This window comes from Cnephaeus nilssonii, assembly GCF_951640355.1.
Source record: "Cnephaeus nilssonii genome assembly, chromosome: 1".
Classification (NCBI taxonomy): Eukaryota; Metazoa; Chordata; class Mammalia; order Chiroptera; family Vespertilionidae; genus Cnephaeus; species Cnephaeus nilssonii.
Window position 1 is genome coordinate 13,010,239 of NC_137072.1, and position 72,089 is coordinate 13,082,327.

The following is a 72,089-nucleotide window of genomic DNA, read 5'->3' on the forward strand; positions in this document are numbered from 1 at the left end:
CAATAACCCTATACCTAAAAGAACTAGAAAAAGAACAGCAAACCAAGCCCAGAGTTATTAGAAGGAAGGAAATAATAAAGATCAGAGTAGAAATAAATAACACAGAGACTAAGAAAACAACAAAAAAGATAATGAAACCAATAGATAAACAAGTTTAACGAATTTTTAACCAGATTCATCAAGAGAAAAAGAGAGGACCCAAATAAGTAAAATAAAAAATGAAAGAGGAAAAGTAACAATTGATACCGCAGAAATACAAAGGATTGTAAGAATATACTATGAACAACTATATACCAACAAATTGCACAACCTGGGCAAAATGGATAGATTCCTAGAAATATACAATCTTCTAAAACTGAATCAGGAAACCTGAATAAACGGATTATAAATAATGAAATTGAATCGGTAATTTTAAAAACTCTCTTCAAACAAAAGTCCTGGACCAGAAGGCTTCACAGGCAAATTTTACCAAATATTCAAAGAACAAATTACATCTATCCTGTTCAAATTATTCCAAAATATTCAAGAGGAGCGAAGACTATCAAGTTCTTTTTATGAGACCAGTATTATCCTAATTTCAAGACCAGATGAAGACACTACAAAGAAAAAATTATAGGCCAATATCCCTGGTAAACATAGATGGTACAATCCTCAACAAAATATTAGCAAACCAGATCCAGCAATACATTAAAAAGGTCATACACCATGATCAAGTGGGATTTACCCCAGAGATGCAAGTTTGGTATAATATTCACAAATCAATAAATGTAATACATCACATAAGCAAAATGAATAATAAAATTATATGATCATATCAATAGATGTAGAAAGATATGATTTTAAAAAGAGGAAGAAGTGTTTAGGACTATTCAACCAGACATCAACAATTATTATAAAGTATGTAAGAGTATGTAGATTGAAAAATACACCAAAGAAAATTTAAAGAAATTCCAGAAATAGACCTGCATGTTTTTGGCTCAGGATTTATTACTCAGTTGTCATTAAAGAACAGTAAAGAAAACACAGACTCTTCAAAACTTGGTCCAAAACCAATGAATATCCATATAAAAGAAAGTCAGTCACATCCTTTATTTTATAAGAATAAATAAATTGCAAATAAACTGCAGATATAAATGAAAAAGTAGAACAATAAAGCATATATAACTAGAGAATATTATCCAAATTTGGAGAAAATGTATTACTTCAGGTAAGAGATTGATAAATTGGATTGATTACATTAAAATTAGGAAGTTCTATTCTATTCATCAGTATATACCCCCAAAGAGTGAAAAAGCAAATAACAGAATGCTAAAAAAAAATTCTTGCAGTATAATTAATCCAACAATGGACTATTACCAGAATATATAAAAATAACTTCTATAAATAAAGTTAAAAAATGAAGATCGGTAACTGATTTTAAAGAAATAGCAAAAGATTCTAAATATTTCCCCAAAACGAATGCTCAATGTTTAAAATCATCGCCTCATTAGTTATCAGTATAAAAAAAGAAGAAACTTAAAACCACCATGAGATAACACACTATGTACTCACCCACCAGATAGTTCATATTAAAATATAGACAATTCAAATTATTGGTGAGGATTTGAAACTGAAACTTTCATACAGTGTGGTTAGGCCTACAAATCAGCATAACCAATTTTCAAACTACTAAACTTGATCATATCTATATCCAGAAATTGATCAAATAATCCTAATAAATATATGTACTTAGGTAAAACCAAAACTTATGTAAAAAATATAGCTGCTATAATTTTATTAACAAAAGCTGGAAGTAACATAAATGCCTATTAATAGTAAAATGAATACATCCATTGTGGTATATTTACAAAATATAATTTATTTGCAAGAACAATGAAATAACTGTTGCTACATATAATATCAATGTCTAGTATTAGAAACACATACACATATTGGGGAAAAGATGACAAACACAAAAGCATACATATCTATGGTTCCATTAATATTTCCAATCAAATGGTTTCATTAATATTCAAATAAAGGTAAAATTATATCAATACTAGAGGCCTGGTGCATGAAATTCATGCATGGGTAGGATCCCTAGACCTGGCCGGCAATCAGGGATTATCTGTGGAGAGAGCAGCGGGGCTCCCCCTTGGCTGGCCTGGCTCTGACCATTCGCTGGTCCCGCCCCCAGCCACCACTGCCGCCAGTTGGGGCCTGAGGGCTGGGGGCAGCTCCTGTGTTGAATGTCTGCCCCCTGATGGTCAGTGCGAGTCATAGAGACTGGTCGTTCTGCCAGTCATTCCACCAATCGTTCTGCCGTTTGGTCTATTTGCATATTAGGGTTTTATTATATAGGATTATTAGAAATCTTAATAGTGGTTACCACCGAGGAAATTGGGAGTGTTGATTAAAGGGCATACAGTGGGAGTGCTAGAAATATTCTATTTCTAAATATAGGTCATAGTTACACATCTGCTCACTTTTTAATAATTATTTGAAAACTAATAATATTTGCACTTCTGCATGTATGTTATATTTACCTCAAATATTTTTATGATCTATTTCTTTCAGTAAGGTCTTCTATCAAACTCTTAATTTATAGTTCTATTTTTCCAGTAAGTGTGTCTTGCAAGATATAAGTCTAGATCAAGCATGTCAAACTCAGGGCCCTTCCCGCATGCGGCCCACAGGAATATTTTTGCGGCCCAGCCAATATAATGGTATGTAAGGAACATTGTAATAAAAATTTCGTAACTTAATTTTAACAATATCCTGTTATACATAATTATTAATAACAAACTACAACATCCGCTAATGACCACTATAACAGTGTTGCATTCATTTCCCGTATTACCCACCTTACGCACAGGCGCACTATTTCTCTCCACTAATACTAGCAGCAGATATTTTAGCAGCCGACTGCCACTTCATTAGTCTTGAACTGACTTGTTTGGTGTGCAGGAAATATTTCACTTTCGGAGAATAAGAAAAATAGGCTTATTTGCGTTACTCTTATTAACTTGTGCAGTTATAACTGGTAAGTTAATGTTCAAGAAAAATATTAATTTTTATTAAATGTTCTCTCATTTTATGTTAACGATTACTCATTTATTTCAGCCCTTTGTATTCAGCATGTCTCTATTGAAGTAAACCTACGTTTCTACGGAAATTGAAGCTTTTGTTTTTTTGCAACCCACATAATCTTAAACCTTGTTTATTTGGCCTATGTTAGCCTTTGAGTTTAACATTCTTGGTCTAGATGGAATCTCTGGTATATGTGACAAAAGTACCTTGTTTCATATTTTATTTACATCAATATAATGATTACCAGTAGCCCATTTGCAGTAAGAATCCTGCAAGCGGCCGCTGCGGCCCGCGTGCTCTGCCGCTGCTGCCACCATTGGGGCCACAGCGCCTGCACGCACGCACCGCTGCTGCCTGCCGCGCTCCGCCCGGCCCTGCCCCACTCCGCCCGCCCCGCCCCGCCCCGCCCCGCCCGGGCTTTCCCTCTGGCAGCCACCTTGCTTTCCGCTTTTCCTCCCTCTTCCTTCTAAGTTGTCTTCAGTCTTCACTCCTCCCTCCCTCCGCGTATGCAAATTAACCGCCATCTTGGTTGGGTAATTTGCATACTCGTCCTGATTGGCTGGTGGGCGTGGCTTTGGTGTAGCGAGGGTGCGGTCAATTTGCATATTTGTCTATTATTAGGTAGGATAATCAAGATGCAGATGCTGGTGAGGTGCCTACAAACACCCCTATATGTGAAAGTAACACCAATTCATCAAAGACTTAGAAAAATGGGAATACCAAGAGAGAGGTGACACGTGCCAGTTATATGGTTTACATTTTTCTCTGATTCTTACTACAAAACATCGCTGAGAGAGAGGGAAAGAGAGAGAGGCACCAGAGGAAAATTGCAAACTTGGCAGGTAACCTCCTCTGAATGGCCTAAAAGAGCCGTTTTCACCATTAGGCAGATCCTTACACAGTTGATCAGGTATATAGGTATAGCATCAAGTCCACTCAAATTTTATTGATCAAATGCTGACTTGTTCTTTAATATTCACCATTATTCAAATGTTGAAAATATTTCGCCAATGTAAATTATCCTCACTCAAATATGATCTTTTTCCAAAAATAGTTAACCTTAAAACATATTTTTGGTCAATTAAACCCATTTCACAAACTTCAAAAAATGTTGGTAATAGAATAAAAATTTTGTTTGCCAAATTTAGTAATCATTAATGTGCCTCTATTTATTTATAACATTTTTCCATTTAAATAATAGTTTAAAACATACTGTTGTTCTCAAATATATTATTTCATTTTTCTGGAATAACTTTATAACTACAAAAACAACTATTATGAAAAATATCTAAATAATAAACAAAACAAAAACAAAAAGGAAAGCTAACCCACATACATATTTATCAAATTACCATTGTCAACTCTATAAGCAATGATCTGTCAAAGTGCCTAAAATTAAAGATTTCAAAGATTCATTATTTTAGGTAAAAGGATTTTGTTTCTAAGAGTTTAAAAAATATTTTTTAAATAATAGGCAATTTGAAAGCTTACTCCATATTTAACATGGTGAGTAGGTATTTAATAATCTTGCTGTTCTCTAGGCTATTTTATTTAAAACTTTTATATTGTATAACATTGTTCCCCTTAGCACCTATTTTTGCATGGACATTAGATAGGGCAGTATATCTAACACTTGCCTATGATCTTTGGTACTTATTTGCTTTACACCCATTTAAATCAAACTAGATATTTAAAACTAAGAATCTTAATGTTTTTATTTGTTTGTTTTTGTTCTTGTTGTGGCTAAATAACCTATGGAAATAAGAAAAGTGCCACAAAAATATTCCTGTACTAAATATCAACATCTTAACTAACTTAAAAACAATCTGTTTTTTTAAAAGACTTAATTACATGTAATTCTAACATAGACATTTAAGGAGCTTTTAATCATCTCTTTTAAAAAAAAGTAGTTTTAAGTATAGGAGAAAAAAATTAATTAATTAAAATATGTATTTCACTGTGCTCTCTTACAAAAGCATCCACTATCACTGCCAAGTGTAGAAGGAAGGATAGAGTAAGCTTTCAAGTTGCCTGTACTATTATTAGAAAATATTTTTAAAAATCATGAAATAAAATAAAAATTTACCAATGTAATTGAACTATAAGTAGGGATGGTAATTTAAAATCATGTGTAGGGATTCAGAATGAATCAGCCCAAGATATGTCTCTGTGGTATGTGGATTATTTTGAGATAAAGGCAATCAAAACCCATAAGCACAAAAGAAACTTCTGCCCCCCAAACTCCTAACCCGCCAACTACCTAGAATAATTTAAATGAAAGGTCTTGTCCATAAGAGATTATCAGAGATAACCTTTTTGACCTATTTAAATGGCAGTTCAAACTATTAGTTATTGAACATCTGCTCTTCTTATTATCCTGCAATGACATTCCTGTCTTCTGAATCCCTAAGGTGGCTTACCTCATTCTTAGCTCAGAATGCCATATACACTTTGACTTCCTGTACCTGAACTTCTCATGTCGGTGTGGCTCCGAAACGTACATATGTACTTTTAAATGCAGTTATTTTCTCTTGTTAATCTGTCTCATGTACTTAATTATTAGACCCGCCAAAAGGACCATGAAGGGTAGAGAAAGTTCCCTCCTCCCCAACACATTACATGTATTAGTCACTTTCAATGTGCCTAATTCTAGGCTAAACATTTTACAGTATTGATACCCACCCCCCACCCCCGCCCTTCCCCTCCCCACACACACACTGCCAGCAATACCCTGGGAGATAAATTTATAGTATTATGCTGATTTCAGACATTAGGGAACTGAAGGTTTATTGTGAAAACTGCCATAGTTGACAAATTGAAAAGGTAAGGATAAAAGCAGTATAGAAGAGTTTAATTGAAAAATGTGCATTTGCTTTCTATTGGCAAGTAAGTTACATTTTCATCATCTACATTGAATAAAAACCACACAAAATAATCATTTTGTTAGATAAGTATGTGAATGTGGTCCTATCACATTGTGTTGGTTTAACCTATAATATCCCAAGCTGTTTTCTTGACCTGTCATGATTTGTAACATCAACTTGGAAATAAGCATATTTTTCCCTGTTAATTTTATGTATTCACTGACTTGCAATGTAGAGTCATTAAATCATTTAGAAGAATTCACTGTGTATTTTAAATGAAATACCGACAGAAAATTCTTTCCTCTGAGAATATCATAGTATTTGAAGTGCACTAGATGATGAGGTGCTAATTAAACATCTGGCATTCAACCTCACTGTTTCTCCATATCAAAATAACATTCTGCAAAGTGAATTGAGTACTTCACAGACTGTGATGGGTATAAGTAGTAACTAAAAACATGAGCATTTCAGTATAATGAAATTTTACTATAAATTTTGTTATCATTTTAATCAGATTAATTTGTGAAACTTCACCCTTCCTCATTCAAATATATATATATATATATATATGTATATATATATATATACATATATATATATATATATATATATATATATATATATATATATTTTAAATAAAGAAATATATCATCATTTTTATATATTTGGATGCTCCTGTGTTGAGTGTATATATGTTCACTATAGTTACATCCTCCTGTTTTATCAATCCCTTTGGTATTATGCTACATATAATATCAATGTCTAGTATTAGAAAAACATACACATATGTCCCATAGATTTTGAATTGTTGTGTGCTCACTTTCATTTGTTTCCAGGATATTTTTTATTTTTTCTTTGATCTCTTTGGTAATCCATTCATTGTTTAATAGCATGCTATTTAGCCTCCATTTGTTTGAATGTTTTTATTGTAGTTTATTTCTAATTTTATGTCATTGAGAACCAAGACAATGCTTGATATGATTTCAATCTTCTTGAACTTGTAGAGACCTAGTTTGTGTCCTGACATGTGGTCTTTCTTTGAAAATGTCCCATGTGCACTTGAGAAGAATTCTGTAGTTTTGGGGTGAAATGTTCTGAAAATGTCAATTAATTATTTCCGATCTAGGATGTCATTCAGGATCATTGTTTCCTTTTTTATTTTTTTATTTTTTTGTCTAGAAGATATATCCAGTGATGTCAGTGGGATGTTAAAGTAATCCTCTCTAATAAAATGGTAATATGCAAATTAACCATCACTCCGCTACATAAGCCATGCCCACCAGCCAAGCCACACCCACCAGCCAATCAGGGCGAGTATGCAAATTAACCCCAATCCACGATGGCTACAGCCACAGAGAGCAAGGTTTCCCAGGTAACAGAGCAAGCCAAGCTTTCCATAGCCGTTGCAGGCCTAAGCCTCCACTCAAGCTACAAAGTTTCAATTATAGAAGGTAAACAAATTCAAACAAATGGCGGCAGAATGGAGCTTGAGAGAGCAGGCCAGGGTTGCCGGCGGCAACAGGGGAAGCAAAGCTTTCCGCACACCCTGGCCGGGCTCACCCGATTAAGGCTACAAAGTTTCAATTGTAGAAGGTGAATTAACTGCCACAGAAATGGCTGCCAGAGCCCCAGGCTTGGCTCCGCTCCAGGCTACAAAGTTTCAATTGTAGAAAGAAAATAAATTCCAGATACCAGGGCCTCCGCTTGTGTTGCCAGGGGGCGTGGCCAGCCTGCAAACCACCACAGGCCCCTCGCTCAGGCCGCCCCACACCCCAAGGGAACCCCCACACTTATCTGTGACACCTTCAGGGCAAACCAGCTGGCCCCCACCCGTGCACCAGGCCTCTATCATATTTAATAAAAGAGTAATATACAGATTGATCATCACTGCAACACACAATATAGCTGCCCCCATGTGGTCAAAGATCCTGCCCCCATGTGGACACAAGATGGCCACTACAAGATGGCCAGCAGGGGAGGGCAGTTGGGAGGCACCCGGCCTGCAAGGGAGGGCAGTTGGAGGTGATCAACCCTGCAGGAGAGGGCAGTTAGGGGTGACCAGGCTGGCAGAGGAGGGAAGTTGGGGGCAAACAGGCTGGCAGGGGGGCAGTAAAGCATCAACCCGGCTGGCAGCGGAGTGGTTAAAGGGTGATCAGGCTGGCAGGCAGAAGCGGTTAGGGGCAATCAGGAAGGCAGGCAGGCAAGCAGTTGGGAGCCAGCAGTCCTGGATTGTGAGAGGGATGTCCGACTGCCCTCCAGGAGTCCCAGATTGGAGAGGGTACAGGCTGGGCTGAGGGATAACCCCCCGCCGTGCACGAATTTCGTGCACCGGGCTTCTAGTCTACTATGATTGTATTGCTGTTTATCTCTCCTTTGAAATCCTCCAGAAGTATTTTTATATATTTGGATGCTCCTGTGTTGACTGTATATATGTTCACTATAGTTACATCCTCCTGTTTTGTTAATCCCTTTAGTATTATGAAGTAACCTTTATTGTCTCTTGGTATGACCTTCACTTTGAAGTCTGTTTTGTCAGATATGAGTATAGCTACCCAACTTTTTTTTTTTTTTTTCATTGCCATTTGCCTGGAAAAATTTTTCCATTGCTTCACTTTCATTTTGTGAGGGTGGGTCTTTTGTAGGCATCATATGTATGGGTCATATTTTCTTACCCATTCAGCTACCCTATCTCTTTTGATTAGAGCATTTAAGCCATTTTACATTTAAGGTTATTATCAATATAAATGGCAATTATTTATTGCCATTCTTATTCTTTATGCATGTGTTGTTCTCTTTCTCTCTATTTCATCTTATTACAACAATCCCTTTAGCATTTCTTGCAGTGCTGGTTTGGTGGCAATAATTTCTTTTAGCCTTTTTTGTATGTGAAGCTCTTTATTTCACCTTCAACTTTGAATGATAGCCTTGCTAGATACAGAGTCTTGGGTTCAGTCCATTGGTTTTCATTACCTTGTATATTCCATTACATTTTCTTCTGACATGAAATTTTCTTTTGAGAAGTCAGCTGACAGTCTAATGGGAGCTACATTGTCTGTGTCTCTCTTGCAGCCTTTAATATACTTTCTTTACCTTTAATGTTTGCCATTTTAATAAAAAGGAACCCTTCCAAGCTCTTTCTATGAGGCCAGCATTATCCTAATCTCAAAACCAGATAAAGACTCTACAAAGAAAGAGAATTACAGGCCAATATCCCTTATGAACATAGATATTAAAATCTTCAATAAAGTATTAGCAAGTCAGATCTGGCAATACATTAAAAAGATAATACACGATGACCAAGTGGGATTTAATTTGGGGATGCAAGTATGGTACAATATCCACAAATCAATAAATATGATACATCACATAAACAGATGGGAGGATAAAAATCACATGATCATATCAATTGATGCAGAAAAAGCTTTCAACAAAATCCAACACCATTTCTTGATAAAAACTCTCAGCAAAATGGGAATAGAGGGATCATATATCAACATTATAAAGGCCATATATGACAGATTTACATCCAATGTCCTACTTAGTTTGCCAAAACTGAAACCATTTCCCCTAAGAACAGGAATAAGACAGGGATGCTCACTTTTAACACTTTTGTTCAGCATAGTACCACAAGTCCTAGTCATAGTGATCAGACAAGTAGAAGAAATAATAGGCATCCAAATTGGAAAAGAAGTAAAACTGTCATTATTTGCAGATGACATGATATTGTACATAGAAAACCCTAAAGATTCCATCAAAAAACTACTAGATTTAATAAATGAATTTGGCAATGTAGCAGGATACAAATTAACAGCCAGAAATCTATGGCTTTTTGAACTCACAGAAAGAGAAACTTTAAAAAAATCCCATTTAACATTGCACCAAAAAAAATTTAAGATACCTAGCAATAAACTTAACTAATGAGGTAAAAGACCTGTATTCATAAAATTACAGGACATTGAAAAAAAGAGATAGAGGAAGATACAAACAAGTGGAAGAATATACTGTATTCATGGATTGGTAGAATCAACATCATTAAAATGTCCATTCTACTGAAAGCAATCAATAGATTCCATGCAATCCCCATTAAAATACCAATGGCATATTTCAAAGATGTAAAAAACTCTCCAAAAATTTATATGGAATAAAAAAGACCCTGAATAGCTCCAGCAATCTTGAGAAAGAAGGGCAAAGTCGGAGGGATCACAATGCCAGATATAAAGCTATATTACAAAGCCACTGTTCTCAAAACTGCCTGATACTGGCACAAGAACAGACATGTAGACCAATGGATAAAAACAGAGAACCCAGAAATTGACCCAAGCCATTATGCTCAATTAATATTTGACAAAGGAGACAAGAGCATACAATGGAGTCAAGATACTCTCTTCAATAAATGGTGTTGGGGAAATTTGGTCAGATACATGCAAAAAATAAAAATAGACCACCAACTTACATCATAGACAAAAATAAACTCAAAATGGTTAAAGGACTTAAACATAAGACAAGGAACCATAAAAATCTTAAAAGATGCCATAGATAACAAAATAACAGACATATATCGTAGCAACATCTTTACCAATACAGCTCCTAGGACAATGGAAACTAAAGAGAAAATAAACAAATGGGACTACATCAAAATAAAAAGCTTCAGCACAGCAAAAGAAACCACCAACAAACAACAAGAGAGCCCACTGCATGGGAGAAAATATTTGCCAATGTTATATCCGATAAGGGTTATCCTCCAAATTTTATAGGGAACTCATAACTTAACAAAAGGAAAATAAACAATCCAATAAAAAAAATGGGCAAAGGACCTAAATAGACACTTTTTGAAAGTGGACATACAGAAAGCCAAGAGACATGTGAAAATATGCTCATAGTCACTAATTATCTGAGAGATGCAAATCAAACTGACAATGCGGTACCATCTCACACCTGTCAGAATGGCTATCATCAACAAATCAAACAATGATAAGTTTTGGCATGGATGTGGATAAAAGTGAACCCTCGTGCACTGCTGGTGGGAATGCAGACTATTGCAGCCACTGTGGAAAACAGTATAAAGTTTCCTCAAAAAATTAAAATTGGAATTCCCATTTGACTCAGTGACCCCACTCTGGGAGTATATCATAAGAAATAAGAAACACCAATCAGAAAGAATATATGCGCCCCTATGTTTATAGCAGCACAATTTACAATAGCTAAGATTTGGAAACAGCCAAAGTGCCCATCAGCAGATGAATAGATGAAAAAGCTGTGGTACATTTACACAAGGGAGTACTATGCATTTGTAAAAAAGAAAGAACTCTTACTATTTAAAACAGCATGGATGTACCTGAAGAGTATTATGCTGAATGAAATAAGCCTGTCAGAGAAAGATGAATATCCCATGATCTCATTCATATGTGGAATCCAATGAACAAAATAAACTGATGAACAAAATAGACCCAGAGGCATAGAAGCTTGAAACAGACTATCGAACCTCAGAGGGAAGGAGGGGTAGTGTGTGTGGGTCGGAAGAGATCAATCAATGAACTTGTATGCATGTATTTATAACCCATAGACACAGACAATTGGGTGGTATAGGCCTGGGGCATGGGGCGGGATCAACTAGAATAGGTCAATGTGGAGAAAAAGGGGCATATGTAATACTTTCAACAATAAAAAAATTTTTAAAAGTCAAATAAAAAAAATATATAAAATGGAGCTGAACAATTTCTGTCACCTAGTAATTTCATTGCCATTATAATGTCACAACACAATGCATTACACACATACTGTTGTTTTAAATGCTGCACAGGTTTGTATAATCAGAGCTATAGGGAAATAATCTGTCTTCCTAAAGAGTGTCCATTTGGCATAAGAAATATTTTAGACTGGTAAATTTTAAGAAACAGCCAACATGGGGGTAGTTCTAAAAACCAAGTAGACTTTGTAAAAGACTCTTACATTTGTAAGGGAAATGTCCATTTAAAGTATATTTCCCTGGCTATACCAAGAAGAAGGGGATGGCCTCATCCCTAGAAACTCTTATAATGCAGAACACAGGAATTTAAATCTACATAACAACCTTACTCTGGTTTACTGTGCTTGTGCTAACAACCTTCCACAACTAACTCCCTCCCACCAACAACTTATTTTGTGTTCAGCTGAAGATAGTATTTAAGGTGGTGGCTCTTGCCAATTTTGATGATTACTCAGTTTTCCTGGGTCTCTCCCATGTATACAGGAGGTATACATATTACTAAACTTTAATTTGTTTTTCTCCTATTATTCTGTTCTTTAAAATAGGTATGCTCAGCCAAGAATCCAGAAGGTAGAAGAAAAATTATTTTTCTTCCCCTATAGAGCAATAGGCATTACTATCTAGCCTAGGTGTATAGTACACTATATCATCTAGGCTTGTGTAAGTGTACTCTATGATGCTCACACAATAACAAAAATCACCTAATAATGCATTTCTTAGAAGGTACCACAATCCTTAAGCTGACCATGTCTATATGTGGATGTTCAGCATAAATTTATGACTAGTGTAGAGATCCTGCATACTATTTTATCCTTCAGTAGTATGGTCAAATGTGCATGTCTGAGGTTAAACATCAGGAAAGATACTATAGACTATGGCAAAATTATCCTATATAATAAAGAGGTAATATGCAAATTGGCCATCACTCCAACACACAAGATGGCTGTCCCCATGTGGTCAAAGATGGCCACCCCCATGTGGATACAAGATGGTCGCCACAAGATGGTCGGCAGGGGAGGGCAGTTGTGGGCAATCAGGCCAGCAGGGGAGGGCAGTTAGGGGTGACCCAGGCCTGCAGGGGAGGGCAGTTAGGGGTGACCAGGCCATCAGGGGAGGGCAGTTAGGGGTGACCAGGCCAGCAGGGGAGGGCAGTTAGGGGCAATCAGGCCGGCAGGGGAGCAGTTAGGCGTTGATCAGGCTGGCAGGGGATTGGTTAGGAGGTGATCACACTGGCAGGCAGAAGCGGTTAGGAGCAATCAAGCAGGCAGGCAGGCGAGTGGTTGGGAGCCAGCAGTCCTGGATTGTGAGAGGGATCCCAGATTGGAGAGGGTGCAGACTGAGCTGAGGGACACACACACCCCATGCATGAATTTCGTGCACCGGGCCTCTAGTTTTACATAAAATTATTATCTCTTGGATAGTGACATGGTCTTTAAGTTAAGTTTCCCTTAGCTTTATTGTCTGGTTGTGATTTTAAATTGCTAATTCTTGGTTTTGAATCAAATGAAAACAGACAAAGGAGTCCAGAATGGTAGTTTAAACATAGGGATGCGTATGATATATCTTCACAGAATGCGCATAAGGTATCCATTTGGCTTTGCTCTATACGGCATAGGGTTTGCAAAGTTAAACCCGTGCTAAATTATAGCCTTTAAGTGGCCTGTAGGCCAAATATCTTTGCGCAAGTTAAACTGACACAAAAATGTGTGACTGTGGCTTTCCCCTAAGGCCAGCATGAGATTTTACTACTCTCTACTCTTTGGTAAATGAACTTCTAGTACATCAACTGTTATTAATAGAAGAATTAGGAAAATACAAGGTTTCCCAGCAGTATAAGGAAGCTAGTGTTATCCTATCTAATAAAAGAGAAACATGCAAATTGACCACACCTCTGCTACGCCCACCAGCCAATAAGAGCGAGTATGCAAATGAACCCAGCCAAGATGGCAGCGGCCACGGGGCTGGAGTGAGCAGGAGGCTTGGGTTGCCCCCGGCGATGGAGGAAGTCAAGCTTCCCGCCCACCCTGGCTGGCCCTGGCCTCCGCTCAAGGCTACAAAGTTTTAATTATAGAAGATAAATAAATTCCAGATACCTGCTTCCAGCCAGCCCTGGCCTCTGCTCAAGGAGGTGCTGAGAAAAAAAAAAAAAAAAAAAGGAGGGGCTGGGAGCTTGGGTTGTTGGGAGCCGTGGCCAGCCTGCAAACAGCCATCAGCTCCTCAACAAGGCTGGCCAGGCACCCCAGCGGGAACCCCCACCCTGAAGGGGTGTGGCCAGCCCAGGTGAGGGGCTGAGGGCTGTTTTCAGGCTGGCCACACCCCCATGGGGTGAGGATCCCCCCGGGGGGCTTGGCCAGCCTGCAAACAGCCATCATCCCCTCACCCAGGCTGGCCAGGCACCCCAGGGGGGATCCCTACCCTGAAGGGGCTGTGGCCAGCCTGCAAACAGCCCTCAGCCCCTCACCCAGGCTGGCCAGGCACCCCAGCAGGATCCCCTCCATGATCCAGAACACCCTTCAGGGCAAACCAGCCAGCCCCCGTGCACCAGGCCTCTATCTATACTAATAAAAGGGTAACATGCTAATTAGACTAGGAGACCTTCCAGGAGATCTTCCGGATGTTCTTCTGGACAAAGCCAGGGTGGCGGGGCTGAGGTAGAGGCAGTTAGAGGCCAAGAGGGGAGGGCAGTTGTGGGTGATCAGGCTGGTGGGGGGCGGGGCCGTTGGGGATAAGCAGACCAGCAAGGGAGGCAGTTGGGGATGAGCAGGCCAGCAGGGGAGACAGTTGGGGGCGAGCACACTGGCATGGGGGGCAGTTGGGGGTAATCAGGCTCGCAGGGGGAGGGGCATTTGGGGGCAAGCAGGCCAGTGGCAGGGGGAAGTTGGGGTTGAGCAGGCCAGCAGGCAGAGTGGTTAAGAGGGGCAATCAGGCAGGCAGGCAGGCAGGTGAGCGGTTAGGAGCCAGCAGTCCTGGATTGCGAGAGGGATGTCTGACTGCTGGTTTAGGCCCAATCCCTGTAAACTGGCAGTAGGACATCCTTTGAGGGGTCCCAGATTGGAGAGGGTGCAGGCCGGGCTGAGGAACACCTCCCTCCCCCCATGCACAAATTTTGTGCACCAGGCCACTAGTTGATAATAATAAAGAAAATAACAAGACAGGTTTTTTGTTTTTGTTTTTAGGAAGGAAAGAGCTAGTTAATGAAATGAAAGAAGAGTCAGAAAGCAAAAGGTCAGTGGGTTTCAGGCTCACTACAGTTATATTTCTCATATTTGGGGAGGACCAAGTTATGAATGTGAAGAAAAATTAAGGTAGATCACAATTTTTGAATATAGTTCCTTAAAGGGCAGTGAAATTAATCATATCTCTATAATAAAAATAGTAGACATAAGAATCTATCTACCAGGAACAAGAGGACAAAGTGACAAGATTTGCCTTTTAAAAAAGGTCATAGTTTCAGGTAAATAATATGTCTTTTGATTAAATAAAAAAAATGATTATCATTGCCAACTAGAGACAATTCATTTAAAAAGAGCTATCTGGGAGAAAAAAGAAAAAGAAAAATTGCCAGGACAAAAATTTAGGTTAATCATTACTGACAAAATAATTTTATAGAAAGAATACTGGCCTTTCAACTTATATACTTGATAGCTAATAAATCATTCCTAAGAATTTTTTGCAAACTGATAAACCATCCTTATGGCATACACTTAATAAATATTGAGTGTGCATAAATGCTGCATTGAGTTTTGTGCTAGGCAATTCAAAGAAATGGCAGTCTTTGTCTTCAAAGAGCTTAATTTCAAAGATAGGAAGACAAATTGATAATTATTGGCAGATATCTTAAATGTTTTGATGGAAATTATGTATGGAAGAATATAAGTGGAGCACTTAATAGAAATTTGCTAATTTAGGTGGTTTTTATAAAAGATGGTATCTGCGGGGGCCTGATGCGGTGGGGATCTCCCTTTTCCCTGCCCAGCACGGAAAGAGAGATGAAATTGGTTCTTGGTAGAGGCAGCCGGGGATTGAGAAATAATGAAATAAAGAGAGTTGACACAGAAATAGATTCAAGCTGGGTCCTGGGTGGGTGGCTGACCTCTTCTGCTGGAGAGGCAGACGACTGCCCTGAGCCACGCAGCACATTTATTTATTTTCCAATATACAAGGGGGTTTCACCAGAAAACTTAGGATCAAAGGAGTTTGAGGGCCCAGGTCCCACTCATTCCCTCCTTTCCGGTGCTAGACTGGTTTTACATCTCAAAGCCCTCTCCTGGTACTTGGACAAAGGTAAGTTAGGAACTGATAACACCCCCGCATTCTTGAGGGGGGGGGGGGGTGTAACCGACATGACTCTGTCAATGTCTCAGGCTCAGTTAACAATTTAAAGAGTGTCCATGTGTCTTCCCAGGGGGCCCTCTACATCTCCCCCATTTTTAATTTTTTAAAAATCTTGCATTTACAGACCAGAAATAAACATATAAGAGCAAAAAATGTTTGAGTCCCAATTTCAATGTCCAACAGTTCCTCATGTGTACATGTCAGCAATGATATCTGGATGTTGAACAAACGGTGGCAATGTAGGCCCCACCATCTCTGGTTTGGTCCTGGGCAACCTGCAGTGATGCACAGCTGCTGACTGCTAGCATGGCAAGGTGTCATCAGCGTCCTCCATCTCTGGATTGTTTTTCCTCTTGTCTTCATGGCTGGAACATTCCTGTCAATTCCTCTCTTGCAGGAATCCGCATGGTCTTGGAGGTTTTTTTTTCTGAAAATATACAAACATATTCTAGACCAAAAGTTAGTAAAGCAATCCTTTCTATAAATTTGACTTGGGATCTTTTTAATTTTTTGCCCAAATGATTTTCCTTTGGCTTATTTTGACACCATGTATGTTTTTTCATGGGTGTCCTGCTGTATGAAAATTAATTTTCAAAGTAAAAAAATTTTTCTAGATGTAATTTACTTACAGGATATTTTTTCTTACATGGTATTTTTCCACTATCCTCCTTTTTTATTTAATTTTTTAGGAGGCTTTTGGAAAATTTTTATCATGCAGTCTTGATAACTTTAAATTTTTGCACAAAAATATGACTGCTTTAGGTTCATTGCATGTTAAGCAATTTTACCATGAAATGAACTACCAATAGAAATTTTGGTTAATACTTTAGGAACGGCTTTTTGTACAATTGAATTTTCTTTTTTTTTTTTAATTTCTTTATTGATTAAGGTGTCACATATTTGTCCTCATCCCCCCATTCCCATCCCACACCCCTCCCCACAGATGCCCCAACCCCCTGTTGAACTTAACCATTGGTTAGGCTCATAAGCATGCACACAAGTCCTTTGGTTGATCTCTCCCCCCTCCCCCCACCCTCCCCTATCCTCCCTCTGAGGCCCGATAGTCCGATCGATGCCTCCTTGTTTCTGGTTCTGTTGTTGTTCATCAGTCTATGTTGTTCATCATTTCCCCTAGATGAGCGAGATCATGTGTCACTAGAGATATACTTATATGAACTGAATGTGAGATGAGCAATAATAGTTATACTGACAGGCAAATGAATCAGTCTGTAGTGAGTTTCTTTCTGGACCAACAGTTCTTTTGAGACCCAATATCAATGTCCACCAGTTCCTTATGTGTACATGTCGGCACTGACCCCTCAGCTCTGGATGGTGGACAAATGGTGGTAATGCAGGTTCGATTCCCTCTGGTTGGGACTTGGCCAGACCCAGGGGCATGGCTTCATCCGGACCCAGGGGCACGTGGCCTCACCCGGACCCAGGGGGTGCGTGGCCTCACCTGGACCCAGGTGCGGGCGGCTTCCCCCGGACCCGGGATCCAGCTTCACCCGGACCCAGGGGCGCATGGCCTCACCCGGACCCAGGGGCGCGTGGCCTCACCCGGACCCAGGGGTGTGTGGCCTCTCCCAGACCCAGGGGCGTGTGGCCTCACCCGGATCCAGTGGGACATGGCCTCACCCGGACCCGGAATCTAGCTTCACCCGGATCCAGGGGCACACGGCCTCACCCGGACCCAGGATCCAGCTTTTCCCGGACCCAGGGGCGCGTGGCCACACCCGGACCCAGGGGCACGTGGCCTCTCCCAGACCCAGGGTCGCGTGGCCTAACCCGGATCCAGGGGCCCACGGCCTCACCCGGACCCGGGACCCAGCCTCACCCAGATCCAGGGGCACACGGCCTCACCCGGACCCGGGATCTAGCTTCTCCCGGACCCAGGGTCGCGTGGCCTCACCCGGACCCAGGGGCACGTGGCCTCACCCGGGCCTAGGACCCAGCCTCACCCCGATCCAGGGGCCCACGGCCTCACCCGGACCCGGGACCCAGCCTCATCCGGATCCAGGGGCACACGGCCTCGCCCAGACCCAGGATTCAGCTTCACCCGGACCCAGGGGCGCATGGCCTCACCCGGATCTAGCTTCTCCCGGATCCAGGGGCGCGTGGCCTCTCCCGGGCCCGGGACCCAGTCTCACCCGGATCCAGGGGCACACGGCCTCGCCCGGACCTGGGATCCAGCTTCATCCGGACCCAGGGGCACGTGGCCTTACCCGGACCCAGGGGCACGTGGCCTCTCCCGGGCCCGGGACCCAGCCTCACCCGGATCTAGGGGCACACGGCCTCACCCGGACGCGGGATCTAGCTTCCCCCGGACCCAGGGGCGCGTGGCCTCACCCGGACCCAGGGGCGCGTGGCCTCTCCCAGACCCAGGGTCGCATGGCCTCACCCGGATCCAGGGGCTCACGGCCTCACCCAGAGCCAGGATTCAGCTTCACCCGGACCCAGGGGCGCATGGCCTCGCCCGGGCCCGGGACCCAGCCTCACCCGGATCCAGGGGCACACGGCCTTGCCCGGACCCGGGATCTAGCTTCTCCCGGACCCAGGGTCGCGTGGCCTCACCCGGATCCAGGGGTGCACAGCCTCACCCGGACCCGGGACCCAGCCTCACCCGGATCCAGGCGCCCATGGCCTCACCCGGACCCGGGATCTAGCTTCACCTGGACCCAGGGGCGCGTGGCCTTACCCGGACCCAGGGGCACGTGGCCTCACCCGGGCCCGGGACCCAGCCTCACCCTGACCCAGTTCCCAGCCTCACCCGGACCCAGGGGCGCGCGGCTTCACCCAGATCCGGGACCCAGCGGGGTTTCGTCTTCTTGATCCCATTTCCTGTTGGTCAATTCCATCTCAGCAATTCCTTCGGCCATTTTCTCAGAACACCAGGGCAGCCGCCGCAGAACTCGTTGGGCGGCGGGTTCAGCGAAGCTCCGGTGTGCCCGGTGCGCGGCGGTGGGCTGGTCCGGGGTGGCTGCGTCGGCCCTTGGGTCTGCAGCGGTGGCCGGTCGCCGAGCGTGCGCACCTGGCCGCTTCCGGGGCGTTGAGATTCTTGAAGGACTCGGAGGTCAGCAAGCGCGGAGTCTCCCACCCCATGTCTCCCAGTGGCTCGTCTGTCCGTGCTCGGCAGCGAGTGGGGCATTCCCCTCAGCCGGAGACCGCCGGGGGAACTGCGCCAAGCACGTTCCAGGCCGCCATTGTGTCGCCTGAGCCATAGTTCTTAAAGTGTGATCTTTGGGTCACCGGCATCAGCATCATCCCGAGTACCCCTCTCTTTTATTATAGTTGTAGAGCATCAGCGAGTGGGGCCTTCCCCTCAGCCGGAGACCGCCGGGGGAACTGCGCCAAGCACGTTCCAGGCCGCCATTGTGTCGCCTGAGCCATAGTTCTTAAAGTGTGATCTTTGGGTCACCGGCATCAGCATCATCCCGAGTACCCCTCTCTTTTATTATAGTTGTAGAGCATCTGCTCAGCCAGCCCTCCGGTGGTTCTGGATGGTGTCTGCTCTGCTCTCTCGTCGTAGACTCAAAATTGTTGTGGTAGGCAACAATCAGGCTTCCGCCCTATGCCTCCATCTTGGTCCTCCTTTGTATAGTTAAGTCTTGATTGTTGTTGGTGTCGCTGGGAGGAATTGTCCTCCAGGCCAATTGGCCGTGTGGATCCTCTGTGTCTATAAAGGAAGAGTTGCTGTGTAGGAGACACATTTATGTGCCGGGTCTTGGTGCAGCAAGGCTTTGGCGCTCACTGAGTCTGCCTCTTGAATGTGTCCCTTATGCGAGTGGTTGAAATCTGGTGTCATCTCACACCGACCACTAGATGCCCTCGTTTCTGGGTCTCCAATGGTGTGTAGGTCAGCTACTGCCTGAGGCCACTCAGCAGGAATTACAGCAAAAAGTGCAGTTTCCTCCTCCTGTCTGAGCGTCCCTGGAGCAGTCAGACTAGAACCACAGTTTATCTGGTCAAGCTGCCATAGGGCAGGCCACCCACATGCAAAAGCCGTTGCTTGGAGCCCAGGTGGGCCTGCAAAACGTGCGGGGCAGGCCTGCAAAACGAGCGGGGCGGGTCCCAGGGCGGGGCGAGTCTCAGGGCGGGGCGGGGCCTCAGGGCGCCACCAGGCCATGGCGTGGCGAACCGCACTGGCTGCAAGTCTGCTTTTTCTGCTTTCCACGTTTCTAAGCCCCCTCGTTCCGCACTCCAGCGCAGCAAACACTGATTGCTGGGCGCACCTCTGCAAGGAAGTCACTCCCACTCTCCGACACGAAGGCCGAGAGTCCAGCCTCTCCCCGCAGGCGTCTGGGGAGCTAATCTCCCCTAGGGTTGGAACAAAAGCCGCACGTCCCTTCCCCCGCCCCCAGCCCGACCCACGCGCCTCCGCACCTCAGCCCCTCCAGAGTTCGCTCTTTCCTCTTCTCTCTTAGCTGTAAATCCACCATTCAGCCAGCTCTCCTGTGGTTCTGGGTGGCAGATGCTCTGTGCGCGACGAAGTTCCTTTGTTTAACTTTGAAATTGCTGTGCGCGGCGAAGTTCCTTTGTTTAACTTTGCTGCCTTCTTGGTTCTCCTCTCTCCAAATGGCTAGAGGACTTGAGTGTAAGACAGGAAGTCCTAAGAATCCTCTAAGTCGGTGTTGGCGGTCTCCGGGGCCCCGAGGATCTCAGTGGGGAGCTGGGCCAGGTCGGTGATGCGGATGGGCCCGTCCTGCAGAAAGATGGTCTCTTCCTTCACCGAGAGCCGCTGCGCCGAGTCCGCGGCCGCCGCCACAGCAGTGGCTGCGGCGCCCACGAGCTCATGGCCCCGGCTGCGGTGCTGACTGAGAGGAGCAGCCGCCCGGCCTGGGGAGACGCGAGCAGGAGTCGCCGCGTTCACCAGTCCATCTTTTAGTTGTATTTCCGAAACTGCCATGCGGGGCAACAGATCAGCCGTTCACCTCCGCCGCCATCTTGGCTCCTCCAGTCTGAATTTTCTTGAATATACGCTTATTTCATTTAGCCAATTTAAATTAATCTGAAAACTTGACTATTTTACTGTCAAATTTAATACTCTAACAACAATCTTAGTTCACCCTAAGGATTATTTGCATCCTTGAGAAAGCCCTGAGCATTCTGAATTTAGGCTGGATTTAGATATACGGCAGCTGCCATGGGCCAACTCTCTGTTGCCTGGGTCCCAATCTAAGCTGGGACAAGTCTCTTTCTGTTATCTAGGTCTCTTTCCGATTTGAGCTGGGCCAAGTCTCTGTATGTTGCCTGGGTCCCGATCTGAGCTGGGCATGGTAAGCGCGAAGCAGCCATGGGGCAGGAGACCTCCCTCAGAAGGGGAGAGTGTTCAAGCCCCTGTAATGTTGGGGGGGTGAGGGTCTGTGCCCCACCTCTGTTGATCCCCAAATTCTCTCCTGATGGCCCTTCTGCGACTGTGCCTGTCTTAGGTTGTTCCTTCCCTGAGGAATCTTACCCGTCTCTGGCTAACCAGCCATCCTCTGTGGCCAAGCAGGGTGATGTGAGGTTCAGTTCTGTCTCCTTGGTAGCCTATGCCCCCGTGGCCTCCATGCCCAAAACCTGCCTTTGGATCCCCTCGCCTGCTGGCAGGGCCCCGGCACTGATCACATATCTTGGGGAACCCAGGTTTCTTCTCCAGGGAGGGCCCAGCTCACCCCACTGGGTGAGAGAAAGATCCATGGTTTGCTGCGCTGGAATGCGGAATGAGGGGGCTTAGAAACGTGGAAAGCAGAAAAAGCAGACTTGCAGCCAGTGCGGTTCGCCACGCCATGGCCTGGTGGCGCCCTGAGGCCCCGCCCCGCCCTGAGACTCGCCCCGCCCTGGGACCCACCCCGCTCGTTTTGCAGGCCTGCCCCGCACGTTTTGCAGCCACCACGAGGCTTCAACCTCGGCATGAACTGAAAACTCAGGCAACAGCTGTGGCAGGGTCCCTCTTGGCAAAAAGGGCCAATATAGAATGCTCAAGTGCCTTCCCATGGGGCCTTCCACACAGTGGAAGGGATTAAATCCTTTCATGTCCTTTTTAAATTGCTGCCAAACATTCAAAGAATTAGTTTGTAATTTTGTTTGAGATAATTGTACAATATGCTGTTGTAATATATCAAAAATTATAATGAAATTGTAGAATAATATCATGTAAGGATATTCTTTGCTCTAGGCCATGGACATCAATTTAAAGAATATCCATGTGCATTCCCAGGGGCCTTCAATGTTAGCAATGTTTGTGCCACCATAGGACGTCTTATTCTCTTGACCAAGCTGTAAACTTCCTGAAGTTCCCCTTTGATAAGCAAATAGGGAGCTCCCCACTAAAGCCATTATAAGTATAATCACCTTGGGAAGAAGGAGTTATATGCTTGTCGGAGCTACCCCTGACCATATTGGTGTTGTTAGTAAATACTGGCACTGAATCTCCAGTCCAGGTGGCTGAATTGACCATAGGAGGGTCTGGAACATAAGTCCAGTAAGTTTCTGCTGCAGCCATACTTACCTGGCAGCTGACAAGTGCCATCATAGCAAGAAAAAGGTTGGAGGGGTTACCATACCTGAATCCCCTATTCTTTCACCACTTGCTGGGCATCGGTGGTCAGCTTCTTCAGTTGACCCCATGTGGGGATTCTAGCTTCTCGGTTGGTCTTAGCCTGCTGCCTTACTCTCTTCTCCTTCTTTGGGGCTGGTGGCTGGGCTGGCATCATCACCGGAGGTGTGATCTTCAGCTTCTTGAATGGTGGGATGAGTTGTTCTTCCAGGTCCGTGGTGGTGACGCACTGCTCGCTCTGGCACCCAGATGGGGTTAGAAGCACCTTCTGGGAAGATACAAACGTGGCCTCTTCCCCACTTCATAATCGGATCTGGCCCTTTCCACTGTCCTGTTTGCAAATTCTTCCATTGTGCCATACCGGCAGATGCCACGACACCAGAAGTTTGATGCCTCTCGGCTGCTGTGTGACCTTTATCGTCACAATTTTAAAAATTTAAAGTGTAAAGGGCATGATTTAACTGATTCTGTGGAGTATGATTATACCTCTCTCCCCCTTTTTGCTTTTGTAATTGAGTTTTTAAGGTTCGATTAGCTCTTTCTACAATTGCCTGTCCCTGGGGATCATAGGGAATTCCTTTTTTATGCATAATTCGGTATTGCTTACAAAATTGCTGAAAGGAGGAGCTAGTATATGCAGGTCCATTATCTGTTTTTATTTCTAGGGGCCTTCCCATGACTGGAAAAGCCGCTAGGCAGTGGTTAATTACATGCTTTGCACTTTCCCCTGTTCGGGGAGTAGCAAAAATGAAACATGAGCATGTGTCTATAGTAGTGATGGGCAACCTTTTGAGCTTGGTGTGTCAAACTTCGCCAAAAAACTGAGCATAACTCGGGTAGTGTGTCACTTTGAGGAAAAAACATTATTTCGCAAATGTTTCATCCTCAGGAGCAGCAAATGTTTCATCCTCGGCATGAGGCCACCTCAGCGGCCGCGTGTCATCAGAAATGGCTACGTGTGTCAGTGCTGACACGCGTGTCATAGGTTCGCCATCACTGGTCTATAGAGACATGGACCCACCGAAATTTGCCAAATTCAGGCACATGAGTAACATCCATTTGCCAGATTTGATTAGGTTTAAGTCCTCAGGGATTTACCCCTAATGCTGGCACAGGGAGGTGGATAACACACTGAGGGCATTGCTTGACAATTTGGCGAGCCTGCTCTTGAGAAATATGGAATTCCTTGCACAAAACAGAGGCATTTTGATGATGCAGGGCATGCGAGGCCTGTGCCATGGAAAATGGGGTGGTCTCCTCTACTGAGGCAACGAGACGATCTACTTCCTCATTACCTGCAGCCAAAAGACCTGGAAGGCCAGAATGGGATCTAATATGGCCAATAAAACAAGGGAATTGCCGTTTTTGAATAACTCTTTGCAAGGTGATAAACAGATGGAATAGCTCTTCAGAGTTTGTATGCCCAATGGTAGCAGTTTCAATAACTGTAGCCATTCCAACTACATAAGCACTATCACTGTAGATGTTGACAGGTTCAGAGGCAAAGTTTTCTAAAGCATAAATGAGAGCTTGGATTTCTACTCATTGTGCAGAGGAGTAATTTGTCTGAATTACTTTAGAACTCTTTACACTACGAAATCCGGCTTTCCCTGAGCTGGACCCATCAGTGAAGAGGGTTAGTGCTTGGGGGAGAGGTTGTTGCTTAACTATTTTTGGAAAGATAAAAGTTGTAACAGACAAAAACTGTAAAACCTTATTAGCAGGATAATGATTTCCAATTTGACCAGAATAGTTAGCAAGAGCTGTTTGCCAATTAATAGTGTATTGCCATAGCCAATTTTGCTGTGCTATGGTAAATGGCACTGTAATGAGGGAAGGTTCTTGCCCTACTAATTGAACTAGTCTGTACCGTGCTTTCGCTATGAGCTGAGAAACCAAATCATGAAAAGGTGTTAATACTTTGGTTGGAGAGTGGGCCAGGGGGAGCCATTCTATTACTCCCAGGTCCTGCCAAATGACTCCCGTGGGAGTGTGAGTAGTAGGGAAAATTAATACCTGAAGGGGTTTAGTTAAATCTACTCTTGCAAGCTGAGCAGCTTGAAGGGCAGCTTCTACTCTGGTTAAAGCAATACCAGCTTCTGCAGTTAATTGTCTAGGAGAAGATGGTGAGGAATCTCCTCAAAGAATACCATACAAAGGAGCTAAATCTGCAGTAGTCAATTTTAAGGAAGGACGGACCCAATCAATGTTCCCAAGTAGCTTTTGAAAATCATTTAAAGTTATTAATGAATCTGTCCGAATTTGTAAGCATTGAGGACGCACTAGATATTCAATTAAACTGCCTAGATATTGGAAAGGAGAACTTTTCTGTACCTTTTCTGGTGCAGTACACAGCCCCATAGTTAAGAGAGAGTGTTGTAAGTCTGCAAAAGCTTTATGAAGAGTGTCCACATTCTCATGAGCCAATAGGATGTCATCCATATAATGATGATGTATGCCTGGGGGTGCTGCTGCCTTATGAGGCGGATAGCTGCATCCACAAAATCCTGGCATAACGTAGGACTGTTAGCCATTCCCTGCGGCAGCACTTTCCAGCAGTATCTCTTCGATGGCTCTTTAAAGTTTATTGCAGGGACACTAAATGCAAATTGTTTACAGTCATCTGGATGCAAAGGTATAGTGAAAAAACAATCCTTTAAATCTAGAATGAGTAGTTAGTTCATAATTAAGAGGAATAGCAGTAGGTGAGGGCATCCCCGATTGAAGGGGGCCCATAACCTCCATGGTTTTATTTATTGCTCGGAGATCTTGCAAAAGTCTCCATCCACCTGATTTTTTCTTAATTACGAAAATAGGTGTATTCCAAGGACTATAAGTAGGTTCAACATGACCAGCTTCCAGCTGTTCTTGTACTAGAAGCTGTGCGGCTTGAAGCTTCTCTCCAGTTAGGGGCCATTGGTCAACCCAAACAGGGTCGTTAGAGAGCCATGTAATTTTTGCAGCAGTCTTCTGGGTTGGAGAGACGACCAAGGCCCTTAATGAAAAGGCTGTGGCTCCCTGTATCCTAGCCCTGTTCTCCCTTGCTGGGTGGACAGGGGGATAGAAGATAATCTGCCTTGCTTCCTTTTGCATAGTCCTTTAACGGGATAAAATCCTTGATTTAACATTTGAACTGTAACCGCAGCATTGGGACTCATTAGTAATACTCCCATTTTCTCTAGAATGTCCCTTCCCCAGAGGTTAATAGGTAAATGATTAAGCACATAAGGTGTAAAATATCCTGTATTTCCTTCTAAAACTTCCCATTTGATGACCTGCGCATTCTGTTGAGGCTGAGAGACTTGGCCAATGCCTTGTAGATTGGCAGTGGCTGTATTAAGAGGCCATGCAGGGGGCCAGTGCCTGGAGGCAATCACAAAACCATCTGCCCCCGTATCTATTGTTCCTAGGAAAACTTTCCCATTTAATTTTAATTCTAGCTCTGGGCGCCCTCTTTTAACTAGCTGCACCCAGTACATTTGATTAGAAGATCCAAATCCTCCGTCTCCCTGAAGCTCTGTGGAGAGAAGTTTCCCTGCTGTACAATATGGAAAATTATAATCTGGGCTATCCTAGTTTCTGGAAAAATTTGAATTATGGTATTTGTTGTTTGTGCTATAACTTTAATTTCACCAGTATAGTCTTGATCTATTACACCTGTAAAACCTGAAAACCTGAAAACCTTTCATAGTTAAACTACTTCTCCCTAAAATAAGTCCCATGGTATCCTTAGGTAATGGTCCATAAATCCCTGTAGGGATTGCTTGTGGCCCCATATCTGAAGTTAGTACATATTTGGCGGTGGGACAGAGGTCCAATCCTGCACTTCCTGGGGTGGCGTGGTAGAGTTCTTTGACAGTGGGCCGATCGGCAGGCCGGTATGGTATGGCTGTGCAGGGGTGAGTGACAGTGCCCCTACTGTTTGGCGGGGCCGAGGTCGGCCCCACTTGCCGTTTCCCTGATGTGGGTCAATAGGCCGGCCATCAGTGTCTGCCTGGGAGCGGCAGCCACTGGCCCAGTGTTTCCCCTTGCGACAGCGCAGACAAAGACTTGGCTGCCGAGCAGGGAGACTAGGAGAACTTTCCTGTCTCCTTAAGGCAGCCCGTTGCCTGCAATTCTTTGCAAAGTGGCCTGGTCTCCAGCAAGTGAAACAAGTCCTTTTTTCTTTGCTCCCTGAATGATCCCTCTGCAGAGACTCCTTCAATGCAGCAGCCAAAGCCACTCCCTGAACATAGGCAGGCCCCATATCAGCACAAATACGGATGAACTCAGAAATTGACCCCCTTTTTCTATAGGGGCGTAGAGCCTCCTGACATGTTCTATTGGCATTCTCAAAAGCCAGGTGCTTCACTAGTAGGGATCTCGCATCGGGATCTCCAACCACTCTGTCTACTGCCTGAAGCAACCGTGCCACAAAGTCCTGATAGGGCTCCTCTGGCCCCTGTATAATTTTTGTAATGTCCATGGTCTTTTCTCCCTTAGTGGGCAACTCCCTCCAAGCTTTAGTGCCACAAACATTTACCTGCTGATAAGCTTGCAAAGGGAACGTCATCTGAGCCTGTAAGCTGTGATATGCCCCGGTTCCTATTAACATTTCAAGAGTGATAGACACACCATGTTGTTGATTTCTAGCTGCCTGCTCTGCACTAAGTTCAGTCCAATTGGATTTCCACATTAAATCATCTCCAGGGGAAAGACAAGCCTTAGCCAGTGTTTGCCAGTCGAGAGGAGGCAGAGCTTCACTAGTTACAGTGTCAAGCAAGCCCCAGACAAATGGAGAAGTGGGGCCATACATGGAAACAGAGATTTTAAACTCCTTGAGGGTTTTAAAAGGAATAGGCTCATGCACTCTCAGTATCTGCCCTGGGTTGGTAGGGTCTGGCCTTTCTATGACTAGATACATTGAAAGTCCTGTAATATCCTCTCCCGCTCGTCTTGCCTCCTGTAAGGTCAGCTATAAAGTGTACAGTATTGGCGCAGAAGTTGAAGTTTTCACATTTGGCTGTGCACCTGCTTCTAGCCGTAAAGGCCGGGTGGCAAGGGCCATTTTTGCAAAACTGTGAGCAAGATCTTCCTCATCATCTGAATCATCCCACTCACGGTGATGCTTGCCTCTCTTTTCCTCAAGCTCTGGCTCCCACTCATATTTAGGAGATAAATCTTTGTTAGGCGGGCTCTTAACCATAAATGGCGGAACAGCAGCAGGAGCAGTGGGTGGAGGCGGGGAAGGTGGAGGAGGCGCAGAAGGTGGGGGTGAGTAGAGATCTCTTTCCTGAGACCCTGAATTACCCATATTTTTACACCCGGTTGATTCAATTCTACAACAATCCACTCCTTCTTACCTTAAGTCTGTGGTGCGTGCACACTTCTAGGAGCGATCCCCTGCCTCTTGTCGCTCGTTGGGCGTCAAAATGCGGGGGCTTGATGCAGCAGGGATCTCCCTTTTCCGTGGCCAGCACGGAGAGAGAGATGATATGGGTTCTTGGTAGAGGCGGCTGGGGATTGATAAATAATGAAATAAAGAGAGTTGACACAGAGATAGATTCAAGCTGGGTCCCGGATGGGTCGCTGACCTCTTCTGCTGGAGAGACAGACGCCTGCTCTGAGCCACGCAGAGCAGTGTATATTTATTTTCCAATATACAAGGGGGTTTCACTGGAAAACTTAGGATCAAAGGATCTTGGGAGGGCCCAGGTCCTATTCATTCCCTCCTTTCCGGTGCTAGACTGGATTTACATCTCCTCTGGGTACTTGGACAAAGGTAAGTTAGGAACTGATAACACCCCACCCCCCTGCATTCTCATTTGGGGCTCTTATCAAATGGCTCTAGAAAAAATCTGCTTCTAAACTTATTCTGGTTGGCAGAATCCAGTTTTTCTTGGCTGTAAAACTGAGGTTTCCATTTATTTGTTTGCTGTGTGTCATGCTTTATTCCTATAAACTGCCCGTATTCCTTCAGCAATGTAAAATGTTGTTTTTCTCAAGCTTTGAATCTCTCTGATATCACCTTCTACCCCATCTCTATCACTGACTCCTCATATGCATCTCTCTCTGCCTCCCTTTCCTTTTAAAGCTCATATGAGCCAACCATTATAATATCCCTATTTTAAGGTAAAATGGTAACCAAGTCCCTTCACAGCAGTGTGTAGATTACTGTTTGATTGAATAACCAGAAGATTATCTTGGGGGAATATCTTTACAATTATGACTGCCACTGAAGGCAATTTTATTTATGTGAAGTTAAAGAAGTCAGCTTTATCTTGAAACAAAATAATTCTTAGAAATTATTTTTTTGCAAAGAAGTAACAGAACTAATGCCACATTTTAGAAAGATCACTCTAGAAATATAGCAGTGTACAGCTTGAAATATTAGTGAGGGAAGAGATTAAAAATAGTGGCAGAGTAGGTGGATGCTGCATGGACATGTTACCAGGAACAAGCTGGAATTACAAATTAAATATGGAAAGGCTTCCTGAATAATCAACAGAAAACTCACAGGATAGAACCCTGATATCCGAGGACTGCATAGAGGAGGGGTGGAGATATGAAAAGGCTGGCCAGGCACCCACAGACAGGAACTGAAGTCCCATAGAGATAACTCAGCTGTGGGGGGTGCCACTGAGAACTCTGGGATCTAATCCCCAAGCTGGGTTCCCCAGCAGAAAGCACCAAACTGAGAAGGGTATCCAATAACATCTACCTATGAAAAGCAGTGGGGTGCTATATGCTAGGTAGTGGCAGCTGAAAGTTCAGGCATCCTCTTAAAGGGCCAACACACAAAAATTACCTGTGGAGCCACCCACCTTGTGCTCTGGCAGAGGGAGGGTGAAGTGGACTGGAGCTGTGAGAGCAGAGAATTTTAAAGGCAGAAAGAGAAAAGAAAACTGTTACCTACAAAGGAGTTCCCATAAGGCTGACACCTGATTTCTCATCAGAAACTCTACAGGCCAGAAGGTAATGGCATGAAGTACTCAACATAATGTAAAACAAGGATCTGAGACCAAGATTATTATGTCCAGCAAGGCTATCATTCAAAATAGATGGTCAAATAAAGAGCTTACCAGACAAAAAAAAAAAAAAAAAAAGGCTAAAGGAATGCATCACCACCAAGCCAGCATTACAAGAAATGCTAAAGGGATGGCTGTAAGGGATTTCTGAGAAGAAGAAACAGAAAGAGAAACATAGCAATACAGAATTAAAATGGCTATAAATAAGTACCTCTCAATAATAACCCTAAATGTAAATGGATTAAATGCTCCAGTCAAAAGGCGTAGGGTAGAGGAACCAAGATGGCAGCAAAGTTAAACAACTAAACTGCCACCGCACACAACAATTTCAAAAATACAACTAAAAGACAAAACGTCTACCACCCAGAACCACGGGAAAGTTGGCTGAATGGTAGATTTACAACTAAGAAGGAAAAAGAAAGGAGAACAAACACGGAAAAGCTGAGGTACGGAGGCGTGCATAGCGGGCTGGTGGTGGGCGACGGGGCGCGCAGCTTTTTTTCAACCCAAAGGGAGACAAGCTCCCAATCACTCTGAAATCCAGTTTCTGGGGACATACGGGGGACCCAGACACCTACGGGGAGAAGATGGACTCTCGGCCATCAGGTCGGAAAGTGAGAGTGACTTTCTTGCAGAGGTGCTCCCAGTAATCAGTGTTTACTGCGCTGGAGCGTGGGACCTGGGGACTTGGAAACACGGAAAGGCAGAGACGGCTGATGGCAGCCATCGCCGTTTGCCACGCCCTAGCCTAGTGATGCCCTGAGACCCCGCCCCACTCTGAGACCCCGCTCCGCACATTCTACAAACCCGCCCAGGCTCCACACAGTGACTTTTGCATATAAATGTCCTGCCTTGTGGCAGCTTAACGAAATAAACTGCAGCTCCACTCAAACTGCTCCAAAACTGCCAAACCCCAAGCAAGGAGGAGAAAACTAGTTCTTGCTGTAGCTCCTGCTGGGGGGCCTCAGACAGTAGCTGACCTGCACCCCATTGGAGATCCTGAAACTAGGGCATCTAGTGGTCGGTGTGAAACGACACCAGATTTCAACCACGCTCGTAAGGGACACATTCAAGAGGCAGACTCAGTGAGCGCCAAAGCCCTACTGGAACAAGTCCCGCCCCATAAACGTGTCTCCAGCACAGCAATTCTTCCTTTATAGACACAGTGGGTCCTCACAGCCAATTGGCCTGGAGGTCAATTCCTCCCAGTGACACCAACAACAATCAAGACTTAACTACAGCCTGTCAGCATAACTATTATTGCTCGTCGCACATTCAATTCTTATAAGTATATCTCTAGTGACACATGATTTCGCTCATCTAGGGGAAATGATGAACAACATGGACTGATGAACAAGAACAGAACCAGAAACAAGGAGGCATCGATCGGACTATCGGGCCTCAGAGGGGGGATAGGGGAGGGTGGGGGGAGAAGGGAGAGATCAACCAAAGGTCTTGTGTGCATGCATAAGAGCCTAACCAATGGTTAAGTTCAACAGGGGGTTGGGGCATCCATGGGGAGGGATGTGGGATGGGAATGGGGGGATGAGGACAAATATGTGACAGACACCTTAATCAATAAAGAAATTTAAAAAAAAAGACTTAACTACAACAAGGCTGTACACACAGTCCACTAAGGGGTGCACCAAGAGCGTCCACCTCAGGTAACTGGGAGGCTGACCCGTTAAACCAATAGGACACCTAGTACACAAAGCTACCCTAACCAAATCAGGGAAGCAGCAAAAATGAGGAGGCAAGGAAACAGATCCCAAATGAAAGAAATGGAGGAGAACAAACAAATGGACATAGAGTTCAAAACCACGATTATAAGGTTTTTCAAGAATTTCATGGAAAAGGCCGATAAATTTAATGAGACCCTCAAGGATATGAAAAAGGACCAACTAGAAATGAAACATACACTGACTGAAATAAAAAAATATTATACAGAGACCCAACAGCAGACTAGAGGAACGCAAGAATCAAGTCAAAGATTTGGAATACAAAGAGGCAAAGGACACGCCTCCAGAAAAGCAAGAAGAGAAGAGAAATCAGAAAGTTTAAGATAGTATAAGAAGCCTCTGGGACAACTTCAAGTGTACCAACATCAGAATTATGGTGGTGCCAGAAGAAGAGAGAGAGCAAGACACTGAAAACCTATTTGAAGAAATAATGACGGAAAACTTCCCCTACCTGATGAAAGAAATAGACTAACAAGTCCAGGAAGCTCACAGAACCCCAAATAAAAGGAATCCAAAGAGGACCACACCAAGACACATCATAATTAAAATGCCAAGGGCAAAAGACAAAGAGAGAATCTTACAAGCAGCAAGAGAAAAACAATTAGTTACTTACAAGGGAGCACCCATACGATTATCAGCTGATTTCTCAACAGAAACTATCCAGACCAGACGGGAGTGGCAATAAATATTCAAAGTGGTGAATAGCAAGAACCTACAACCAAGACTACTCTACCCAGCAAAGTTATCATTTAGAATTGAAGGGCAGATAAAGAGCTTCAAAGATAAGAAAAAGCTAAAGGAGTTCATCACCATCAAACCAGTATTATATGAAAAGCTGAAAGGTATTATTTAAAAAGAGGAAAAAGAAGAAAAAAGTAAAGATAAAAATTATGAATAACAAATACATACCTATCAACAAGTGAATCTAAAAGTCAAGTGAATTAAAAATCTGAAGAACAGAATAAACTGGTGAACATAATAAAATCAGGGGCATAGAATTGGAGTGGATTGATAATTCTCAGAGGGAAAGGAGTGTCTGTATGGGGGCTACGGGAAGAGACTTGACAAAATCATACACCTATGGATGAGGACAGCAGGGGAGAGGTAAGGGTAGATGGGGGGAGGGAACCGGGTGGAGGGGAGATATGGAGGGGGAAAAAAGGAGAAACAATTGTAATAATCTGAACAATAAAGATTTATTAAATTAAGAAAAAAAGGCATAGGGTAGCTGAATGTATACAAAAACATGATTCCACTATATGCTGTCTACGAGAGACCCACCTCAAAACAAAAGACACACACATGATAAAAGTGAAGGGATGGAAAAAATTTTTCATGCAAATGGAAAAGAAAAAAAAGCTAGAGTAGCAATATTCATATCTGACAAAACAGACTTTAAAATGATGGCCATCACAAGAGACAACAAAGGTTACTACATAATACTAAAGGGATCAATCTAATAAGAGGATATAACCCTGGTAAACATATATGCACCTAATACAGGTGCACCTGTATATATAAAAATATATATAAATATATAAAAAAAATTCTAGAGGACTTTAACAGAGAGAGTGACAACAACAGTTCATAATAGGGGACTTTAAGACCCCTCTGACTTCACTAGATAGATCTTCCAGACAAAAACATAACAAGGAAACAGAGACTCTAAAGGACATACTGACTCAGATGGATTTAATGGACATTTATAGAACATTTTACCCCAATGTAGAAGAATATACTTTCTTTTCAAGTGCACGTGGATCATTCACAAAGATAGACCACATGTTAGGACACAAAACAAATCTCTACAAGTTCAAGAAGATTGAAATCATATCAAGCATCTTCTCAGATCACAGTGGAATGAAATTAGAAATCAACTATAGTAAAAACATTCAAACACATGGAGGCTAAATAGCATGTTATTAAACAATGAATGGGTTACCTACAAGATCAAGAAAAAAATAAAAAAAAAAAAACTTTCTGGAAAAAAATTGAAAATGAACACACAACAACCCAAAATTTCTGGAACATAACAAAAGCAGTCCTGAGAAGGAAATTCATTGCACTATAGGCATACATAAAAAAAAAAAAAAAAAAAAAAAAAAAAAAAAAAACAAGAAAAATCAGCAACAAACTAACCCTACAACTTAAAGAACTAGAAAGAGAACAACAAGAAAAGCCCAGAGTAAGTAGAAGGAAGGAAATAAAGACCCCTAATAACTGCAGCAATACTGAGATAGAAGAACAAAGTGGGAGGGGTCACAATACCAGATATCAAGCTATATTACAAAGCCACTGTTCTCATAACTGTCTTGTATTGGCACAAGAATAGACATGTAGACCAATGGAAAAGAACAGAGAACCCAGAAATCAACCCAAGCCATTATTCTCAATTAATATTTGACAAAGGAGGCAAGAGCATACAATGGAGTCAAGATACTCTCTTCAATAAATGGTGCTGGGAACATTGGACGGATACATGCAAAAAAAGGAACTAGACCACCAACTTACACCATACACAAATATAAACTCAAAATGGATAAAGGACTTAAAAGTAAGACAGGAAACCATAAAAATCTTAAAAGAAGCCATAGGTAGCAAAATAGCAGAGATATGTCGTAACAATATCTTTAACAATAAAGCTCTTAGGGCAATGAAACTAAAGAGAAAATTATCAAGTGGGACTACATCAAAATAAAAAGTTTCTTCACAGCAAAAGAAACCATCAACAACACAAGAAAGCCCACTATCTGGGAGAACAAATTTGCCAATGTTATATCTGATGAGGGTTTAATCTCCAAATTATAGGGATCTCAAACAACTTAGCAAAAGGAAGATAAACAATCTAATAAAAAAATGGGCAAAGGGAGAGAAAGAAGAAGGCTGCCGACCAGAAGGCAGACTGCAAGATAGTGTGTGAGTGAGAAAACAAAGGGAGAGTGTGTGGTCGCACGGGGATTGTTTGTTGGTGAGTTGAGGGACAGCTATACTCCGGGAGACAGTTGGGGACTGCTGGACAGGGCTCCCCTGGGTTACCTCCCGGAGCAACCCTCTCCGATGCTGAGACCGCGCCATCTTGAAGGAGGAAGTGGATGTTATCGGGAACCTGAAAAGCCCGGGGAATCTACAACTACGGCACCCAACAAACAGCTGCAAACCCGAAAACATTGGTTCCCGAATGGCTCAAGCAAGCGGATTCAGAGGAGCTCTACACTCCACCACAGAAAGGTCAGATTTCCCCTGGGATAAGGTGAGGTCTCTGGTCCTGGCAGGAGAGAGAAATGCGCAAACTGCAGGAGCTGGACAACCTGAGGAAATCTGCGCTTAGGAAAATTCGTGACTGTTGGGGCTGGCATGATCCATGAATGTGGAAGGGGGTCCACAGAGCTGCTAACAGAAGGGAACCCGAAAAAGCAACCCTTTTGATCTGGGCGCAAAAGGACAGCCTAAAAATTTTTAAAGTGTGTCCCAGCTGCTTAGACCCAAGGGCAAAAAAGACTGCACAGACTTGCGTGAAGCCCCGGAGTTCGCACACTTACACTGGCTCTTTTTTTTTTTTTTTCTTTAAATCCTTGCTTCTGATTACTAAGCCCAATATATAGGATCACCCAATTGGGGTTGCTCTAAGAGACTGCAGGGGAAAGTTGTTTTTCTGGAACTTGGGGATCAGAGCTGGGAAAAACCATCAGAGAACCAGCTCTGGGGCAACCCACTCCACCAAACCGGTATTAAGTGCCACAAGGAAAACAAATCTAAACACTAGCTAGAGAGGACCTACAGACCTGGAGGTCAATCTAGAAACACTGCCACCCAGGGGTGGAATCACAAATTGATTATTGTGTAAAAACAAATAAAGGAAAATAAGAAATAGAGACATACTGCCTGCTTAAAAATCAGGACTGGCTTACAACACTGAGGAGCAGTGGAATGCAGGGAACTTCAAAACTATCCTGACTAGGAAACAGGCGTGCCAAACAGAACAGTAGAGGAAGTGAATGACCTTCACTACTGCATTTTTTTATTTTTTTCATTTTTACTTAAGAAATTATTTTTTTATTTTTTTCTCACTTGATTTTACCTTTTTAATTATTACATTTTTATTTTCAATCAATATTATTACTACTACTATTTTACCTTTTTTTTAAGTGCCATTTTATTTTCTCTTTATTTTACTTTGGAATTAGTGTTCTACATTCTATTTTCATCTTTTCTTTAGCATCATTTTACTCTATCTCAACATCACCTTTATGCCAACACTCTCTTCCTCACTTTCCCCCTTTTGCTGATCTGTTTCACTTACCCCAGTGGTCGGCAAACTCACTAGTCAACAGATCAAAATATCAACAGTACAAGGATTGAAATTTCTTTTGAGAGCCAAATTTTTTAAACTTAAACTTCTTCTAACGTCACTTCTTCAAAATCGACTCGCCCAGCCCATGGTATTTTGTGGAAGAGCCACACTCAAGGGGCCAAAAAGCCACATGTGGCTCACGAGCCGCAGTTTGCCGACCATGGTCTTACCCTATTCCTGCTTTAGATTTTCCCTACTCCTATTTTTTACCCCCTGTTAAAATTTCACCCTACTTATATATCTAATTTCCAATCCCCTGCTCCAAGTCCATACACACCTCTCTCTTCTCTTCCTTCATTATCCAAATTTTTTTTTCTCTCTGTCCTTTTGTTGTTGTTTGCTTGACTGTTGATTATGTTGACTTTTTTATGCTTATTTGTGAGATTGTTTTGCTTTTTTTTTTTTTTTTTGTTTTGTGTTTGTTTGTTTTTTGCTTCTGTTTTCCCTTACCTCACTTGATAGTAGTTGTTGTTTGTAGTTTGCATTCATCTCCAGGTGCTTGTTGCTGGCATTTGTTGGGATTAGTGGCTGTTCTATTGGAGTTTTCTCCCCATATATACAGTTTTTTCCCCTCTTCTTTGTTATTCTCTCGCTTTTCTCTATTACTTTTTTTTCCCTTTTCCCAATTTCAGTTTTGCACTCCTTTTTTCTTTTTTTTTCTCTTCTTCTTTCTCTCCTATCCTCTAATTCACCTTTCTCTGCTGATCACCTTTATTTGGGGTTATTAATATCGTGAATACATTTGTGTTCAGTGCCTTGTGTGTTGTACCTGGTTGTGTTGTATTTTGTGCCTTTAAATCAAAGCAGGAGAGAGAGAACTACATAACCAGACACCTGGAGAAGAGAGATCATGGGGAGACAAAGAAACAGTCTGCATATGAAAGAAAAGCAGGCATCACCTGAAAAGGAAGTAAACAAAATGGAGGCAAGCAGACTGTCAGAGAAAGAATTCAGAGAAATGGTCATAAGGTGGCTGAAAAGAATGGAAGACAAATTTGACAATATGTGTAAGAACCAAGAGGAAATGAAGAAGAACCAAGAAGAAATAAAAAATGACATCACTGCTATAAAGAACTCAATAGAAAGCATCAAGAGTAAACTAGAAGAAGCAGAGGACAGCATCAGTGAGCTAGAATACAAGGTAGGAAAAAATACCCAAGTAGAGCAGCTTCTAGGAAAAAAAAAAAGCAGGAGGAGAGCCATGGGACAACATGAAACAAAACAACATCTGCATAATAGGGGTTCCAGAAGGAGAGGAAACTAAGCATGGAATAGAAAACCTGTTTGAAGTAATAATGACAGAAAACTTCCCTGATATAGGGAAGAAAAAATCCACACAAATCCAAGAAGCTCACAGAGTCCCCAGCAAAATGAACCCCAAAAGACCGATGCCAAGGCACATTATAATTAAACTGGCAAACACCAACGACAAAATAAGAATCTTAAAAGCGGCCAGAGAGAGACAGAAAGTTACATTCAAAGGAACCCCCATCAGGCTAGCAACTGATTTCTCAACAGAAACACATCGGGCCAGAAGGGAATGGAATGAAATATACAAAGTCATGCAAAGGAAGGGTCTGAATCCAAAAATACTATACTCAGCAAGGCTATCAATCAAAATTGAAGGTGAAATCAGGAGCTTCACAGACAAAAAAGGACTAAGGGAGTTTATTACCACCAAACCAGCAATGCAAGAAATGCTATAGGGTCTGCTGTAAAAAAACAAACAAACAAAAAAACAACAACAACAACAACAAAAAAAAAAACAGAAATAGGAATCGAAAAAGAAACACAGGGGTAAAGAATAAGAATGGCGACAAACAAGTACCTAAATAATAACTTTAAATGTAAATGGATTAAATGCCCCAATCAAAAGACATAGGGTAACTGATTGGATAAGAAAACATGACCCATATATCTGCTGTCTACAAGAAACCCACCTCAGAAAAAAAGACGCACACAGACTGATGGTGAAATGTTGGAAAAAGGTTTTCAGGTGAATGGAAATGAAAAAAAAAGCTGGGGTAACAATACTTATATCTGACAAATTAGATCTCAAAATGAGGGACATAAAAAGAGATGAGGAAGGCCACTTCATAATACTAAAGAGAGCAATCCAACAAGAAGAAATAACCCTGGTAAATGTTGTGGCGCAAAGGAGAGTAAAGACCACTGGAGCAAAGACCAAATTAAAATTTAGGGAGCCTTTATTAGTGGGCCAGCTGACCAGGCGACTGCTCTGCCATTCTCCATTCAGGGAGTCCAGAGAGCAGCAGCGACCCTTTGTGTAGGACCGCTTTTAAGCACATTAACCACATCCTGTTCTTGCAGAACAAGTAACCCAAGACAAAACAGTTTTTCCCAAGCAACATCAGAGTCATGCCATTGATGACCATGTTATTCACAGGGTCATCCTGTTCTTCAGAAAGCTGACAGTGATCTATGAAAGAAGGCCTACATGCTCAGAAGGGGCCATGAGACCATATCTCAAGGTCTGGCCTGATGTCAGCACTAACAACTCTATCTGGGGCATAGTCCATGGCCTCTCTGGAAGCATGCTCAAAAATTCCCACTCTCTAACAGTAAACACATACACACCCAATACAGGAGCACCCAAATACATAAAAAACTTCTGGAGGATATCAAGGGAGAGATTGACAGCAATACAATCATAGTAGGAGACTTTAATACCCCAATATCACCATTGGACAAATCCTCTACATAAAAAATCAGCAAAGAAACATCAATCCTAAATGACTCGCTAGACCAGATGAAATTAATAGGCATCTTCAGAACATTTCACCCCAAAGCCACAGAATATACATTCTTCTCAAGTGCACATGGGTCATTTTCAAAGATAGACCATATATTGGGTCACAGGCAGTCTCTTCAAATTCAAGAAGTTAGAAATCTTATCAAGCATCTTCTCAGATCACAGTGGCATAAAACTGGAAATCAACTACAATAAAAACAATCCAAAAAAAATCAATCACATGGAGACTAAATAGCATGCTATTAAACAATGACTGGGTTACCAGAGAGATCAAAGAAGAAATAAAAAACATCATGGCAAAAAATGACAATGAAAACACAACAATCCAAAATCTATGGGCCACAGCAAAAGCAGTCTTGAGAGGGAAGTTCATAGCTCTACAAGCCTACTGCAAAAAACAAGAAATAATGGTAATAAAGTACCTAACCCTACAACTCAAAGAGTTAGAAAGAGAGCAACAAGAAAAGCCCTGTGTAAGCAGAAGGAAGGAAATAATGAAAATCAGAGCATAGATAAATGATATAGAGACCAAAAAGACAATACAAAAGATCAACAAGACGGAACTGCTAGAGACTAGAATCCTAACCTTACCACCACCTAGTCTGGTCTTGGAAGCAAACCTGGTCACTACAGCCACTCTGGTAGAAGACCTGCCACCCCAGCTGCAGAAAGGAGAACCCTGAGACCTCCATCTCCAAAAGTGCGCCGCTGAAAGCAGTAAGTGCAACCTCCCCCTCCCCAGCGCCGGAACTCAGGACTCGCTGCGTCCCCAGCCCATAGGCACCCGGGCACTCCACTACCCAGGCAGTGCTTGGGAACCACTGAGAGCCCCTGAGGGGGTTATTCTGCAAAGTCAAGGGTGCACGGCCCTAAGTAGAATCTCTGAACTGCCTCTTCCTAAATAGCTGCCCAGGGACACCCCTGCGGTGCAACTTCAGTGCCAGGGGGCTTTGGAGCTTTGCGCCGGCGGGCTCGCCACCAGTTCGCGCGCACTGGGGGGCTGGCAAACTCAAGGGCTGGCAAGCTCGAGGCCACAGCGGGGGAAGGCGCCCTGAGCCCATATATCCACAGGGTTCTCTGGAAAGCTGCTCTGGGCCCCTGCTGGGCGTGATTCTGTGCGGGCAAGGGTGCGCTGCCCCACAGCAGAAAATCTGAACTCCTTTCTCCCAAATACCTTCCCACATACATCCTAGCTGTTTAACTTCAGTACCAGAGTCTCTCAAATTGCGTCAGAGGTGTGCGCCGGCGGGCTAGCCACCAGTTCGCGCACACCCAAGGGCTGGCAAACTCACGGCCACGGCTGGGGAAGGCACCCTGAGCCCATATATCCACAAGGTTCTCTGGAAAGCTGCTCTGAGCCCCTGCTGGGCGTGATTCTGTGCGGGCAAGGGCGCGCTGCCCCACAGCAGAGAATCTGAGCTCCTATCTCCCAAATACCTTCCCACATACACCCTAGCTGTTTAACTTCAGTGCCAGAGTCCCTCAAAGTGCGTCAGAGCTGTGCACCTGCAAACACACCTTCACAGAAGGGAATTTACAATAGGCAGGCACCCTGAGCCCATCTACACACAGGGTGCTAGTGGGAGCCACTGGGACCTCTCCCAACAGACGGTTCCTGGGTGCCACGGTGAGTTCCCACTGGACACGCACGATTTCAACTAAGGGTGCAAGACAGCAAAAACTGGGACACCCCACTCCATAGCTGCTGACTTTTAGACACCATAGTTGTGCCTCTCAAGCTTCCAGGCCTACATCAAGAGAACCCAAGTAGCTCAAGTAGGGAGCTACACTAGATTGCCAAGCCCAGGAGAACTGAGAGATTATACCAGTAGCACCATCACCAAAAGATCCTGGGTAGCAAAGCAATTGGAACTACAATTAAAACATTACAGGAAAACATGGGAAGACAGAAAGGAAATTCTCAAAGGAAGGAACAGGAAGAAACACCAGAAAGCGAGTTAAATGAACTTGAGGCTAGTAGCTTAACAGAGAAAGAATTCAGAGTATTCGTTATAAGGATGTTCAAACGGATGGATGAGAAATACACACAACTCAATGAGAGCTATAAGGAGCTGAATGAAAATGTCACCAACATGAAAAGAAACCAAGAGGAGATGAAGAACGACATAGCTGAAATAAAGAACACAATGGAAGGCTTAAAGAGTAGAGTAGAAGAGGCTGAGGACCGCATCAGCGAATTAGAAGACAAGGTAGGAAAAAACACACAAACACAACAGCAAATGGAAAGAAGACTTAAAAAGCAAGAGGAGAGCCTAAGGGAGCTTCGGGACAACGCAAAACGAAACAACCTTCGAATAATAGGGATAAAAGAAGGAGAGGAAGAGAAGCAAGGAATAGAAAACCTGTTAGAAGAAATAATGACAGAAAACTTCCCTGATATTGGCAAGAAAAAAACTATCCAAGTCCAAGAAGTACACAGAGTCCCAAACAAGTTCAACCCCAAAAGACCGACACCAAGACACATCATAATTAAATTGACGAACACCAACGACAAAGCAAGAATCTTAAAGGCTGCCAGAGAGAAACAGAAAGTTACCTACAAGGGATCTCCTATCATAATATCAACTGATTTCTCAACAGAAACACACCAGGCCAGAAGGGAATGGAATGAAATATACAAAGTGATGCAAAACAAGGGACTGAATCCAAGAATACTATACCCAGCAAGGCTATCATTCAAAATTGAAGGTGGAATCAGAAGCTTCACAGACAAAAAAGGGCTAAGAGAGTTCATCACTACCAAACCAGCAATGCAAGAAATGCTAAAGGGGCTGCTGTAAAAAGAAGAAAGAGAAAGGCAAGAAGAAACACAAACACTAAGGAAAAATATGTCAACAAACAGATACTTATCAATAATAACAGTAAACGTAAATGGATTAAATGCACCAATCAAAAGACATAGGGTAGCTGAATGGATAAGAAAACATGACCCATATATTTGCTGTCTACAAGAGACCCACCTTAGAGCAAAAGACTCACACAGACTGAGAGTGAAGGGATGGAAAAACATTTTTCAGGCAAATGGAAATGAGAAAAAAGCTGGGGTTGCAATACTTATATCAGATAAAATAGACCTCAAAGTAAAGGCCTTAATAAGAGATAAGGAAGGCCACTACATAATACTAAAGGGAGCAATCCAGCAAGAAGATATAACTCTGGTAAACGTATATGCACCCAACGCAGGAGCGCCCAAATACATAAAAAATCTGCTGGAAGATATCAAGGGAGAGATCGACATCAATACAATCATAGTAGGGGACTTTAATACACCACTGACATCAATGGATAAATCCTCTGGACAAAAAATCAGCAAAGAAACAGCAATTCTAAATGACACACTAGATCAGATGGACCTAATTGACATCTTCAGAGTATTTCACCCCAAAGCCATGGAATATACGTTCTTCTCAAGTGCACATGGGACATTCTCAAAAATAGACCACGTATTGGGTAACAAGCAAAGTCTCCCCAAATTCAAAAAGATTGAAATCATATCAAGCATTTTCTCAGACCACAATGGCATAATATTAGAAATAAACTACAATAAAAACATTCCAAAAAACTCAAACACTTGGAAACTGAATAGCATGCTACTAAACAATGATTGGGTCATCAATGAGATCAAAGAAGAAATTAAAAACATCCTGGAGACGAATGACAATAAAAACACAACATTGCAAATCCTATGGGACACAATGAAAGCAGTCCTGAGAGGCAAATGTATAGCTCTACAGGCCTACCTCAAAAAACAAGAAAAAATGGTAATAGATCATCTATCTCAACAACTCAAAGAATTAGAAAGGGAGCAACAAGAAAAGCCCACAGTGAGCAGAAGAAAGGAAATAATAAAGATCAGAGCAGAAATAAATGACATAGAGACCAAAAAAACAATACACAAGATCAACAAAACCAAGAGCTGGTTCTTTGAAAGGATAAACAAGATTGATGAACCTCTAGCCAGGCTCACCAAGAAACAAAGAGAGAGGACCCAAATAAACAAAATCAGAAATGAAAGAGGTGAAATAACAACAGACCCCACAGAAATACAAAGGATTGTCAAAAAATACTATGAACAACTCTACTCCAACAAACTAGACAACCTGGAGGAAATGGACTCATTCCTAGAAAAACACAACCTTCCAAAACTTACTCAGGAAGAGACTAAAAATCTCAATAGGCTGATAACTATGGAAGAAATAGAAGAAGTTATCAAAAAGCTTCCAGCAAACAAAAGCCCGGGGCCAGACGGCTTCACAGGGGAGTTTTATAAAACATTCAAGGAAGAGCTAAAACCTATCCTCCTCAGACTATTCCAGAAAATTCAAGAAGAAGGAACACTTCCAAGCTCCTTCTATGAAGCCAGCATCACCCTAATACCAAAACCAGGTAAAGATAACACAATGAAGGAGAATTACAGGCCAATATCCCTCATGAACATAGATGCCAAAATCCTCAACAAAATTCTAGCAAATCGAATCCAGCAATACATCAGAAAGATCATACACCACGACCAAGTAGGATTTATCCCTGGGATGCAAGGATGGTACAATATTCGCAAATCAATAAACGTGATACATCACATAAACAAATTGAGAGATAAAAACCATATAGTCATATCAATTGATGCAGAAAAAGCATTTGACAAAATCCAACACCCTTTCCTGATAAAAACTCTCAGCAAGCTCGGAATAGAAGGATCATACCTCAACATAATAAAAGCCATATATGACAAACCCACAGCCAACATCATACTCAATGGGCAAAAACTAAAACCATTTCCCCTAAGAACAGGAACAAGACAGGGATGCCCACTCTCACCACTCCTGTTCAACATAGTGTTGGAAATACTAGGATACATGCAAAAAAATGAAACTAGACCACCATCTTACACCATACACAAAAATAAACTCAAAATGGATCAAGGACTTAAACATAAGACAGGAAACCATAAAAATACTAGAGGAATCTACAGGCAAAAAAATCTCTGACATATGCCAAAAGAACTTCTTTGCTGATACTGCTCCTAGGGCAATGGAAGCTAAAGAGAAAATAAACAAATGGGACTACATCAAAATAAAAAGCTTTTGCACAGCAAAGGAAACCATCAATAAAACAACAAGAAAGCCCACTACATGGGAGAACATATTTGCCAATGATATCAACGATAAGGGTTTAATCTCCAACATTTACAGGGAACTCATGCAGCTTAACAAAAAGAAGATAAACAACCCAATCAAAAAATGGGCAACTGATCTAAATAGACACTTTTCGAAAGAAGACAGAAGGAAGGCCAAGAGACATATGAAAACCTGCTCTAAATCACTAATCATTAGAGAGATGCAAATCAAAACAACAATGCGGTACCATCTCACACCTGTCAGAATGGCCATTATCAACAAGTCAACAAATGACAAGTGCTGGAGAGGATGTGGAGAAAAAGGAACCCTCGTGCACTGCTGGTGGGAATGCAGACTGGTGCAACCACTGTGGAGAACAGTATGGAGTTTCCTTAAAAAACTAAAAATAGAACTCCCATTTGACCCAGTGATCCCACTTCTAGGAATATATCCCAAGAAACTGGAAACATCAATCAGAAAAGATATATGCACCCGTATGTTCATAGCAGCACAATTCACCATAGCTAAGATTTGGAAACAGCCTAAGTGCCCATCAGCAGATGAGTGGATTAAAAAACTGTGGTACATCTACACAATGGAATACTACGCTGCGGTAAAAAAGAAGGAGCTCTTACCATTTGCAACAATATGGATGGAGATGGAGAACATTATGCTTAGTGAAATAAGCCAGGCAGAGAAAGATAAATATCACATGATCTCACTCATTTGTGGAATATAATGAACAACATAAACCGATGGGGGGGGAAAATAGATCCAGAAACAGAGAAACATCAATCAGAACGTCAAACCGCAGGGAAGAAATTGTGAGGTAACCAGAAACCCAAAAATGCCTGAGAACGCCTCTCTAGCCACGCTAGCAATCATCAGATGTACGGTAATTTTACCGGGGACAAGAGGGTAAGTATTTTGATCTTACGCTCCTGACCCTTCATGGGTAAGACCCCTTACGTGGGCTGATCCTCTGATTAATGTAGGTACCAATAATACCAAACACGCTGGACATCAAGGAGGTCCATGGGTGGGGCAAGAAAGTATAAATACATAGGGGTCCCCACCCAGCTTCCCTTTTGTATGATACGAAATCAAAACAATGCCCCTTTGTGTGTACAATTAAAGAGAGGTTTCTGGCTTGTGTGGACACCAAAGAAAGGGTGTCACTACTATCATTACGTGCCCCCGGTGGAGGTGCAGAAAATGTAACTAAGACCTTGTCTATATAAAAAGAAATGGACAGCCAGTCTGAAAGGGAATTCCCATGGACTAGAACAAAGAATATCCTTACATGATATTATCCTACACTGTCATTAAAAATTATTCCCAGATTTGGAACACCCCCTGTACTTATAATAGTTCCTCGCACCCTTGGGGATAAAAAATAAATAAAATAAAAAAAGTCATATGTTTGGTGCTTGGAGAAAAACAACACATCTCTTGATACTTTAGAATTACTACAGCATAATATACAATTATCCCAAGCAAACATACAAACTAATTCTTTGAATGTCTGGCAGCAATTTAAAAAGGACATGTAAGGATTTAACCCTTTTCATTGGGTAGAGGGCCTCCTGGGAGGGCACCTGAGCATTCTATATGGGTCCCTCCTACCCTTTAGGCCAAGAGAGACCCTCTTCTCACAATTCAATTGCTCACAGCTGTTGCATGAGCTATCAGTTAATATCGAGGTTGAAGTTTCGTGACGACTGGTGCCATGGATCTGTCTATCACCCAGTAGGGCGAACTGAGCCCTCCCTGGAGAAGAAACCCGGGTTCCAAAAGATATGTGATCAGTGCTGGGGCCCCGCCAGCAGGCGAGGGGATCCCAAGGCAGGTGCTGGGCATGGAGGCCACGGGGGCATAGGCTACCAAGGAGACAAAACTGAACCTCACATCACCCTGCTTGGCCCCGGAGGATGGCTGGTTAGTCAATGACGGGTAAGATTCCTCAAGGAAGGAACAACCTAAGACAGGCACAGTCGCAGAGGGGCCATCAGGAGAGAATTTGGGGATCAACAGAGGTGGGGCACAGACCCTCACCCCCCCAACATTGCAGGGGCCTGAATCCTAGCCCCTTCTGAGGGAGGTCTCCTGCCCCCATGGCTGCTTTGTGCTTCCCATGCCCAGCTCAGATCAGGACCCAGGTGACCGACAGAGACTTGGCCGACAGCAGCTGCCCTCTCACTCCAACAAGAATTGTTTGAGTTGCCCTGTACCCATGGTGTGGGGAAGGGGGTTTACGATATCTAAATCCAGCCTACCACCAGGAATGCTCAGGACCTACTCAAGAAGGCAAATAATCCCTTCCACCAATATTTACAGGGTAAAACAAGATTATTGTTAGAGTAATAAATTTGACAGTAAAATAGTAGTCAAGTTTTCAGACAAATTTAAATTGGCTAGTTGAAACAAGTGAATATTCTAGAAAAATTAATTGTACCAGACAAAAAGGTGTTCCTAAAGAGTCAACTAAAATTTTTATTGGTACTTCATCTCATGATAAAAGTGTGCACCATATAATGAACCTAAAACAGCTATATTATAGTGCAAAAAATTAAAATTTAAAAGCCACCAAGAATACATTATAAAATTTTCAAAAGCCTCCTAACATTTAAATCAAAAAAGGAGGGGATAGTAGAGGAATACCATGTAAGGAAAAATATCCTGTAAGTAAATTACATCTAGAAAATTAATACGTTAGAAAATTAATTGTAAGGCTAAAAGCAAGACACCCATGAAAAACACACAAGGTGACAAAACAAGCCAGAGGAAAATCATTTGGGCAAAAATTGAAAAAGGATCCCCAGTCAAATTTATAGAAAATATTCCTTTATTAACCTTTGGTCGAGAATATGTTTGTATATTTTCAGAAAACAACTCCGAGACCATGTGGATTCCAGCAAGAGAGGAATCGACAGGACTACTCCAGCCATGAAGACAGAAGAGAAGCAGTCCAGAGACGGAAGACGCTGATGTGGCCTTCCCATACTAGCAGTTAGCAGCTGTGCATCACTGCAGATTGCCCAGGACCAAACCGGACAGAGTCGGACCTGCATTACCACCATTTGTCCACCATCCAGAACTGAAATGTCAGTGCTGACATGTACACATAAGGAACTGTTGGACATTGAAATTAGGACTCAAAAGAACTGTTGGCCCAGAAAGAAACTCACTACACACTGATTCATTTGCCTGTCACCATAACCATTATTGCTTGTCTCATTTTCGGTTCTTATAAGTGTATTTCTAATAGCACATGATCTCACTCATCTAGGGGAAATAATGAACAACATAGACTGATGAACAAGAACAGACCCAGAAACAAGGAGGCATGGATCAGACTGTCGGGCCTCAGGGGGAGACCAACCAAAGGACTTGCGTGCAGGCATATGAGCCTAACCAGCGGTTAAGGACAACAGGGGGGTGGGGGCATGTGTGGGGAGGGGTGTGGGATGGGAATGGGGGGACGAGGACAAATATGTGATACCTTCATCAATAAAGAAATTTAAAAAAAAAAAAAAAAAAAGATCAACAAAACCAAGAGCTGGTTCTATCAAAGGATAAACAAGATTGATGAACCTCTAGCCAGGCTCACCAAGAAGCAAAGAGAGAGGACCCAAATAAACAAAATCATAAATGAAAGAGGCGAAATAACAACAGACCCCACAGAAATACAAAGGATTGTTAAAAATACTATGAACAACTCTATTCCAAAAAACTGGACAACCTGGAGGAAATGGACATTTTCTAGAAAAATACAACCTTCCAAAACTCAATCAGGAAGAATATAAACAGCTCAATAGGCAAATAACTATGGAAGAAATTGAAGCACTCAGCAAAAAGCTTTCAGCAAACAAAAGCCCAGGGCTAGATGGCTTCACAGGGAAGTTTTACCAAACATTCAAGGAAGAACTAAAACCTATCCTCCTCAGACTATTCCAAAAAATTCAAGTGGAAGGAACACTTCCAAGCTCCTTCTATGAAGCCAGCATCACCCTAATACCAAAACCAGATAAAGACAACACAATGAAAGAGAATTACAGGCCAATATCCCTCATGAACATAGATGCCAAAATCCTCAACAAAATTCTAGCAAATCGGCTCCAGCAGTACATCAGAAAGATCATACACCATGACCAAGTAGGATTTATCCGAGGAATGCAAGGATGGTACAATATCCGCAAATCAATAAACGTGATACAGCACATAAACAAATTGAGAGAAAAAATTACATAGTCATATCAATTGATGCAGAAAAAGCATTTGACAAAATCCAACACCCTTTCTTGACAAAAACTCTCAGCAAGGTGGGAATAGAATGATCATACCTCAACATAATAAAAGCCATATATGAAAAACCCACAGCCAACATCATACTGAGCAAAACTTAAAACCATTTTCCCTAAGAACAGGAACAAGACAGGGATGCCCACTCTCACCACTCCTGTTTGACATAGTACTGGAAGTATTAGCCATTGCAATTAGACAAGAAGAAGAAATAAAAGGCATCCAAATTAGAAAAGAAGAAGTAAAGCTGTTCTTATTTTCAGATGACATAATATTGTACATAAAAAACCTGAAAGACTCCATCAAAAAACTATTAGACTTAATAAATGAATTCGGCAATGTAGCAGGATACAAAATTAACGCCATGAAATCTATGGCATTTCTATACACCAATAGTGAACTTACAGAAAGAGAGACTAGAAAAGCAATCCCATTTACCATTGCATCAAAAAAATTAAGATAACTAGGAATAAACTTAACTAAGGAGGTAAAAGACCGTTATGCAGAAAACTACAGGACACTGAAAAAAGAGATAGAGGAAGACGTAAACAGGTTGAAGAACATACCATATTCATTGATTGGTACAATCCACATCATTAAAATGTCCATACTACCCAAAGCAATCTATAGATTCAATGCACTCCCCATTAAAATACCAACGGCATATTTCACAGACCTAGAAAGAACTCTCCAAAAATTCATCTGGAATAAAAAAAAAAAAAAAAAACCCGAATAGCCACAGCAAAACTGAGAAAGAAGAACAAATTAGGTGGGATCTCAATACCAGATTTCAAGCTGTATTTCAAAGCCACTGTTCTCAACACAGCCTGGTAATGGCACAAGAACAAGCATATAGACCAATGGAATAGAATAGAGAACCCAGATATTGACCCAAACCACTATCCTCAATTAATATTTGACAAAGGAGGCATGAACATACAATGGAATAAAGACAGTTTCTTCAATAAATGGTGTTGGGAAAATTGGACAGATATATGCAAAAAAATGGAACTAGATCACCAATTTACACCATACACAAAAATAAACTCAAAATGGATAAAGGACTTAAACATAAGACAAGAAACCATAAATATACTAGAGGAATCCACAGGCATCAAAATCTCAGACATATGCTGAAGCAATTTCTTTACCCCAATACCGCTCCTAGGGCAATGGAAGCTAAAGAGAAAATAAACAAATTGGACTACATCAAAATAAAAAGCTTTTGCATAGCAAAAGAAACCATCAACAAAACAACAAGAAAACCCACTGTATGGGAGAATACATTTGCCAATGTTATCACCGATAAGGTTTAATCTCCAACATCTACAGGGAACTTATACAACTTAATAAAGGGAAGATAAATGATCCAATAAAAAAATGGGCAACGGACCTAAATAAAATATTTTCGAAAGAAGACAGAAGGCCAAGAGACATATGAAAACATGCTCAAAGTCACTAATTATCCAAGAGATGCAAATCAAAACGACAATGCAGTACCATCTCACACCTGTCAGAATGGCAATCATCAACAAATCAACAAACGACAAGTGTTGGCGAGGATGCGGAGAATAAGGAACCCTCATGCATTGCTGGTGGGAATGCAGACTGGTGCAGCCACTGTGGAGAATGGTATAGAGTTGCCTCAAAAAACTAAAAATGGAACTGCCACTTGACCCAGTAATCCCACTTCTAGGAATATATACCAAGAAACTAGAAACACCAATCAGAAAGGATATATGCACCCCTATTTTCGTAGCAGCACAATTCACCATAGCTAAGATTTGGAAACAGCCTAAATGCCAATCAGTAGAAGAGTGGATTAGAAAACTATGGTACATCTACACAATGGAATAAAATGCTGCTATAAAAAAGAAGGAATTCTTACCATTTGCAGCAGCATGGATGGACCTTGAGAACATTATGTTAAGTGAAATAAGCCAGGCAATGAAAGAAAAATACCACATGATTTCACTCATTTATGGAAAATAAAGAACATTATAACCTGATGAACAAAAAGATAGATACAGAGGCACTAAAGCACCGAACAGACTGTCAAATTACAGCAGGAAGGCTGGGGAGTGTTGGGAATGGGGGGAAAGTGATCAACCAAAGGACTTGTATGCATGCATATAAGCACACCAATGGACCCAAGACACTAGGGGGTGGGATGAGTGCATGCAACAGGGGGTAGGGGAGGCTGGGGCAAGGTCAATGTGGGGGAAAAAAAGGAGATATAGGTACTACTATATGTAATACTTTAAACAATAAAAAAAAGATGAAAAAAAAAAAATGGGCAAAGGACCTAAATAGACACTTTTTGAAAGAGGACATAAAGAAGGCCAAGAGATATGTGAAAACATACTCAAAGTCACTAATCATCTGAGAGATGCAAATCAAAATAACAATGCAGTACCATTTCACACCTGTCAGAATGGCTATCATCAACATATCAATAAATGACAACTGCTGGTGAGGATGCAGAGATAAAGGAACCCTCGTGCACTGCTGGTGGGAATGCAGACTGATGCAGCCACTGTGGAGAACAATATGGAGTTTCCTCAAAAAATTAAAAATGGAACTCCCATTCGACCCAGTAATCCCACTTCAGGAATATATCCCAAGAAATCAGAAACACCAATCAGAAAGAATATATGCACCCCTATGTTCATAGCAGCACAATTTATAATAGCTAAAATTTGGTAACAGCCTAAGTGCCCATCTGCAAACGAATGAATTAAAAAACTGTGGTACATCTACACAATGGAATACTAAGCTGATGTACAAAAGAAGGATCTCTTACCATTTACAACAGCATGGATGGACCTGGAGAGCATCATGCTAAATGAAATAAGCCAGTTGGAGAAAGACAAATATCAGATGATCTCACTTATTTGTGGAATATAATGAACACCATAAAATGATGAACAAAATTAGAGCCAGAGGGAAAAAAAGTATTTTAGAATATAATAGTAATAATCTGTTTTTTTGCATATTTTTTAATATTTCCTGCAACTTTTGTGATATCATACTATGTTAGTACAGTTTTAGCAATATTATTATACTTAAAATCTTTTTATTCTTTAAATATTAATATTTGTTGCATGTAATATTATTATATTTAAGAGTTTTTCTTGAAAAAATGTAATAATAATAATAATTAAAATCAAAACCTTAAAAAAGAAATATTAGTGAGGGAGACTTCCTGGATTCAGAAAGACCAATTAAAATACTCATTTAATTATTACATTCAGAGATAAATGAGCAGGGTAATCAGACAGTAAGGGTGAAGAAATTTCAGATGAGATAGATTTTAACAGCACTAAAGAAGTAAAATTTGATGTACTTTGTTCCTGATTTGCTATAAGAGGATAGATTTAAGGATGACTCTCATTTCTGGTTTAGGTAAATAGATCAATAAGAGTAACATTTAGCAAATCATGAATAATATCCAGAAAAAGAACAGACTTGAGTAAAAAAAGAAAATATTATATTTAGGTTTAGAGAAAACTGATTCATCTTTGTTTAGAAATGTTGGTTCTTATATTCTTATTAGATTAGACAACTTCTAATGAGTAATCAGATACATAAGATTAAATATAAAAAGTTGATTGAACTGTCTACAGAGATTTGTAGTAATCAGTGATTGGTACTTCAGAAAATGTACATCCATTGAGATTAGAAATCAAAATTATAATTTCCTAAAACTTTAACAGAAGAGTATGAAGAGAATGAGTAAAGTAAAGAATGGTCATGGTAGACGATGGGAAGTAAAATCAGAAGAGTAGTTAATAAAGTATAGTATAGTTTGGAAATATTATACAGACATTAGGAAACATTAGCTATTTTTACATCTAACATGACAATAAAGAGAGACAATTTAATTGAAAACATTAAATGTTCAACTGAGGGCAATATACTTATCTATTTTGGATGATAAGAAGGGGATTATATTACCATGCATGCATATATATTCATAATATACTTAACTCTGTAGAGTGGGAAGAAGAGTCTTTTTAAACCAAAAACACAAGCACTCATATTATTTTCAAAATATTATAGCCCGGCCAGTGTGGCTCAGCAGTTGAGCATCAACCCAGGAACCAAGAGGTCATAGGTTAGATTCCTGGTCAGGGCATTTACCAGGGTTGCAGACTCATTCCCCAGTAGGGGGCGTGTGGGAGGCCACTGATCAAAAATGTTTCTCTCATCAATGTTTCTATATCTCTATCCCTCTTCCTTTCTTTTTCTCTAAAAACCAATAAAATATTTTTGAAATGTTACAAAACAAGGAGAATATATGGTATACCCATATGGTGTATTCTCTATAGAAGTATTCATGTATTAAAAGAATATTTGATAACATGAGGTAAGTTCATGATCTATACTGATAAGTGTATTCACAATATTATTTACAGTACATTGTGAACTTTATAAGATGTTATACTCATATACAGAAAATGCAAAACTGTTTTAAAATTATATTCCAATTTTTTTATTCTTAAAATATAGTGCTTTTAAAAATAGGAAAAAAAAAACACTAATCTTATTACCAAAAAATGAGGCAAATATATTCAATAGGAAATAATATAAAGGAGAGTTAAATTGATGGTATAAAATGGCTGAGAAAATGGGAGGAGTTGGGATTCAGACAACAGTTGCTGTTATTGCTACCCAGAGGAATAAAATCTCCTGTACTGAAATTGGAAGGTAGTCTCTAAAAATGATTGATGATGCTGATAAGTTTAGACATGGAAGGCCTGGAAGCTATTATATTCTTTATTAAGTAGAACTCAAGGTATTCTGCTGAGTGTGATGGGGGAAATGACCAGGGCAAGGTCTTTGAGGAATCCTATATAATAAAGAGCTAATATGCAAATGGTCATCACGCCCTCACACCATCACACCATAACGGCTCAGACACTCAACACTGCGGGGAGAGGAATGGGGACCAGCCAGGCTGCGGCCCGGGAGAGGGACAAGCTGCCCACCCCACAGTCCCAAGCGCCTGCGGCTGCAGCCCAGGCAAAGCCAGCTGCCCACATTCTCCTGCGGCTGCGGCTGGCCCAGGAGAAGCCAGCCTGGGTCCTGGGTGCCTGTGGCCAGCCAGAGGGAGGGAATCCTGGGTCCTGGTTGTGGGGAGAGGCAGAGGCAATTAGGGATGATCAGGCCATCAGGGGAGCAGTTAGGGGCTATCAGGCAGGCAGGCAGAGGTGGTTAGGGGCGATCAGGCAGGCAGAAGTGGTTAGGGGCAATTAGGCAGGCAGGCAGGCAAGTGGTTAGGAGCCAGTGGTCCCGGATTGCGAGAGGCAGTCGGACATCCCCCGAGGGCCATCCAGATTGGAGAGGGTGCAGGATGGGCTGAGGGACCCTCCCCCCATGCATGAATTTTGTGCACCGGGCCTCTAGTGTATAATAAATAATTAGAAATAGCTATTTTTTTATTAAAAGTATAGTGGTGATTGGTTAATAAAATTACATAGGTTTCAAGTGTATAGTTCTATGATACATCATCTGTATATTGCATTATGTTTACCACCCAAGTCAAATCTCCCATTACCATATACTTAACCCCCTTTTATCCTCTCTTACCCTTTTATACCCCCCACTCCCCTTCCCTCTGGTAACCACTGTACTGTATCTATGAGTTTGTTCATTTTTTGTTTGTTCATTTTTTGCTTTCAGTTTTATATCCCACATCTGTGTGAAGTCATATGTTTTGTGTTTTTTTTCCACTTTTTCTGTCTAACTTATTTCTCTAAGCATGATATAGAAATAGCTATTGCATGGTTGGGAGAAGAAGGTGTTTAGAGGAAAATGACTAATCATCTTTTGAGAGTTTTATAAGTTTTCAAGAACCTTTATAGAGATATAATAATTAAGAAAGTAGAAAATGATGCAAGAATAGATCATTAAAGCAGTGGTACATAATAGAAAACCCAGAAACATACTTATAATCCCATACACAAAAGAGTGCCTCTGTATGATAGGTAAGATTTGCTTTTTGATAAATGATATTTGGCAAGTAGTCATCCATACTTTAAAAAATGAAATTGGATCAATTTTAGGGATATCAAAAATTTAAATTTGAGGAGAAAGTTGTAAAAAAAATTATTACTATAAATTATGGAAGAATAACTTCCTAACTTGAGTAGAAAATAATTTATTGTTTTAACTGAAGTATAATAACAGAAAATAAGCTGCACAAATTTTAAGTGTTCAATATGCTTTTACTGTCATATATACCCAATGTAATCATCACAACAATCAAAGTATAGAATATTTTAATCACTGCAGAAAGTTATCTTGGCTGCCTTGCCTACCAATTTCCTACATCTATTCTGATTAGCAACTATAGTAGGTCCTCGGGTTATATCAGAGATCCATTCCTATGGTGCGACATAACTCAATTTTTGCTGTAGGTCAGAACCCACCTATATAAGCACCTACATCACTCACATGGAGCACATACACAGCAGTAATGAAGTGAAACAGTAAAAAACAAATTAAAGAAAGATAACAATTCCTGACATTTACTTGTGGTAAATCCTATCTAATAAAACAGTAATATGCAAATTGACCGTACCTTCGCTATGCCCACAGCCAATCAGAGCGAACAAGATGGTGGTTAATTTGCATATGCTGAGGGAGGGAGGAGTGAAGAAAGCAGAAAGCATGGCGGCGGCGGCGGTGGGCGGGACGCGCAGTGGAGGCAGCAGGCGGGGCATGGCTGGCGGTGTGCGAGGCCGCGGTGGCCTTGGAGGCGGTGGTGGCTGCGGGCAGGGTGTGGCGAGGCGGGTGGGAGGGTGGGGCGCGCAGCAGCAGCTCGCGGGGCTGAAGAGGCTGCGGCAGCGTGCACGGCGGGTTGGGGTGATCAGAGGCGGCGGCAGTGCACGGCCACAGAGGCAGCTGCGTCAGCGTCAGCGGGCACAGAGGGTCAGGAGTACGGGGCGAGGTGGGCTGGGTTGGGTGGGCGGGACAGGTGGGAGGCGCCCCCCCGTTTGGCCCGCCCCGCCCCACCCACTGCAGCGGGAGAGGTGTGGGGGCGGGAGGGAAGCCTGCCACCAGAAGTCTTGCAGGAAATATTCCTGCAACGGGTCCCTAGTAAATAATAAATAAACATAAAGCACATATGTACATACTTCGAAATGACAGAACTGTTTTTTTAAATAAATAAATGGGAGATGGTGACGTAACCATGAAACGACGTATGTCGAGTCTGACGTAACCCAAGGACTCTGTACTTTTTCAGATCAATCATTACAGATTAGTTTGGCCTCTTTTTATCTATATGTATAAAAGCCTAAGCAACCGGCTGACCAGCCGACCAGCCAACCGGTAGCTATGATGTGCACTAACCATCAGGGGGGAAGATGCTCAACTCAGGAGCAGAAACCACAGGCATGGAAACATGGAACAGACTGATGAATCTCAGAAGGAAAGGGGGAGGGGAGAGGGGGAAAAGAGATTAACCACAGATCTTACATGTATATTAGAGGCCTGGTGCACAGATTCGTGCATGGTGGTATCCCTTGGCCTGGCCTGCAGGGATTGGGCCAAAACCCCAAAACCAGCTCTCCAACATCCCCTGAGGGGTCCTGGATTGTTAGAGGGTGCAGGCCAGACTGTGGGACCCCACCTGTGCACGAATCTGTGCACCAGACCTCTAGTATCTATACTAATAAAAGGGTAATATGCAAATTGGTCAGGACACCCTCACAGTAATGACCAAACAGCAGGCTGAGTGGGGCAACAAGGTCAGCAGGGGGGTTAGTGAGGGGCAACCAAATGACTGAACAGCAGGCTGCATGTGGCGACCAGGCTGGCAGGGGGGACAATGAGGGGAGACCAGGCCAGCAGAGGGGGGCAGTGAGGGGTGACCAGGCCAGCAGGGGGGGAAGTTGAGGGCAACCAGGCTGGCAAGGTGGGCAATTGGGGGCAACCAGGCTGGACAGGGGGGCATGAAAGGCAACCAGGCCAGCAGGGGGGAGGCAGTTGGGGGCAACCAGGCTGGCAGGGGGGACAGGCTAGCAGGGGAGTCGGTTAGAGGAGACCAGGCTGGCAAGGTGGGCAATTGGAGGCAACCAGGCTGGACAGGGGGGCATGAGAAGCAACCAGGCCAGGAAGGTGGGCAGTTGGAGGCAACCAAGCTGGCAGGGGGGGGCTGTAAGGGGCAAACAGGCTGGCAGGAGGGGCAGTTGGGGGCAACCAGGCCAGCAGGGAGGCAGTTGGGAGTGACCAGGCTGGCAGGGGAGGCAGTTAGTGGCAACCAGGCCAGCTGGGGGGAGGGGGGTCAGTGAGGGGCAACCAGGCTGACGGGGAGGCAGTTGGGGGCGATCAGGCCAGCAGATAGAGGCGGTTAGAAGTTATCAGGCTGGTCGGGGGGCAGTTAGGGGCAATCAGGCAGGTGAGCAGTTAGGAGCCAGTGGTCCTAGATTGTGAGAGGGATGTCCAACTGCCAGTTCAGGATTAGAAACTATCAGGCAGTTTTCAAAATGGATGTCAAGCTTATATTCACTAAAGACATGTGAAATGTCTAGGTATTCTATATCCTTGCTAAAACTTGGCATTGCTATTTTTAAAATTTTAGCCTTTTTTGTTAGTTTATAACTATATCTCATTTTGCTTTTAATATGTATTTATTTGGCAGCATTGTTGATATCCTTTTGGGGGATATACAGTTGACCCTTGAATAGCACAGGGTTTAAGGGCACCAATCCCCATGCAGTAAAAAATCCACGTATAACTTTTGACTCCCCTCAAATTTAGCTACTAATAACCTACTTTTGACTGAAACACTGACCAATAACATAAACAGTCAATTAACACATATTTTGTATTATGTACTGTATTTTTACAATAAGGTAAGCTAGAGAAAAGAAAATGTTAAGAAAATTATAAACAAGAGAAAATACAATATTTATTTAAAAAATCCACATATTAGTAGACCAGTGCAAATCAAACCCATGTTGTTTAATGGTCAACTGTACTAGTATATATAAAAAATGCATGACAATTATTTTTTCATATGGATTTTTAGTGGTACTTTCTATAATCTGAAGCTATATTTTTGAAAGGTACATATTGTATGTATGTGACCTACCTTTTCATTTTATTAGCCTTGACCATTTTTCTAATGGCTTTATTTTTACATTTTACTATTGTTGTAAAATCCCTGTCAGATAATTTGGATTACTTCTAAGTGTCACTCTATTAACCCTTCTCTGAACTATGGTGTTCATTTTCTTGCCTTATTTTAGGTGTCTTGTAACCTTTGATTATAAGAGGCATGTTTTATATAAAAATAGCAGTAGAGATGTTGGGAATAATATTTAACTCCACAAAATAGTATGCATCTTTCCTGTGAGGCTGCTATAGGGGGAGCTGAATATATAGGATCTGTAGATGAATTAAATATAAATTTGTGTTTTAGTTTTATTTAGCTTACCACAGGATTCAAATATAGGTTGTCCCCCAAAAAAATGTTTATACACATTTTAATAGCTAATAACTCAATATTCACTCCTTTTCAGGTTTAACTAACTTGAAATAATGGGCGAAGCCATACTAACCTTTAAACAAAGAAAATTTATCCTGAAGTGCCACTAAACATTTTTTTTCTGGAGATGCATAAAAGATAAAGTTTACAGCAAAGCACAAAACCAGTGATTCCATTGCTTTGCATTATCAGCAGTGCCTGGACTAGAATGGTCATCAGTTTGAGAACAGGCATTAACCAAAAAGTTATTCATGTCTATAGATTCTTTCAAATTTATAAAATGAATTATATGTTAATAAGCACTGACTTTATAATCCTTCAAAGTGTGAATACATTTTTGGGTGACAGCCTGTATTTTGAGCAGGGAATCTGTACTTTCCATGGAATGGATACTGGGGTTGGAGCACTTCTTTGATTCCAGTGACCAGCTTCATAGCTGAACCAGTAGCTTCTGGAACTTGGACCGTCTCTTCCTGCTTCAAAGACTGGTTCCTAAGTTTGGGAATGGTAGGGGGTTACTACACTCCTCATTTGTACCCTCCATTTTCTGTACTTTGAAATATCATGTTCAGTTCTTTTCTCATTCCCTATCCTTTCAAGGCCCATCCTGCAGGTTTTGGGGAGTTTGAGAGGGACCCTGCTTGACTCAGGTGATGACTCACTTATTTGCTGTCCACGTTCAAGAAAAATCTGATGGCTTAGTACAGAGTTACTCTGTATGTGGGACGTCTCCACTTTTTCTGAAGTCTTGTTTATTTTGGGTTCTTAGTATCCTCAGATTTTTTAATGGTTTTAACAATTCTGATATTTAGATTAGGTTATCCTGTTTTTGAATTTTATTTTTCAAAACTTTATTTGTTACATTGGTGATCTCTTTATTTTTACTTTGAAATGTACATACATAGTATAAATTCTATATGAATATATATTTCATTTTGTAAAATGGATAATAGAAATTTCTATTTGAGTCTTTTGGATATTCATTAGCTGCACAAATATTAAATAAATGAAATTATAAGGGACATTCTTGCCCCCAAAAGAGAAATTCAATGTGTTTATAGAGAATTAATAAGAACATACCAGGTTCTTTAAAATATTTTGGCATTGCATTTTATTTTATGCATAACTTGAACCAACTGACATCCATTTAACCCAAAAAGTACAGATTCATCATCAAGAACTCTTTGATAGTAATCAGGTATAGCTTTAAAACAATTTGAAAAATTTGTACTTTCTTTTAAGACCTGAGATCCTAATTAGACGCTATTAGTATTCTATCTATCCTTGGACCATCCTCTTTGGTAAACTTCGTTTCATGAAGACAGTTATCCTAACCTAACTCCATTCCAGTTACTGACATTCTTCATATACAAAATGTGTTTGTTGATGCTAAGTTTCTTCTTGTTTTCCTTCTGCAAATCAATTGCTAAACGATTCCCTATTTCTGTGCCCTTGGTTTTGTTACCAGCTTCAGGGCACTTAAATGTTAACTGCTTCACTAAACACACCCATGACGTGGGATTTCTTTTTAGAATGTGAAGGATGGTTATACCTCCCCTCTCATATTTTCAAAATCTTCTCATAGGATAGACTTAGTCAAAATTTAAGTTCCTATTTCTATTATCATCCATACCTCTTGCTTATTATTATTTTTTTTGCAATGAATCTGATTATATTTAGCTTTGGTTGTCACTGATTTGCTGGATTTCTGTACAAGAATTCAAAAATCTCCGTTCTAGATTTTTATAGGGAGAAGTTTTATTTTTACTTTTAGCAGTTTGCACTGTTAAGTTTATGTCTGGAAATATAAAGATACCACAGATAATACAAGGCAGGATTGTATCTGTGCAGTCTAGGTGATACACTAATGAGTATACTTATTATCTATGTATGGAAGGATTAATGGCTTCTGTTGGCATTCAAAAAGAGGATATCTCTCAGCCAAAAGAAAATAAATTCTGTAGGTCTCTACCCTGTGTGTAAAATGACACAAAGAAGAGGAAATAATATTCATTGAGGGACCATCCTCATGTGCAGGACACTGTTAAAAGTCTTTTGATAGTTATCATCTCATTCTGTCCTGGTTAAAATATTATAGTCATTTACTACATGCAAAGGGAAAAAAGATAATAGTAAGCAAATTCTGTTAGATTACATATGTAATCATTTAGCAGTATGACTAGAAAAAGGGTGGCTAATAATTTAAGATGCTTTTTGGCCTGGTTTCAACAAGCTAACTTGGAGCCACAGCTGTCAATGTGATGCTTATTCAGAAGCAATGCGGCTGAAATCTTTCTGGAAGATTAAAAATTGTAGACATTACAATTCAATATGGTATTTTTCATACACGTGCTAGAAGTCTGAACTCTCCCTTTCTTACCTAAGAGCTGATAATTATAATGCTTCCAGCAGAAGGATACAAGAGATGCTTTCACTTTTGCCACATAAGTTAGTTTTGCCATTTTAAAGGTTGGGAAGAGCCAGAGATGAGAGTCTAGAGTTATTTCAAACCTCTCCTTTCAATTTTGCTGAAATGAATCGAACAGTTTCTTATCATGTAAAGCTTGCAAATTATTTTTCCCTACATCTTTGGTAAAAAGAAAGGTGATAATGTTGATTGATACTGTCAACAAAAGTGATAATATCTTAATATTTTCCAGGTCATATTATTTAATTTCAAAATAGTTTTTCTAATTCAAAGTAACCAAAAATATATCTAGATTTAGACTATTACTATTTAATCTGTTCAGGTACTTTCGTAGCATAAAAATGCTATCTGAAGACTAAACCATTAGGATGGTTGAAGATGAATAACGGACCCTTAGGGGACTGAGCATGTTTTTCTTCTGACTTGAAAAAGTTCATTAACAAAATAATTTTGCATCTGAATATAATATGTGAGTATTCATATTTATACCTGAATTTATGCATCTCACAGTTTAAAAATTGTGTTCACTGCTGGGTAGGTAAATAATAATATACCATCTATCCACATGAGGCCTGATTAGGCTATTCAGGATATCCCACAGAAAAATGCTAAAAAAGAAACCTAAGTGTGTAAATGACATCTGACTAAATAATCAGTTCTCTGGAACATCCATTATGGAAAGGTTCTTGTACATCTTGAACAGTTACTGCTATTTTAAAAAAGCAAATGTGACTAAATGGAAACTTTTTAAATACCTTTTTTATAATATTGATGTTTACTAATTTAAACCACTTGCTCTTCTTAGCAAAAATAATGCAGTATTATGAGAAATATTGGTCTCACTTTATTTCATTTTTAGGCATTCCCTAGAAACTATCACTAACATAATGTTTCTAAGTCCTATATAATAAAAGGCTAATATGCAAATAACTGAATGTTGGAATGACAGGTCACTATGATGCGCACTGACCACCAGGGGGCAGACACTCAATGCAGAAGCTGCCCCCTGGTGGTCAGTGTGTTCCCACAGGGGGAGTGCCGCTCAGCCAGAAGCCAGGCTCACGACTAGTGAACACAGTGGCAGTGGTGGGAGCCTGTCCTGCCTCCATGGCAATGTTAAGGATGTCCGACTGACGGCTTAGTGGGCCTAAGCCGTCAGTCGGACATCCCCTCAGGGCTCCCGGACTGCATGAGGGCACAGGCCAGGCTGAGGGCCCCCCAGCAAGTGCACGAATTTGGTGCACCGGGCCTCTAGTATTTACATAATCAAAGACTTCTCACAGTTGTCTTGTTTAGATACCTCCAAATTAACCTAGATTGTACACTTTTGTTATTAAAGTATGATCTTTTGAAAAACAATAATTTCGTAATTGATGATAATTACTACACTGAAAACTCAAAATGCAAGCTGCACAAGTTTAAAAACAACGTATGTACCTTGAACTGACTAGCAGATCAGAAGTTTCCAACCTTTCAGTGGTGGGATAGCATCTGATCACTTCAGTGCATGCTCTATGTTGAGAACTACCATCTCTCCTGGCTCCTCCTCTCATTTTTAAAACCACTTTAAATGCCATTTTATTCTTTACAAGTCCTCTTTTTAAACTAAACTTCCCCAGGAAGTTCGTTACAACTAAACCATTTACTGCAAAAAGAAGAGATCTGTTTATTTCTCTCCACTGCCCACCTAACTCTCCTGAATGGAGGAAGAAATCCTAGTATCATAGAGCCTTGAACATGTGGAGAGGTCAGTGTGCATGTTAAAAGTTCACATATTTATCTCTCAGTTGTCTCTCATCTAAGAGGTTCTTTATTCTTTCTTCCTTTTGCTCCCCCTCAACTTCTTTATCTACCCACTTATGAGTTGTTCATCAATGGTTTGGCTATTGGGGAGTGTATAGTCTCACGTAGAAAGTGGATCCAAGTTGTTTGGCTTAGTTCAACATTTAGCACTGGTGTATCTGTCATTGAAGAATTTTGTTTTCCTGTAGTTCTTTCTTGTGAGTAAAGATCTCTTAAGAAAATAATTGGTTCGGGTGCTTCTATTGTAGTTTTTGGTAGAAAATCAATACGACCAAATGTTTCACATTTTTCCTTCAAGTTCTCTCATGGTGCCTCTGTTGGCAGAATCTACTAGTATACACATATTTGCTCCTCTAGAGTCTAAACAATGCACTGTTCTCTTTATTCCCTGTTGTATTAGATGACAAGCTAGATTAGGATTTGAATTGGCAGTGAGTATGCCAATGTACAGAAAGTTTTGTTGTGGACAGAGCAAGGTATAGTCATTTCAGTGTTCCCTTATGAAATATGGTAAAAATTCCACTAATAGCCTTGTCATATACAGGTTCTCCCACCACATATGGACAAAATCATATTCTTATTCATCTCATTGTGAAATGCATTCCTGGGTATGTGCGTCACAATGGAAATAACCCTCAGAGTCAGATTGTGCGTTTCAGTGCATTCAAGTACAGTGGGCATTTTAAATGAATGGATAAAGGAAAATGAGAGTTCTTATATAGAGGCCAATATCCTTTTCTCTGAAAAATATGGGAAATAAAGGCCTAAGTGGAAATATAATATCGAAGTAAATAATATACAAGAGAATGTTTCTAAAACATTCTAGCTCTATGAGTAGAACAAGAAAAACAGATTTAAAATTTTTGCAGTTTAAAAGACAAGATTTGCCATATAAATGGAAAATTAAAGATGACTTCATGATAGAAGTCAAAGCTGGAAAAAGTCAAAGTAGAAATAGTCAATCTTTGAGACTAGTTTTTTGTTTTGTTTTGTTTCCCAAACTTTATTTTTATTATTATAACTTGTCAAAAGCTTTTTAAAAAAACTTTATTGCTCAAAGTATTACAAATATCTCCTTTTTCACCAATTAACCCCCCTCCATCCTACTCCTGCCCATCCACAGACTTTCCCCTCACTATTGTGTGTCCATGGGCTATGCATATATGCATATAACTTCTTTGTTTAGTCTCCTCTCATTCCCTCTGCCTTTTTTTTTTTTTACATCAGTCTGTTGTATGTTTCATTGTCTCTGGATCTGTTTTGTTCTTCAGTGTATTTTTTTCATTAGATTCTACATATAAGTGAGATCATATGATACTTGTTTTTCTCTGACTGCCTTATTTCACTTAACATAACACTCTCCAGGACCCTCCATGCTGTCTCAAAGAGTGAGAGATCCTTCCTTTTTACAGTGGCATAGTATCCCCTTGTGTAAATGTACCACAGTTTTTTATCTACTCACTAGAGGCACGGTGCACGAAATTCGTGCACGGAGGGGGGTTGTCTTTCAGCCCAGCCTGTACCCTCTCCAATCTGGGACCCCTCAAGGGATGTCCGACTGCCCGTTTAGGCCCGATCCTGGTGGGATCGGGCCTAAACGGGCAGTCGGACATCCCTCTTACAATCCAGGACTGCTGGCTCCCAACTGCTTGCCTGCCTGCCTTCCTGATTGCCCCTAACCGCTTCTGCCTGCCAGCCTGATCACCCCCTAACCACTCTGCTGCCAGCCTGTTTGCCCCCAACTTCCCTCCTCTGCCGGCCTGGTCACCCTTAACTGCCCTCTCCTGCAGGGTTGATCACCTCCAACTGCCCTCCCTTGCAGGCCTGGTCCTTCTCAACTGCCCTCCCTTGCAGGCTGGGTGCCTCCCAACTGCCCTCTCCTGCTGGCCATCTTGTGGTGGCCATCTTGTGTCCACATGGGGGCAGGATCTTTGACCACATGGGGGCAGCTATATTGTGTGTTGCAGTGATAATCAATCTGCATATTACTCTTTTATTAGATAGGATAGAGGCCTGGTACAGGGGTGGGGGCCAGCTGGTTTGCCCTGAAGGGTGTCCCTGATCAGGGTGGGGTTCCCTTGGGGCGTGGGGCGGCCTGAGCGAGGGGCCTGTGGTGGTTTGCAGGCGGGCCACGCCCCCTGGCAACGCAAGCAGAGGCCCTGGTATCTGTAATTTATTTTCCTTCTACAATTGAAACTTTGTAGCCTGGAGCAGAGCCAAGCCTGGGGCTCCCTCCGAGGCCGGCAGCCATTTGTGTTCGGGGTTATAATTGAAACTTTGTTGCCTTAAGCGGGTGGGCCCGGCCAGGGTGTGCGGAAAGCTTTGCTTCCCCTGTTGCCGGCAGCAACCCTGGCCGGCTCTCTCAAGCTCCATTCTGCCGCCATTTGTTTGAATTTGTTTACCTTCTATAATTGAAACTTTGTAGCTTGAGTGGAGGCTTAGGCCTGCAACGGCTGGCGGAAAGCTGGACTTCCTCTGTTACCTAGGAAACCTTGCTCTCTGTGGCTGTAGCCATCTTGGTTTGGGTTAATTTGCATACTCGCACTGATTGGATGGTGGGCGTGGCTTGTGGGTGTGTCGGAGGTATGGTCAATTTGCATATTTGTCTATTATTAGATAGGATATACTAGTACTGATGGATACTTCGGCTGTTTCCAGATCTTAGCTAATGTTCATTGTGCTGTGATGAATATAGGGATGCATGTATTCTTTCTGGTTGGTGTTTCAGGCTTCTTGGGACATATTCCTAGAAGTGAGAACACTGGGTCAACTGGCATCTCCATTTCTAATTTTTTAAGGAAATGTCACACTATTTTCTGCAGTGGCTATACCAGGCTGCATTCCCACCAGCAGTGCACTAGGGTTACTTTTTCTCCACATCCTTGCCAACACTTATTGTTTGTTCATTTACTAATGATAGCCCTTGTGGCAGGTGTGAAGTGGTACCTCATTGTCATTTTAATTTGCATTTCTGCGATAATTACTAATGTTGAGGATTTTTTCATATGTCTCTTGGCCTTTTTTATATCCTCTTTAGAGAAGTGTCTATTTAGGTCTTCTGTCCATTTTTTAGAAACTAGTTTTTATTTCACATCACTTTTTAATCCAGTAACAACTGAAATATTTATCTACACTATGTCCATATTTAAACAGACTAGCAATGAAATGAATATACCTCTTTTTCTGTTTTCATACTCAATATTTAACTGATCTTAAAGATTGGGATAAGAAATGGCGTATTTTTCCCTTTCACTTTAGATCATGGAGGGTTATGAGCACTTACAAAGCATTATGCAAGAAAGAATACACTAAGTGAAAATTTTGAATAAATTTTAGAAGGGGATTGGAATAAGAAAAATCAGTGAGTGGCATCCCTTAAAATGTGTAGGAAACAAACCAATAATTAGACAATTAAAGAAAGTCACTTTTCCTTCAACAATTAATCGTATAAAGAAAAAATTAAGCATATTTGAAATAAACATATATGGAATCCTCTCTAATAAAATGGTAATATGCAAATTAACCATCACTCTGCTACATAAGCCACGCCCACCAGCCAAGCCACGCCTACCAATCAGGGCGAGTATGCAAATTAACCCCAATCCAAGATGGCTACAGCCACAGAGAGCAAGGTTTCCCAGGTAACAGAGGAAGCCAAGCTTTCTTTTTTTTTTTCAATTTTTTTATTAAGGTATTATATGTGTACATATCTTACCATTGCCCCCCCCACCCCACTCCCATATATGCCCTCACCCCCCAGAGTTTTGCATCCATTGGTTATGCTTATATGCAAGCATACAAGTCCTTTGATTGATCTCTTATCTCCCCCACCTCTCCCTAACCTTCCCCCTGAAATTTGACAGTCTGTTTGATGCTTTACTGTCTCTGTATCTATCTTTTTGTTCAAGTTTATAATGTTCTTTATTATCCATAAATGAGTGAGATCATGTGGTTTTTTTCTTTCATTGACTGACTTATTTCACTTAACATAATGTTCTCCAATTCCATCCAGGTTGCTGCAAATGATGAGAATTCCTTCTTTTTTTTTTATTTTTTTTATTATGGCAGCATAGTATTCCATTGTGTAAATGTGCCACAGTTTTCTGATCCAGTCATCTGCTGACGAGGAAGCCAAGCTTTCCATAGCCGTTGCAGGCCTAAGCCTCCACTCAAGCTACAAAGTTTCAATTATAGAAGGTAAACAAATTCAAACAAATGGCGGCAGAATGGAGCTTGAGAGAGCAGGCCAGGGTTGCCGGCGGCAACAGGGGAAGCAAAGCTTTCCGCACACCCTGGCCGGGCTCACCCGCTTAAGGCAACAAAGTTTCAATTGTAGAAGGTGAATTAACTGCCACAGAAATGGCCGCCACCCCGGAAGGAGCAGCAGGCTTGGCTCCGCCCCAGGCTACAAAGTTTCAATTGTAGAAGGAAAATAAATTACAGATACCAGGGCCTCCCCTTGGGTTGCCAGGGGGTGTGGCTGGCCTGCAAACCACCACAGGCCCCTCGCTCAGGCTGCCCCACTCCCCAAGGGAACCCCCACCTGATCCGGGACACCCTTCAGGGCAAACCAGCTGGCCCCCACCCATGCACCAGGCCTCTATCCTATCTAATAAAAGAGTAATATACAGATTGATTATCACTGCAACACACAATATAGCTGCCCCCATGTGGTCAAAGATCCTGCCCCCATGTGGACACAAGATGGCCACTACAAGATGGCCAGCAAGAGAGGGAAGTTGGGAGGCACCCGGCCTGCAAGGGAGGGCAGTTGTGAGGGACCAGGCTTGCAAGGGAGGGCAGTTGGAGGTGATCAACCCTGCAGGAGAGGGCAGTTAGGGGTGACCAGGCTGGCAGAGGAGGGAAGTTGGGGGCAAACAGGCTGGCAGGGGAGCAGTTAAGCATCAACCAGGCTGGCAGCGGAGTGGTTAGGGGGTGATCAGGCTGGCAGGCAGAAGCGGTTAGGGGCAATCAGGAAGGCAGGCAGGCAAGCAGTTGGGAGCCAGCAGTCCTGGATTGTGAAAGGGATGTCTGACTGCCCATTTAGGCCCGATCCCTCGGACATCCCTTGAGGGGTCCCAGATTGGAGAGGGTGCAGGCTGGGCTGAGAGACAACCCCCCTCCGTGCATGAATTTCGTGCACCGGGCTTCTATTTATATCATAAGAGGCTTTTAACCCTGGCCAATGTGGCTCAGTTGGTTGAAGAGTTGCCCCGTATACCACATGGCCAGGCTGTGGGTTCCATGCTTGGTTGGGGTACATGTGAGAGACAGCCAATGAGTATTTCTCTCTCATGTCAATGTCTCTCTCTTTATATCGCTCCTTCTACCTCTTTCTCTCTCGAAGCTCCAACCTCTTTCTCTCTAAAAAACAAAAACAAAGAAACAAACAAAAAAGTATTTTAACATATAGGACATTATTTGATTTCTTATACCATACAGGAGGCTAAATATTGTTGATATTTACAATGAAGCCGCAACAATTATTTTTTCTAGCATTGGCATTGACCCAGCTTTAAAAGGAAAATACTATTTTTCTTTCCTCTTACTATTACATCTTTTTCTTCTTTTTGTTGAATTTATCAGGGGTGATACTGGTTAATAAAATTATACAAACTTCAGGTGTACAATTCTATAACACATCATCTGTACGCTGTATTGTGTGTTCACCACCCAAGTCAAGTCTCCTTTCATCACCATTTATCCCCCCTATTCCCTCCTTCACTTCCCCCATATGCCTTTCCCCCACAGCAGTCACCACACTGTTGCCCATGTCCTGAGTTTGCTCAATCCCTCCCACCACCCCCAGCTCTTCCAACCCACCCTTCCCAAACAGCTGTCAGCCTGCTCTCTATCTATGAATCTGGCTCGCTTGTTATCTCATTTTGTTCAATAGATTCCACCTGAGTGAAATCACATGGTACTTGTCTTTCTCTGACTGGTTTATTTCACTTAGCATTATACTCTCCAGGTCCATCCATGCTGTCACAGATGGTAAGATTTCCTTCTTTTAATATGGCCAAGTAGAATTCCGTTGTGTAAATGTACCACAGCTTTTATATATACTCATCTGCTGATGGACACTTGGACTGCTTCCAAATCTTGACTATTGTAAATAACACTGACTTAACATAAAGCTGTATATATAATTTTTTTGAATTAGTGTTTTGTATTTCTTCAAATAAATTCCCAGAAGTGGAATTGCAGGGTATCTGTAACTTCTATCAATATTTTATTGGAAATAATGAGGATGAGGAGGGGAAGATTATTGGAGGATTATCATTCACACTTTTGTTTGTTTGTTTCTAGCCAAATTCCATTAGAACTTCGACAACAACTACCACCTTAATCACTGTCTTGCTGGATCATTCAGAATTCTTAGCATAAAATGGATTTCAAAGTAAATAGTTTACTTTTCCCATAATTTCATTTCAATCAAGACCATCACCAGAGCAATGAGCTGACTGACTTTGGACTGACTTACTTCCCTATATCTGAAAGGGACTTTAAAAACAGGAATGAGATTAATCTGAGTGGATGTAGGATTGAGATCAAACCTAGCATCATAAAACTGCAATCAAATGTCACTTGCAATAAAGAGAAAGACACCATTACTAATGTTTTATCTCTAAGAGTTTTCAAGTCCTTAAATTTCCCTTTATCCTTTGCCCCACATCTGTGCAATCTGAAAGAAAAAGAAATTTTTTTTAAAAAAAAACTAATTTTCCATTCTTCTCTTGACATCCCTTGAAAGTTCAAACCACATGAGTCCCAGTTCACTGGGGATACCTTCACCCACACTTCAAACACAATTAAAAATGCAAAACCACTTAATTATTTCCCCTGACTCTACGTAGACCCCGCCCACGCCTCACTCTCACTCCTGTTATACTCCTGCTTGAACCTAAGCCCTTCCCTTTCGGTAATTTTTTTGTTATTTACTATGTGACAAATAGCTTCAGTTTACATCTGTTGGTATAAACGTGTCATTCAAATACCTCCATCATTTCCTGGAAAAAAATGGGAGGGACTTCCCAGCAACTATATACCCAATAAAACACTGCTGTACCAAATAACTAAAATGAATAGATAGATGATTGCTTGGATGGATGGATGGACGGATGAATAGATGATTGGATAAGATAAAATATATATTTATATAAAAGAAAGAAGGGATATAAGTGTGTTACTGGAATGTAGACAGAAGAAACCAGAAACCTTACAATTATATAAGCCTAAATTATAACAGTATTCCTAATACATAAATTTTAAGGTCAATTTGATTCACCTCTCTAGAAACCATACCACAAATAGACAGATCCTATGATAAATAATATTGTTGCAAAGTTTATTTTTCAGAACTTATCTTTAAAAATCTGTTTATCAATCCAACTTTATGCAAAGATACCATTTGGGAAAAGAGCTTTGCTGTCATGACAAAATGCTTATTTACAGGTAAGGAAATTAATTTTAAATAACAATAATTGAATTATGTTAAAAGTTATTGGCAGCTCACTTGGAAGAATAAGGTAAGATTTTTAAAATAAAATGATAGAAAAGGAGATACCTAACAAATATATACATATTATATATAATGAATACCTAACAAATATATAAATATTATATATAACAGTATACATACACATGTATAAACACATATATATTTTATATAATCTCAGGTGTTTAATATAAACGTAAATATATAAAACATTTGAGATTATAAAATGTGAGTTTAGTTGCCTCTTCACAAAGCAACTGCATTGAGAACAATTAGAAAGCAAGAAACTCATCCTGTTAAAACTGGTGGGTTTTAATATGATTAGATTTTTAAATGATTAGGCTTTGTAGTCTTTTAAATTTCACTTGTGTTTATTTTACTTATTTTTTTTTCATGTAGATATTTCCAGAACGTTAAGGGCTTTTTTCCCTAGCACTTTCCTTCTTAAGACATTGTTTAAAGCAACAGGGAACCGGCAAAATGCTTTTGGGAAGCCTTGGAGTTTAACTTTCTGGGTTGTGCATCAGGAAGGAGAAATGCTCAGCAGGACAATTTTTGAGAGCAATATGAAATCTTTGGTCTTTGAGATTTTCTTCCAGTACTGGCCCACAGACACAGTAAACATAAAGTGCAGAAGCCCATTCGTCTTCACTACCTCCCATACCTTTGACCCCGCACAGAACTAGTAAACTGTGTGAGGGCGCTATGTACTTCCGCATTTTGAACTTGTTAAAACTGAAGAAGAAGTAAAAACATGTTTTCAACCTTAAAAAGTGTTTGGGTGTAATAACACTGACTGTTTTCTGACATAACAGTAACTGTAATATTTGAATTGAGTTTCACAGTTGATTTTCCCCAGGCGTTCCACTTCTGCATTCATCATTTGGTGTTGTGCAGCATAAACAAATCCCAGCATTCAGAAGCATAAAGGGAAAGAAGCTGGCCTTGTAATAAAAATTTAAACAGAAACTGTCAACCAATTATTTGCAAATGTATTTCCCCCCCTGATTTGACATTGATTGAAGTTTAAAAATATGTTTCCCATAAGTTTTGACTTCACATTTGCCAAGATTGCAGTTCTGATTTTGGTTTCTTTTCTTTTCTTTTCTTTTAAGTTTAAAAACACAGAGGTAGAGATATATAGGTATAGAGATATTGGTGGAGGTGGATATAGAGATATATATGAGCTCTTGCCCTCTTGTTAAAGGATCTTGGATTATGTACTCATATTCATGATTGATGTTAATATGATTCAGGAAATACAGATAATTCAGGAAAGAAAAGTTTCTGGGCCCGATTTTTAATTCTATCTTTTTTTTGTTTTGCTTTTTACCTGCCTGTGGGGGGAGGAGAGGTAGGAGATGCACAGGGTTGCTCCTCAGAGGGAGAGCAGGGGTCTTTGTATTCTACTGTAAACAATAAGGTATAAGTAAAGTTTGAATAGGAAAAGGTTATTATTACTCTAAGACTATGAGGGGTTAAAATTATTCTTTCACTAATGGCAGAGTTTTCTAAGTAGCACATGTTAAATAATACATATCATTTTGCACATTCTTTATCCTGCTCTGAAATGTAAGTCCTAAACCAATCAAATCAACCCATCATTATCCAATTATTACACAGTGGAAAAAATTAGTTTACAAGAAAAATAATCTTTTCAGACTTTACATATATGTGATGTACCAGGAATATCTTTAAATGTTAAATATTTTAAACATTTTGAAAGTGGGTAAAACTATTTTATAATCATATACCTTTATAATCATTTTCAAATATACATTTTAGTGGAATTAAAGTATAGATTTATAGATGTTTAACTATATTTTGCATTTCTTCCTTGGACTATAATAAAGATCCTTTGCAAGTATATTTTACATTTATTCCTATATATGTAATACTTTTAACAGGATCCAGAAAATGCCCATGTGTTAATGAGCATAGATCTATTCAGACTAAATGGATCACAATATATTTTACTGAATAATTCAGGAAGAAAACACTAAATTGGCTTGGGTCAAATCTAGTAGAGATAGAGTGTAAGCACATAGGGATGGAAAGAGAAATAGAGAGGAGCAAGTAAGTGGAGGAGAGTTTGAAATATATATTTAATTTATTTGCACGCTGAAATATAATCCTCTCACTAGCTCCCTATCCTCAATGAAGCAATGATTACTTTTTCTCAATTATACATGCCCTTCCATGTAGAAATACAATATTTTCCAAACCTGTTGAACTCAGGTATGGTCATGTGACTTGATTTACTTTGGATAATGCAATATGAGCAAAATGATGCATCGTTTCTGACTAGAAATTATTCAAACCAAGATTTGCTTCACTCAGGTCTTTTCCCTTCTGTCACAGAAGTTTTGCAACTTATGAAATGGTAATTGGAGTCATTCTGAGTAGTAAAAGCCCTGATATTAAGATTAAGCTTAATATTATATATTAAAATATGTAGGTTACTAAATGACTACTTAAAATAATTATTTCAGCCCTGACTGGTTTGGCTTAGTGGATAGAGTGTCGGCCTGTGGACTGAAAGGCCCCAGGTTCGATTCTGGTCAAAAACATGTACCTTGGTTGCAGGCACATCCCCAGCAGGAGGCAGCTAATCAATGTTTCTCTCTCATTGATGTTTTTAACTCTCTATTCCTCTCCCTTCCTCTCTGTAAAAAAAATCAATAAAATAAATTAAAAAAAATTATTTCAACTCAATTTGGATGAGCATATATCTGATGTATCTCTAAAAGAAATCCTCAAAATTGCAATTTTGTATCCTTTTTCTTTCTGTATGATTATCTGATTATCTAAACAAACATGACTCTACCTTCACTCTTAGCAAAATTAATGGTTCATAGTATTTGTCTGTTCCACTTGGTAGAATATTTGTGACAGATTTTCTGGGCATTGAGCCATAAACTGTGTTAGTTGTAGGATTCCATGTAAGATTACTAGAAAGGTTTTGGTGCATTAGTAAAGTGCAAAAGGTAAAATAAAAA